This window comes from Lithobates pipiens, unplaced genomic scaffold (assembly GCF_037356315.1).
Source record: "Lithobates pipiens isolate NorthernLeopardFrog02 unplaced genomic scaffold, aLitPip1_a1.2 Scaffold_27, whole genome shotgun sequence".
Lineage (NCBI taxonomy): Eukaryota > Metazoa > Chordata > Amphibia > Anura > Ranidae > Lithobates > Lithobates pipiens.
The window spans coordinates 57,484,346-57,556,434 of record NW_027507788.1 but is presented as its reverse complement, the minus strand read 5'-3'; positions in this window follow the sequence as shown (position 1 = coordinate 57,556,434).

Here is a 72,089-nt window from a genome sequence, read left to right as displayed (position 1 = left end):
TAAATTGCTAGCACTTCAACTGCTGCCTTTTCAGTTGGTAGACTCGGCCCCCTTCCGTGAGTTTGTACAATGTGCGGTTCCTCAGTGGCAGGTCCCCAAACGCCACTTTTTCTCACGTAAGGCGATTTCGGCTCTCTACCTGCATGTGGAAGGCAATATCCTTGCCTCGCTGGACAGGGCGGTCAGCGGTAAGGTGCATATTACCGCTGACTCATGGTCCAGCAGGCATGGACAGGGACGTTACCTGTCTTTCACGGCCCATTGGGTCACTCTTCTGGCAGCTGGGAAGGATGCAGGACAATGTGCAGTAGTGTTGGAGGTTGTTCCGCCACCACACCTCCAAAATGCTACTATTGGTTGTGACACACCTCTCTCCTCCACCCCCTCCTCTTCTTCTTCCTCCATGGCCTCTTCCAGTGCTCTGTCCTCAGAACCAGCGGTGCTCAATAGGTGTTCCAGGGGCTACGCAAGTACGCAGGCAAAACAATGCCATGCCGTGCTTACGCTGGTTTGTTTGGGGGACAAGAGCCACACTGGGGCGGATGTTTTGTCAGCTCGGCAGGGGCAGGCCGAGAGGTGGTTGACGCCACGCCAGCTTAAGCCAGGAATGGTGGTTTGCGACAATGGCACCAACCTCCTCTCCGCCCTCCGACAGGGACAACTGACCCATGTCCCCTGTGTAGCTCACGTCCTTAACCTGGTGGTGCAGCGGTTCTTGGGCAGGTACCTGGGCTTACAGGATGCCCTGAAGCAGGCCAGGAAAGTCTGTGTGCATTTCGGCCGATCATTTAATGCCTGTGCTCGGCTGGCTGAGCTCCAAAAGGAGTTGAACCTGCCCAAGAACCGCCTTATATGTGACATGCCCACCAGGTGGAACTCAACGTTGGCCACGCTGCAGCGGCTGCACACGCAGCAGAGGGCCATCAGTGAGTACCTGTGTGACTACGGCACCAGGACAGGGTCAGGGGAGCTCGGTTTTTTCTCACCACGCCAGTGGGGCATGATCAGGGATGCATGCACTGTCCTGTTACCATTTGAGGAGGCCACAAGGATGGTGAGCAGTGACAGTGCATGCATCAGTGACACTGTACCTCTTGTCCACCTCTTGGAGCATACGCTGCATGGAATAATGGACAGGGCACTTGAGGCAGAACAGAGGCAGGAAGAGGAGGACTTCCTTGCCTCTCAAGGCCCCCTTTATCCAGACAGTGTTCCTGCTGTGCCACCCATCACACAGGAAGAGGATGAAGAGGAGGAGGAGGAGGATGATTGTGTCAGCATGGAGGTGGAGGCTGGCACTCAGCATCAGCAGCAGCAGTCTTGTAGGGATGATTTACAGTCCCAAGAAACACGTGGACTTGTACGTGGCTGGGAGGAGGTAGCTGCGGATCATGCTGTCCTTAGTGACCCAGAGGACTCCGGACCGAATGCCTCAGCTAACCTACGCTGCATGGCCTCCCTGATCCTGCAAAGCCTGCGGAAGGATCCTCGTATTCTTCAGATCAAGGAGAGGGACCATTACTGGCTGGCCACTCTCCTTGATCCACGGTACAAGGGTAAGGTTGCCGACCTTATCTTGCCATCGCAGAGGGAGCAGAGGATGAGACATCTCCGGGAGGCCTTGCAGAAAGGTCTGTGCAACGCGTTCCCAGAGACTGGGAGGTTACAAACTCCTGGTCCTGGACAACATGTTGCTGAGGCATCGGTCAGAAGGAGCGGTGGAGAAGGTGGCCATCTGACTGATGCTTTCAGACAATTTTTTAGTCCGCAGCCCCAAGGTATGATCGGTTCCAGCAACCATCGCCAGCGTCTGATTTACATGGTGCAGGAATACCTAGGGGCAAGGTCAGACTTGGACACCTTTCCCACCGAAAATCCTCTGGCTTACTGGGTCTTGAGGATGGATCACTGGCCAGAGCTTGCACAGTATGCAATTAAGCTACTGGCCTGTCCTGCATCCAGCGTTCTTTCGGAACGCACCTTCAATGCTGCTGGTGGCTTTGTTACCGATCACAGGGTGCGCCTGTCCACCGAATCAGTTGATCGACTGACCTTCATCAAGATGAATCAGTCTTGGATCACCCACAGCTACCAAGCACCTGAAGCTGATGTAACCGAATAATTTTTTTGAAATATCACATCCCTTCAAGACTGCCTATGCTGATGCTGAGTGACTGTCCTGTTATGTTTATTGTCTATCCTCTTCCTCCTCCGCTGATATGTTGGAAGAACATTTCTGGTTCTGGGTGATGCCATCAGCCCAATTTTCAGTCCCTGTTTAACAGGGGTGTTTAATTAAAAATTTTGATGCAATGCTTTGCAGCAGGGCTAATTCCTGCACTAAAACTAGAGTATATGGGAGAGGTTGCAGTGTGGTGGCACCAGCACCAGTGCCTAAGGCCCAATTTTTCTGCCCCTGTTTAACAGGGGCGTTTAATTACAATTTTTGATGCAATGCTTTGCAGCAGGGCTAATTCCTGCAATAAAACTAGAGTATATGGGAGAGGTTGCAGTGTCGTGGCACCAGCACCAGTGCCTAAGGCCCAATTTTTCTGCCCCTGTTTAACAGGGACATGTAATTACAATTCTTGATATAATATTTCACAGGAGGGCCCCTTCCTGTGCCCACCCAGAGTAACTGTGAGGACTTATAGTGTTGTGGCACCAGCACCACAACCACCAAAGGTCAATTTTTCTACCACTGTTCAACAATGGCATGTAATTACAATTCTTGATATAATCGTTCACAGCAGGGCGCTCCAGCGCCCACCAAGAGTCACTTTGAGGGCTTACAATGTTGTGGCAAAACCAACACCTTGTTCCGCCATTTCTGCAGAGCATATAGGGCAGGCCCCTACTTTCAAACATCCAACTTACAAACATCTCCTACTTGCAAACGGAAGGAGACAACAGCAAGTGAGATAAAAAAAGATGTACAAATTATACAGGGGTGATAACCCTTCCCTATGTTTTCCAAAAAGCTTAAAAATAGTTTTTTTGACTGGAGCTACACTTTAAAAATGTACCAGTTGAAAATTACAAACAGATTCAACTTAAAGCGGAGGTCCACCCTAAAATGGACCTCCGCTCATCGGAATCCCCCCCCCCTCCGGCGCCACAATTGGCACCTTTCAGGGGGGAGGGGGGAGGGGGGTGCAGTTACCTGGATAATCCAGGTAACTGCACCCACTTCCGGGATAGCTGTCTGCAAAAAGGGGCGTAGATTACGCCCCTTTCCGATACTGCCCGCCCCTTTGCGCAATGGCCCCGCTGCCTGCTGGGAAACACACAGTTCCCAGAGGCAGCGGGGACCGTCCGGATTGCGCCGCGCGGCTCGCGCATGCGCAGTAGGGAACCGGGAAATGAAGCCGAAAGGCTCCATTTCCTGATTCCCATACCCAAGATGGCGGCGGCAGGACCTGACAGACGACCTAGCGATCGGCTTCGGGTGCCGACATCGCGGGCGCGCTGGACAGGTAAGTGTCACTATTTTAAAAGTCAGCAGCTGCAGTATTTGTAGCTGCTGGCTTTTAAAAAAAAAAAAAACGCGGAGTCCCGGTGGACTCCCGCTTTAACACAACAAACCTACACAGTCCCTGTCTTGTTTGCACCGCCTGTATACTGCTGTTCTGAGTATATAGGGCCTGGGGGCCACACGCATTTCCTTTTTTTAATATGGGTAAGGGGTTCCCCTTAATATGCGTACAAGACCCAAAGGGGCTGGTAATGGGCAGGGAGGGCTACCCATGCCATTTTTCTCAATGATTTTCAACCATATTGCAGGAACCAGATATAACATTAAAGCCGCAAGCAGTTTTAAATGATGTTATTTCCGTTAAATGTCATTTTGTGCAGGGACTGTTCTAAACACGGGAAACACGTGGCACTTCACAGGCATACTACAGACACCCCCCAGGCATGATATTTAAAGGAATATTTAACTTTTTTTTTTTCACTTTAATCGTCATTAAAATCAGTGCTCCCGCCAAAAGGGACATTTTTAAAAACATTTTAGGCATTGACCCATGTCCCCTGGGGCAGGAGCCAGGTCCCCAAACCCTTTTTAGGATAGCATCTTGCATATTAGCCGTTAAAATTAGCACTTTTAATTTCGAACGTTCGAGTCCCATAGACTTCAATGGGGTTCTAAAGTTCGTACAAATTTGGGGTCCGTTCGAAAGTTCTGGTGCGAACGGAACCGGGGGGTATTCGGCTCATCCCTAATTTAGAGTAATATTACATGTTTGGTGGTTAAATAGTGTATATTTTAATTGAGACTCTCACAACAGACCAAAAAGATTGATAACTGATGAGGAAAGAGACATAGGTTCAAAAAGAGGAAAAATTCCATATGAACATGACTTGATTGCCCTGTGGTGACATGAAACCCTACCCTTGTTTTAAAAAAAAACAATCCATGCACTCACACTACTTCATGGCTGTCAGGAAAGGCTTTCCAGCAAACATTCAAGCAATCTGGGTGTCAGAAGAATGCCTGTGCGCAAGAAAGCTGTTTGGTGCACGCACATGCGCAATAGCACACAGACGCGCGGGAACTTGTGACAGCGCCAAGATATGCTATTTAAAGAAGACTGATGCCTTGCTGTCTTTCTATTCGGTCTATAGCGTTTACTGAGACCCCTGCTACCTGTTACTTGATCCTTCTGATCCGTATCTGACTCAGCTGGTTCCTGACAACTCTGTTTGCTGCCTACCCTGATCCCGGCTTGGACTCTGACTACTCTTTGGATTTCGCTTTGGTACCTGATCTGCCCGCCTGTGCTTGACCCAGCCTGTCTTCTCCTTCTGCTGGACTACAAGACACCTCCCTGATGTCTGCTGTATCCTGCCTGCTGTCTGCATCCTGCTGTGGAACTACAAGGCACATCCCTGCTGTCTGCTGTTTCCTGCCCTCTATATCAGCTATCCAGTAGGCACTTGGGCCCCTTTGTACTCCCGAGCCCCTGTCAGCTCTACCAGGGGTTCCCAAGTCAGAGGTATATGAGAGGCTGCTCCCTGCATTCTAGGCTCTACCATCAGGTACGTGACAATGGCCTTGTAATCTATTTTTCCCTAAATTGTTTCTCTGCCTCCTTGTAATGCCTTCCATAAGCTCCCTCTCCTATTCCCCCTCACTTACATTTAATAATCAGTGCATGTTACTTGCGGTCATGTGTGCAGCTCTATGCACACTACACATCCCATAGTCCATGGTCCATTGTCTTTAGTCCATCTCAGGAGTAAACAAGAGTGGGTGGCAGGGGCGTAACTATAGGGGGTGCAGCAGTCGCGACCGCAACTGGGCCCTGTGCTGCAGTGGGCCCATGCAGCCCCCTCTACATATGGCCGGCAGCAGCATAGGCAGCTAGGGGTACCAGTGCACCATGCACACGGGTGGCTGGAGGTGGAGGGTGACTAGCAGAGCTCCATGCTCGACTATCGCACTGGCTGCTCTTTAGTTGTGCATTCCCAGCATGACCTGTGTCCTCGGCTTGCTCCTCAGAATACCCCTCTCCTGCTCCATGCATTGCCGCTCAGTCCGATGTCTGTTCTCCCCAGCCAGAGTCCCGCCCCCCCCCCCCCCCCCGGGCCACACTGCACTGCATACTTCTCCCGGGTAAACAAACTTTAAGCACACAGATGCAGTGCAGCCCTATGAGAGCCGACTCCCCGGAGGACACTGCAGGCTTGTCTGCCAGCCCCCCTCCTCCCCGTCATAAACAGATGATGAAAGGTTTTTCTGGGAGATATGCTGATCACCCGTCCAGCACACTGGATGGAGCCCAGGCCAACATGGATGAGTGCGCGGCCTGCAGCTTGGTCATGGTGAGTGAGAGGACCCCATCTCCCACACACCATTACTTACCCCCTCCATCTACCCCCTGGGGACAGGGGCCCCTTCTCACGTGGGGACAGGGACCCCTTCTCACCTGGGGGCAGTAACTTCATCTGCCCTGGAGAAAAATACCTCATTTCTTCTGGGGACAGGGACCCCATCCTGCCTAGGGACAGTCCCCCAATGGGGCACCTAAAAATTAAAAAAAAATAATAAAAAAACTACTGATGCCAGTGGTGGAACTACAGGGCTCACAAAGGTCATACCTGTGACCATGCCCTGGAGTTCCACTGCCGGACTCGGAGGGAAGGGCCCTGGCTGGGGTTCAGGGGGGCCCTTCATGGTTACTTGCATCGGGGCCCTGAAGGTTCTAGTTACGCCACTGCTGCTAGGGACCACCTTATACATTTTAATTATCTGCATAAGATCTACTATACTTCAGCTAGGTTGGCACACATATATTCCTCTGTTACAGATGAATGCTGAAGGTGCTCTGCCTCACCGGAAAATGCAGAGCACATTTTCTGGAGTTGCTCGTGGATCCAGAGCTTCTGTTCCATGATCACCTCCTGCTTGGCAGAGGTTCTCAGTATCCCAGGCCCTACAACCCCAAGAGTATGCCTCGTTGGTTTAGTTGAGGAGGTCGTCCCTTCTTTGGCTCACTGCACTTTACTTAATATAGGGCTGTTCTATGTTAGGAAGGCTATTCTATTACATTGGAAAAAGGAAAATGCTCCTACAAAAGCATACTGGAAAGGTCTGATGAACTCAGTTATTCACCTATATAAGGCTACCTACATTTCTAGGGGCTGCAAGAAAAAATTCTACAAAGTATGGCAACCATGGTTGGACTCTGTGAGTTGATACAACCAATTTCTGCCCTACAAAAGTACATATTCTCTCTAATAGGAATTGGCTGATGTAGTTGTTTAATGCCAATGTTGAAGAACCTGCTCTACATGAATATATGATCGCTCTACTAACTATCCCCAAGTGTTTTTAGATGGACAAGTGACACAAAGGAGCTCTAACTACAATTGACTGGTGTAATGTTTATCCTTGACTAGTGCTGATGGTTGAGTTTCTGGGGGGGGGGGGGATTTTACTATGTGGTTAGTTGGACTATGTTAGTTCCAATGTTAGCGGCAAAGAGGAGAGAGTGTATGTTGGCCTCTCGACCTCTATGTTTTGTGTTTGTAAAATATGTGTGAAAAAACTGAATAAAAAGAATTAATAAAAAAAAAAAAACAGAGGTCTTAGTTGCACACATTTGCAAATGGGGAAGCCACACTTCTTCACCAAGGATCCTCTGTAAAGTAAGGTCCTAAGGCCTCATTCACACAAGACATATGAATCCATACCCAGTGTGAGGGCAGTGGGTACAGGCGCTCCGTGCATCTCCATGCAGGAAGTCACATTGTACACATTTGCAAATGTATGTGAAAGCTGCACTGCCTCGTCAAGGCTCCTCTGTACAGTGCAGTTTTTTTTTTTTTTGTGTATGATAATCCAGTCCCCACAGTTTATGTAGAGGAAGGCGAAAAAAACCCTGATAAAGCATGGTGTAATTTGCTCCAACAGGGAAAAAATTCCTTCCTGACCCCCGAAGGCGATCAGATTACTCCCTGGATTATATATCTGTGGGTTATGTCACATCAAGAAGAATTGTCCAAATATGAGAAATCTTCATCATCATGTCTGTCCACCCCTGTAAGGGGACGCAGCAGCTGGACAAACACAGTCTGGGTCCTAATTTGACAGGTGTGCAGGTGTGGATGAGTGGCCCTGAATGCACACAAAATAGGACCTATGGCTGTGTTCCCCGACTGCCCGGCTGCTCCGTCCCATAGCATAACATAGGCTGACTGCACACAGCTTGCAGGCTGGGTGGACATCACAATATCTTTTGATGGTTTTCAGTTTAAAACTACTTGTTTGATGAATATCAAGTAGTAATGTCCAAAACTGAGCAATCTTTGTTCATGGGGATCTTCTGAAGATGATGTCAATGTCTTTACAGATGAACTGTCCTCTCCAAATCGCTCATGACTATATCGGTATATAGGTCCAATCCGGGTATTTTGTCACATCAAGAAGAATTGTCCAAGTTTGAGGAATCTTCATCATCGTGTCTGTCCAACCCTGTAAGGGGACGCAGCAGCTGGACAAACACAGTCTGGGTCCTAATTTGACAGGTGTGCAGGCGTGGATGAGTGGCCCTGAATGCACACAAAATAGGACCTGTGGCTGTGTTCCCCGACTGCCCGGCTGCTCCGCCCCATAGCATAACATAGGCTGACTATACACAGCTGCAGGCTGGGTGGACATCACAATGTCTTCAGATGGTTTTCAGCTTGTTTTCTTCATCATCTGGGTCCTCTGAAGATGACATCAATGTCTTTGGAAGGTTGAAAGGCGTGCTCACAACCTGTTGATGTTTATGAATCCAGGCATGTATATTTTCCTTCCTGGAATTTCCAATGCCTGTAAATCTATCATTGATGGAGGAAGTCGAGATCGCATTTTCAAGTCCATGTCCAAGGGCTGCAAAAAGAAAAAACAAATGTGAGATTCTGTATTCATAGATGTCTAACCTGAGTAAATATCAGAATATTGCATAAAGCCTAATTCCAGAAACAATTAAAACCTCCTCTTGCAGTATTTGTGGGAGGGGTAAATGTTTGCCTAGGGACAGAGGAATAAGGTATAATAATTTATTTCTTGCTTTGGACAGCCTCCATCTGTGCAACCGGTCCCTCACGGTCACATGCTTGCCTCCTCACATACAATGTAGGACTGATAGGTCTGTATTGTACATGATGATGCAGAGAGGTTAGGGCTAGGTCCTCCTTTCTCTGCCCCTAGAGTTTAAAAGCAATAAACCCTTGGGTTGCAGGGTGGGAATGGTGTTTGCCTACTGCAAGTTTTTTTTTTTTTAAGTGGGCTTTAACATTGACCAACATCCTGAAAACAACCTAGAACCTTCATCCATTTTCCATGCAGTGGGAGAGCACATAGGATACAAATCTAGAAGCAAACTACATGTCTGGTCCCATGCCTTCCTCCACATCATGATGGCTGAAGACGCATGTTCTAGACATTCCAGAGATTGTATTATGCACCATTGCACTCCTCCCCTCCAGCTGTGCACCATTGGGATTTATTTACTAAATCTGAGGAGTCCAAAATCGGGTGCATCTCTGCATGGAAACCAATCAACTGCCATTTTGTTTGTCAAAGCTTTATCAATCAAGCTAAAAGTTAGAAACCGATTGGCTATCATACACAGATGCACCAGATTTTGTACTTTCCAGTTTTAGTAACTCAACCCTATTGTCTCTGATGCTTAGAAAGTTTCATTTTTATTTCCTTCTCCCATGGAAAATGAAATATTGACTGATTAGTCTCTGAGGTTTTCCTGCAGGCTGGGATATGTCTGTGCCCCCTACATTAGCTGTAAGGACACAGCAATGCTCCTTTCAGTGTGTAACAATCTTTTTTTGAAACCTCATCCTATAAAGTTTTTGTGTACTTACCGAGCCTACTGAGAAAGGCGGCCGTCCTTTCCCTTGTTCCAGCGTCTTCCAATCGATGGGCCTCATGAACGGATGGCGTCTTATGTCTCTTGCGACTCCAAGCCTATTGTTCGGATTTTTGCATAGCAGCTATAAAATAAAAATTAAGAGTTATTTTGAGTTCATTTTGCACTTTTTAGGAAAAAAAAAAAACTTTGACTACAGTGCATCTCCTCCTGGGTGGTCCTTTCACCCATTGGATTATTTTGGCATGTGAAGACACACATATAGCCAAGTACAGGTGCTGGATGTCTGTCTGCTGAAGTGCTGATCAGCTGAGTGATGGCACATGGATGGAATTCATATTATATTCTAGCACAACAAATGAGTACACATTATGCTGTGCCACCATTAGTTCACCTCTAACTCTCTGAGCTCTTTGGATTGGCGGTGACACTTAAATTAGAATTACAGCCACAGAAAAGGAAGGGGATTCGATTTTTTTTAAAGATCTTTTTTTCTTCTCATTAACATAATTGATCAGCACAGGGTGATAAAAGCAGTTTGATGAATGGAGTTGTAAAGGGTTAGAACCTCTGTTATGTTGTGGTTGCTTTCTCTGTCCCCAGGACAGGATATGAAACAAAATGTCCCCAACAGGGACACAGACAACATTAAAATGACAGCAGGTGATCTAATCCTCCCCACTATGTTCAAAACTATAGTAAATGGGTTGGAGTTCTGCTTTAATAACCTCATATAATGTGCACATCAGTGATTGACCCCATGTGGCATCTTCTGAGCCCTCAGCCCCAGGATGTAATATTACCATTAGATCTTCACCATGGGATGAAGAAGCCAAACTACTCAACAGTCCAGCTGACAACCAGACTTGGCAACACCCCTACATTATACCCATAAAGCAGCAGCAGTAGGCCTAGAAACCTTCCCTGTGCCTCTTCAGAGTTAGAAAATGTCTTGTACTTACTCCTTCTATGAAGTCTTGCAGGTGTGGGTCCATGTCCGGGGGGTAAACAGGATTTAAGAAGCTCACATTGCTCATGTATACATGCATGGTATAGTCACAGAATGGCAGAGTGCGTGTAGCCATCTGGTATATCACAATCCCCATTGAAAACCAGTCGGGTTCAAACTGGTAGAACTCGCCGTTTACAACCTGCCAAAAAGAGAAGAGAAATCAGTTACTTAGTTCCTACAAACTTACATTCCTTTTATAGGGGAAACAATAATATATATTCATTAAACATGTATTCTAAGGGAGGCATTTACAAAGCAGCAGTATGTCCTTACTATGGCAATAACGCTACTTTAACCACTTCCCATTCTGCGTATAATAATATGACGTCCTCAAGGTGCGTCTCTCATCTTGCCTCGGCTTCCCGGCCTCCTAGGGGGCACGTGCCGCGTTACTCGGGGGCCTATTGTGCTTGGCCTGCGGCCCACGAGAGGAGACAGATCGTTTGTTCCTTGTATATAGGAACACTGATCGGTCACCTCCCCCAGTCTGTCCCTTCCCCCCACAGTTATAATCCCTCCCTAGGTAACACATTTAACCCTTTGATCACCCCCTAGTGTTAGCCCCTTCCCTGCCAGTGACATTTATACAGTAATTAGTGTATTTTTATAGCACTGATCGCTGTATAATTGTCAGTGGTCCCAAAATAGTGTCAAAAGTGTCCAATTTGTCCGCTGCACTATCACAATCAAAATTTCATATGGGTATAGTGCTGCATGACTGCGCAATTGTCATTCAAAATGTTAAAGCACTGAAAATTGGTCTGGGCATGAAGGGGGTGAAAATGCCCTGTAAGTGGTTAATAAATATGACATTTATATAGCACAGCACGGTTTAGGAGACATTTGCCCGAAGACAGCCACCGCTGTCTACGGCGCATGTGCCGTAGACAACGGCGCACAGGTGCACTGGGGCATGCCGCAGATCGCAGCGATATGCCACAAGCGTCGGCTCCCGTGCCCATGCGCAGGAGTGACGTCATTACAGCTCCGGCGAATCACAGCGCCGGAGCCACGAGACCCGGAAGTCACTCCGGGATCCATGGCAGCGGCGAAGAGGAAGACGGAGGACCGCTTCGGGGGCTTCGTTCTCAGGTAAGTTATTCATAATGAGCTAGTATGGTATGCATATGCATATGCTATGCTATGCTATGCTATGCATACTAGCTCATTATGTCTTTGTCTTGCAGGATTTTTTGCAGGATTTTTTTTTTTCAAGATTTTTTAAAAAGGGTTTACAAACACTTTAACCTTGATGTAGTTTTTTACATTTGTATATGTTCACTATTTCATATGTCCATTATAGAGATTGTAGCTAAGCTCGCTTTAAGCAAGAGGAATAGCAAAGAACAACCACTGTGCCCAACAGCTAACCAGGAGGCAGAGCCGGCATACACAATAGCTTTGAGGCAGATTGTGGGCACTGCTGGGTGGCACTGTGGGCACTGCTGGGTGGCACTGCTGGATGGCACTGTGGGCACTGCTGGGTGGCACTGCTGGGTGGCACTGTGGGCACTGCTGGGTGGCACTGTGGGCACTGCTGGGTGGCACTATGGGCACTGCAGGGTGGCACTGACGGGGGGCACTTACTTTTTTTATTGTGGCACTGGCAGGGGGCAGGTGGGCACTGACAGGGTTGCAGGTGGGCACTAGCAGTGCTGGCCATGATCGGGACTGATGTCCCGATCACAGCCGCCGGTATTCGGCTTTTTTTTCCTCTCCTCGCGCTGACAGCGCGAGGAGGAATAATAGCCGATTACCGGCTCCGTTATATCACATGATCAGCTGTCATTGGCTGACAGCTGATCACGTGATAAGGGGTCGGGATCGACCCCTTGCACGGATCGGTGATCAGGCGAGTCTCGTAGACTCGCCGATCACAGAGCGCGCCGCGCGCGCCCCTCAGGGGGCACGCAGGTCGCTCGTGCACGGGACGACGTCAATAGACGTAGTCCCGGAAAAGGAGATCCGCGCTGTAGCCATCATTTGACTATAGCGCGGATCTCAAGTGGTTAAAAATACAGTGGTATCTTGCATCACAAGCATAATTAGTTCCAGAAGAATGCTTGTAATCCAAAGCACTCGTATATCAAAGCGAGTTTCCCCATAGGAAATAATGGAAACTCAGATAATCTGTTCCAGTGGTACTGTGTATGCAGTGTATGCAGTACCGCATGTAACCAGAGGTGGGGGGCACCGGAGGCATACAGAAACACTCGAAGAGCACTTTTTCCGAGCGGCTCCAAACTGCTCAGAGTGTCACATCTGGTCAAATGTGGTACTGCACACCCCAGAGGCTTGAATCCTGCTCGTTATGTGAAACAATGCTCGCAAACCGAGTCAGGATTTTTAAAAAATAGCTTGCATTGGAAAACGCTCGTAAACCGCGTTACTTGCAATCTGAGGTATTACTGTATAGAGGAGGGAGTCTCAAACTAGCAGCCCCCTAGCTGTTGTGAAACTACAAGTCCCATCATGCCTATGCCTATGGGAGTCGTGCTTGTAGCTGTCAGCCTTGCCATGCCTCATGGGACTTATAGTTTTGCAACAGCTGGAGGGCTGTCAGTGTGAGACCCCTGGTATAGAGTATCTAAGCTTGGGAGAGGTGCGGTGTCCCCTGCTGTGTATTGTTTCCCTCATATATTTATGGGGGATGGAGTGACATTACTCTAAAGTATCTACGTCAGATCTGGGTGGACTGATGTAGCTGAGCATTCTAATTGAGTCCAATGGAATTCTGAACTCCTAAAGCCTGGTTTGTAAAATGGCATATATTATAAAGATTGCTTTCTATTCTATATTCATTGTGGTGATGAGACTTACCTTATGACGGAAATGTCAAGAGGGAAATGGTTCATGGTGAAATCGAACAGATCCCCTCCAGAGATGTATTCCATAACGAAACAGGCAGAATGGCGGGTCTGAAAAGTGGTGTAAAGCTGAGTGAGGAACGGACACCCTGCCGCCATCTGCAAGACCTTCTGCTCTGTTTCAATGGCATCACGTTGATCTGATATCTTCACCACTGACTTGATGGCCATGATCTTCTTGGTTGGACAATGAGTTGCCAGAAAGACCTGAATGAGAGACAAAAATCATTTTTGTTATAGGAAAGAACATTTCTTCATGGATGGGGAAGGATGTAACTAGCATTGAGGAGGAATCAGAAGTAGTTATTGATGAAGGCCGCGAGGCTCGATGACGGACTGTCTTCTGATATCTATGACAGGCAGAGCTTTCTTCATTTTGTGTTCCCGGCTCCTCCCCTCCATAAGGCAAAGTGCCATTATTAAGTCTACCAGTAGCTTAATCAGTTTTGGGTGGCTGGTACTCATTGGCTAGTTACCGGGGAGGGATTTGTTTTTTTAATCTAGTTAGGCCGCGTACACACGCGCGGACTGTTCGCCCAACTTTGTCCGTCCAACAGTTTCGGCAAACAGTCCGCTCAAACTTAGCATGGACGGACATGGCCACACACGACGGACGAACAGTTTGCTGAAACCGTGCACGATGACGTGAACGGCACGTACGACGGGACGAAAAATACGACGTCCTATACACTGCATTATAGCTTTCGGCGTGAAAATCCTTTCTGAGCATGCGCGCAACTTTGTTTGACGAACAAGCCTACACACGAGCGGACTGTTCGCTGAAACAAGGTTTCAGCGGACAGTTTTACGGAATTTCCGAAAAACCTTGTCCGTCCAACTGTCCGCTGAAACTGTCCGCTGAAAGCCCACACACGAGCGGACTGTCCGCCCAAACACTGTTCAGCGGACAAAGTTGGGCGAACAGTCCGCCCGTGTGTACGCGGCCTTATAGGTGGGAAAGTTAGAATTTACCTGTCCAAATCCTCCTTCTCCGAGCAGACGGTGCAATATGAAGGTTGACTGGCTGTCAGTGTGGAGGTCTTACTTGAAACTGGGGAGTCTCAAGAGGTGGGACTTCCGTTGCCACATTTTTCATAGGCTTTCTAGCTGGTGCTGCATTCTTCATTATCTTTCTAATTGCTAGTACATTTTTTATGCTCTTCCTAGTGTCACAGCTCGGGGGAGTCACAAGACATGGGACATCCGCTGCCACGTTTTTCACGGGCTTTCTTGCTGGTGCTGCATTCTTCATGATCTTTCTAATGGCTGCAACATTTTTCATGGTGTTTTTAGTGTCACAGCTCGGGGGAGTCACTACAGATGATCTTATGTGGACTGTATCCCTATTTTTTTTCAGAAAGCCATTATATGGCTCTAGTCTTATTTTTGGAATCATATTTTCCATCATCATTTTGCTAATTTCACTGGTTAAAAACGCAGAGAAAATCACAAAATACGGTCACAGAAGAAGAAATCTCAGAGAGCTCAGAAAAACAGGTCTTCACTCCAAGAGAAGTCATCAGGTTGTAGATCCTCATGTCAGAGATGTGAGGCTGCTGGGTCACATGATCTCAGCCAGTACATTTGTGGGTTTCAACTGTCTGTCATTTTTCTGTGGGGGGAGGGGAGGAGCTAACCGTTCAGGTTTACATTTCTGTAATAAACAAGTTTTTTTTTTCTGTTTTACTTCCCATTGATAAATGTCAAATTCAGATGTGTGGCAAATTAGAAGAAACACAACCCCATCCATGAAATGTGCAGTCCTTATATTGGCAAAATTCACAAAGATAACACACCAGGATAAGGATTTTTTTTTTTTTTTTTTACCGTGTCAGAACAGTTTTAACCCTTTCATGACCAGATCATTTTTGCTATTAGCGCAGTGCTATTTCAATTGCATCATTATGCAACAATGTATACAAATGAAATTTAGAGAGTTTTTTCCCCACAAATAGAGCTTTTGGTGGTATTCAATCTCCACTGGATTTTTTATTTTATATAAATAAAAAAAAGACTAAGAATTCAAATAAAAGAAAAAAGACCAAAAAAAAAAAAAATAATAATAATAATTATTTTCACTTATAAAACATCTAATAAAATACAAAAAAAATATTTTTTTCATACATTTATTTTTTTCATACATTTAGGCCAAAATGTATCCTGCTACATGTCTTTGGTAAAAAAAAAAAAGGGTATATTAATCGGTTTCTTATTTATAGCATTTACAATCTTTTTGTCAAAAAAAAAAAAAAAAATTGAAAAAAGACTGAAAATTAAAGAAAAAAATAAAATGTATTTATTTTTAGTTATAAAAGATATCCAATAAAATAATAAAAAAAAAATTCTTCATGAAATGTATTCTGCTATATGTCTTTGGTAAATAAAAAAAAAACGTATATTAATTGGTTTCTTAGTTATAGAGTCTGCAATCTATGGTATATACTGTATATATGAAAATTGATCAGTACTGACAAAACAATTATGCAAAAATACAAAAAAATTTATATTAATTAGTTTCTTACTTATAGGATTTACAATTTTTTTGTTAAAAAAATGAAAAAAGACTGAAAATGAAAAAAAAAACTATTTTTTTTATTTTCAGTTATAAAATATATCCAATTAAATAATTTAAAAAATCTAATTTCTTCATGAATTTAGGACAAAATGTATTCTCCTACGTGTCTTTGGTAGAAAAAAAGTATATTAATTGGTTTCTTACTTTATAGCATTTACAATCTTTTTGTTGAAAAAAATTAAAAAAGACTGAAAATGAAAAAAAAAAAACACAATTTTTTTTTCAGTTATAAAATATATCCAATAAAGTAATTAAAAAAAATCTTCATAAATGTAGGCCAAAATGTATTCTGCTACATTTCTTTGGTAAATAAAAAAAAGTATATTAATTGGTTTCTTAGTTATAGAGTCTACAATCTATGGTATATACTGTATATATGAAAATTGATCAGTACTGACAAAACAATTAAACAAAAATACAAAAAAAATATATATTTTTTATTTTCAGGTATAAAACATATATAATAAAATACTACAAAAAAAATTCTTCATACATTTAGGCCAAACTGTATTATGCTACTTGTCTTCATTTAAAAAAAAGTGTATATTAATTGGTTTCTTAGTTGTAGCATCTACAATACTTTTGTTGAAAAAACATTTTTTTTTTAAAAAGACCAAAATGTAAAAAATAAAAAAAATAAAAAAGACAATACTTTTTTTTTTCCGGTTATAAAACATATCCACCCGGAAGTGACCCAGGACGGACGTGTTCACAGAGAACTCCTGAGTGCCCAGTGTAATCCGCAGCAATCCGGGTGCATACACGGCCGTTTTTCCCCAATTCTTCGGCCTATGCACCCTACCACCTGTCCTGCCTCAGCCTGGAAGAAAATTGGGACGAGATTGGCCTGGGATCCGCGGAGAGAGACGCCGGCCTTGTCCGTCCGCGGCCACCGCCACGGCCGCCATCTTCCCCGCCCTTCATCCTCCTCCACCACTTCAACGGGGGAGCTGGCAGTGGATCTCCCCATCATCCGGACTGCCCTCCTCCATGCCCGGTAAGGTCCAGAGGCCCGTGGGGCCGCCAGGATTGTCTGCCGCGGATGCGGCCTAGTGCGGCCTAGTACAGCCAGCCAGTCCCCACACTTTACTACACCAGCGCCTGGCGGGAAGACGCCGCAGCCGTCTTCCTGGCCTCCACCCTCCTCAAGCATGCTAACGGAGGCCCTCCTGGTGGGCTGCTCGGCTCCCCTTGCCACCTGGTCTGCCCTAGTCAATAACTGGGGACCTCTGGAGGTCCGTGGGGCCCCCGGGACTGTCTGCCGCGGATGCGGCCTAGTGAGGCCTAGCGAGGCCCAGTGAAGCCTGCTAGTTCCCACACCTTCCTGCCCCAGCGCCTGGCAGGGGGCCTACGCACTGGAACCTGGACACTACAGCTGCCATCTCATCCCCCCACACTCCAAGATCCCAAGACAGCTGAAGGAGAGGAGGTGACTGTGAGCTCCACGGACTGCAGGTGAGGCACTGTCTAAGCCCAGGGGGCCCTTGCTTTCCCCAGACCTCGCCCTTCTGTGTACTGGACACTCTCCCCATCCCTCTCTCCGGCCCGGCCTCCTCCTGGGTTCAGGCTCTTAACAGCCTGTCTACCGCCCTAATGGGTTAGAGCTCCAGCTAAGGCCCCTTCTCCAGGCTACACCTGGCTTGGCCTCCGCCATCTCCGCTCTGAGTCTCCGTGGACCAATCCAGGAGGCCCCCCCCCCTGGTCTGGGTGAAACCATCAAGGCAGACAGCTACGGTGAGTCCACGGGAGTCATCTACTCACCAGTCAGCTCTCCCTATACAGCCTCTTCAACAAGCCCTTAAAGAGACATACCCCCTTCTCCCAAGACTTTCATAATTTCAGTTGTTGGAATCAGCGCAAACTAGCAGAACTCATGGGCGGCTAACAACGCTGAAACCATGTCTTACTATGGCTTAATATACCGCTCCTTTCCTAAGGGACCCTGCACCGCTTCATAAGCTCTCACATACACAGGGTCATTATCAGCTGCCCCCGGACTCCTCCGGATACTACATGGGCAAAGTTGGTTTTCAAAAGAATATATATCAAGGCATTATCCCGCCATTGACCTCCCGTCCTGCACACGACATGGAGCGATACGTACACAGATCGCAATCTCCAGCCTTACACACGCTGGCAGAACCGCTAGAGGCCACCGACCCCCTGCCCTCCACACCAAGTTCTCTTCACAAAGGTGGCTCTACCCAGCAAACAAATCCTGCCGAAGCAATTACGGTAACGGTCCTGGACCTGAAACTACAGACACTCCTACATGATTTGACACGCAATATAGCTAAAGAGGTTGGGAAGCTTGCTCAGGAGCTTAGGGGAGAGATTGACCAGCTTGGAGAGCGTACTGCCACTTTGGAATCTAAATTTGATGAGAATGTGCAATACATGCACGTATTGGAGGAAGAAAATGCATTTCTTAAACACACAGTCTCCCAAATACAACTCCAACAAGAAGATTTGGAGAATAGAGAACGTCGCTCAAACGTGAGGATTCGTGGAGTCCCTGAGACAGTCAGTGATAAGGAGTTCCGGGTATACTTACTTGATCTGTTTGTCACTCTGGCTCCGCACATACCAGATATCGATTGGCGTCTAGACAGAGCCCAAAGATCTTTGGCCCCCAAACCTCCTCCTGGATCCAATCCAAGGGACGTTATAGTCCGTTTCCACTATTATGACAGCAAGGAAGCTCTAACTGCAGCCACACGCAATAAAAATCGCATCGATTTCAAAGGCTCTAAGATCCAGATCTTCAGCGACCTTTCTCCCATCACCTTGGCCAAAAGGCGCAACCTCCGACCAATCACTGCACACCTCCAACTACACCAAATCCCCTACAGATGGGGTTTCCCTTTTCGGCTGTCAGCATCCAAAGATGGCACACAATACTCTATCAGAGAATTGCATGAATGTGAGGCCTTCATTCGCAATTTGAGCCTCCCACCTGTCCCGGAAAAGGACTTCCAACTCCCCCCGCCTGCTCTGGCCCCCAAACCTCTCCAAGCCCCTACGGCAATTTGGACCCCAGTTCGTCGGAGACATCAGAGAGGCTTCTCCACACCGCAACGCCCCAACATGCCTAAACAACCCACCTGAAGTTCCAGAGCCTGTCCGAATTGCACCTCCTTACCCTTGGTTTCCAGGAACCTGTCGAACCTCTTCAGGAACTCTACGGGGAACATCCCCCTATCTTTAAATCTCTCCCATTTCTGTAGTGCTCAATGAGCCTCCTCCCCCCCACCGCGGGGCCCCTCCAGCTGGTATTGTACTCCCAGTCGATGGTGGTATGTCTGACCACTGTTCAAGTCCGAGGTTAATCATTCTTTACGGGAGCGGTACATAGTTTACCACTCCAAATGTTTGTTATGTCCCTTTATAGGTCCAAGGTGTTCTGCCTTGGCTTCCTGAAGATTTTATATCCTTCAGGCTTTCAAGATACATGTTTTATGTTTTTTGTTTTTTATCTCTTCGTTTTTGTCTCTCTATATTTTACTCAGGTTATTTTTTTTTTTTTAAGTTCTTACCAGGTCCTTTTTTGACCTGTCCTGGTTCTTACATGTCGCTGCAGGTTGTAAACTTGACATACAATATTATGTTACTAGGAAATGCTGATGTGTATATACCTCTTCCAGACCTCCTTAGATCAGAGCACTCCAACCACATGTACCAGATTCCAATATCATCTGCTAATTATTTCATGAATGTATTATGGCTCTAAAAATATTTTCCTGTAATGTTAAGGGCTTGAATTCCTTAAGAAAACGCTGGCTAGCCTTGCGGGAATTCAAATCCTCTGGGGCCGATGTGATAATGGTTCAGGAGACGCACTTCCGCCCGGAGGGCTCATTTAAATTTGCCTCCAAGCTGTTCCCTACTGTTTTTATGGCCTCCAGCCCATCTGGGAAGGCTGGAGTAGCCATTTTGATTAAACGTTCATGCCCTATACGGATCCTTGCTTCGATCCTACCCTGTTTCCCCGATAGTAAGACACCCCCGATTGTAAGACGTATCGGGAGTTTCAGAGGGGTCGGCTAATATAAGCCGTACCCCGAAAGTAAGACATATGCCTTACTTTCGGGGAAACACGGGGGTATTGCTGCCTCCCTCTCATCTAGCTGCGCGCCGCCTCCTGCCCACGTCCGCACCGTCCCCCTCTCCATACGTTGCCGCGTCTGCCATTTCCCTCTGATCTTAATGAGCGCCGCCTCCTGCCCACGCCTGAGCCGTCCCCCTCTCCATACGTCACCGCGCCGTCCCCTGCACTTGTCACTGCCGCCTCCTGCTTAAAATATGGTAATGCACACAGTATTAATCATACATCAGTAAAACATACACACTGGCATACTGGGGTATCATCTGCTGTATGTAACCCAGTGGGTATCAGCAGGTGTCACACTGGATTAAATACAGCAGGTGGTACTGTATCACACATAAATCTGTTTTATCCTCCAGTATTCCACTGTTCGTTCTTACCATTTTTCATTGTTTTACATGTTATGCAATGTTGTAACAAGACATTCTTGGCACTTCCTTTTATAAAACTGTTTTGTGGTGAATACAATACTGTTCAGGTTGTTAATAAATGTTAATTTTATGGTTAAAACAAAAAATTCGAATTTTTTTTTCCAATATAAGACATACCCCGAAAGTAAGACATAGTGGGGCTTTTGGGAATAAAAAGAAAGTAAGACAGTGTCTTACTTTCGGGGAAACACGGTAGATCTCCAAGGTCGGTTTATACTCCTGAACTGTTCTCATCTGAACACCTCCTTTACCTTAACTAATTTTTATGCCCCTAATACGGGACAAATTGGCTTTCTCACCAGAGTATTGGATCGGCTGCGCTCCTTCTCTCAGCCTTTTGCAATCATAGGCGGGGACTTCAACATGTGTATGTCCCCTGGTAGGGATAGATTAGCACTATTTCAACAAACCCCGTCCCTCCAAACTCTTAAACTGTCCACCTCCTTTCGCAAACTAATCCGCTCCCACAATCTCTTTGATGCATGGGGAGTGAAACATCCCACCCATCGCCAATACACCCTTTTCCCCCCCCCGCATAAATTGTATTCCCGACTGGACCACTTTCTAATTAACTGCACCCTTGCTACCCAGTGTAATATCCTCTGAAATAGAGCCTATCACGTGGTCTGATCACACCCCCATTACTCTCAATGTGACGCTCCATAACGCATCACCTAAAACTTGCCACTGGAGACTGAATGAGTCTCTATTGCGACATGCTGAAACCAAAGATAGACTACTCAAGAGATTGGAGGAGTTTTTCCATCTCAATGTAGGCTCCATTTCAGATATATCTACTGTGTGGGAGGCCCACAAGGCAGTTTTTAGGGGGGAGTGCATCTCAGCCAGCTCACGCCTGAAGCGGGACTCTGTTGAGCTGAGGGTGGAGCTTGTGGCCCAGCTGCAGGTGGCGGAGGCTCCCCTACGGTGGATCGTTTGCGTGCAGTAACTACTATTCGCAACCGCATTAAGGCTATAGACGCAAATAAAATTTCAAAATCAATGTTACGGTCTAAGCGAAAGTTCTATGAGTTTGCAGACAAACCACATAGGATGCTTGTCCACAAACTTAAGCCCCGGCCCTTTTCATCCATTCCTGATTTTATACTGCAATCAAACGGCACACCAACGCACTGCCCTCAGACCATGTCCGGAGTATTCCGAGAATATTATAACAAACTTTACAACTGCTTGAACACGGGCACACAGGATCAGTTCCCACAAGACAGGTTGGACTCCTTCCTATTATCTATTCACCTCCCAAAACTTTCACCAGAGCAACGCTCCTCCTTAAACCAACCTATCTCCACTGACGAACTAGTTGACGTAATTAAACATCTCCCCACACATAAAGCCCCAGGACCAGACGGCCTTCCATACTCCTATTATAAGACGTTCCTAGAGTCCCTGTCCCCACACCTGCTGACCCTATTCTCCTCACTGCTCCAGGGCACAATACCACACCCCTCGTTCCTACACGCAGTCATAACCACTATCCTTAAACCAGATAAGGATCCTTCCCTCCCTGACAATTATCGTCCCATAGCCCTATTGAACTCTGATTACAAAATCTTTACCAAGATTCTAGCGAACAGGCTCTCTCTACTGCTGCCAGCATTGATCCATAGAGACCAGGTGGGTTTTGTTCCCACAAGACATGCGGGGGACAATACTCGCCGCACAATTGACCTTATAGACCTGCTTACAAAAACTAAAAACCCTGCTTTGATACTCAGTTTAGATGCCCAAAAGGCATTTGATCGCCTTAGCTGGCCATTTATGTTTGCGATACTAAACCACTTTGGATTTTCAGGCCCCTTTATTCATGCCCTCCGAGCCCTATATTTGAAGCCCACTTCCCAGGTACAACTCTCCTCCCATCTGTCCCGTCCGTTTTCCCTTAGCAACGGTACGAGACAGGGTTGCCCTCTATCGCCATTGCTCTTTATTCTCAGTCTGGAACCCCTAGCTGCGGCTATACGGGAATGTTCAGATATTAAAGGAGTTTGCCTCCGCAACGCAGAATATAAAATATCCTTATTCGCGGATGATGTCCTCCTAACTCTCACCCACCCGCACGTATCCCTACCACACCTTCACCACCTACTATCCACTTTTGGTAGCCTCTCGGGTTTCAAAATTAATGATACTAAAACTGAAGCATTACCTGTAAACATAACCCCAGCCCTCTTATCTTCGCTCCAAAGTAAGTATAATTATCACTGGTGTCCTCACTCACTTAAATACCTGGGGGTTCGCCTTACTCCTTCGTATGATACTTTATATAAGGCCAATTTCCCCCCCATGTTCTCAGAAATGAATCGCTTGCTGACATACTGGACATCTCTCCCCCTATCCCTGTTGGGCCGAATCAATGTCCTTAAAATGTCTATCCTCCCTAAGTTATTATATTTGTTTGAAACTTTACCTATGGCTATCCCTATGTCACAGTTGAAATCCCTTCAAAGGAGAAGCCTCCATTTTATTTGGAATAACGCTTCCCACAGGTTAGCAGGGACAGTGGTCCTGGCTCGGAGGAATAGGGGGGGGGGGGCTGGGAGGCCCAGATTTCATTAAATACTATTATGCCACACACCTGAGAGTTCTTACCTCCTGGACCTCCCGGAAGGCCCCAAATAGATGGTCAGAAATAGAAATGAGTGTTACAGCCCCGGTACATCCTTGCTATATGCTTTGGCCTTCTACTGCCCTTCATATGCCCCAATTACGGCACATATGCCTAGCTCCCATGTTGTTCACGTTGAATACCTGGAAAAGGTGCAATGACCGCTTTTCCCTATCCTCACCGTGTCCACCGCTTTTAAATATCCTATTTAACCCAGAAATCCCAGATAGCCTGTCCTATGATCGTATGCTACCATGGACCCAAGCGGGACTTTTTCAACTCCGACACTTTGTTAACCCGGCGACACACCATTTATTGACTTTTCTCACCTTGCAAAAGCAACACCAGATCCCCCAAAGGCTTCTACATTCATACTTACAGATCAGACACTTTTTCTCTATCAGGTCCCCTTCTCTGACTCTGGACAAACCCACAGACTTTGAGATCCTATGTGCTAAGGGTCCTTACGAACCCCGACTGATCTCTACTATTTACACAATATTACATGAAGCCATTCCTATGACGGTGAACACCCACCACTACATGAGGAAATGGTCTCAGATTCTACAGCACGATATTTCCCTGGTGGACTGGGGGAACATATGGGAGCACAGTTCCACAATATCTCGATGTGTGACCCACAAGGAAACTGCATACAAAGTTCTAATGCACTGGTATAGGACTCCAGATATTCTACATGCCCGTAACAGGTTAATTTCAAAGCAATGCTGGAGATGTTGTGGGGAAGTCGGCTCTCACTACCATATTTTTTGGGACTGCCCCCTAGTCCACCAGTTCTGGCTCCAAGTCCAAAATCTGTTAGAAACACTGGCTGGCACTCCTATTCCCCTGACGCCCATGCATTATCTGCTAGGCCTCCCTTTCTCTGGTATTTCTAAGGCCTTGCGCAGATTGTTGTCCTTCATCTTATTGGCTGCTAAAAGGGTCATACCCAGGTTATGGTTGTCCACCTCTCCACCAACACTTCCGCAATTGATCACCACTGTAGCTGACATACGCAGAATGGAACACTTGACGGCCGTAGTGGAGGGTAAGATGCAGAAATTTTCTAAAATTTGGTCAACATGGGATGAGTCTACATATGGCTCTGATGGGATTGCTCCTACTTAGTTAAACCTGGATACATACATGTCCCCGAGAGAAGGTCTGAAATCTATTTTTCCTTAAAGCTCTCTTTGAGGTTAAATAGTGTGTTTACAGTTTCTGTCTATAACCCCCTTAAAGATACAGTAGAAGGTCACTTCAATTTCAATTTTTTTTTTTAGGGATGTGACTGTCTCTCCCCCACTCAAATTACTACTTTAATCACATCGCTATACCTCTATATGTTTCGATTTTGTATGCCCTGTAATCAAAGTATACCTGCAATCTCGATATGTTAATATTAATATTTCATGTATATTTTCTTCTGTATGATGTTGAAAATTTAAAATAAACAATTACAAAAAAAAAACATATCCAATCAAATAATTTTAAAAATCAAATTGCTTCATACATTTGGATCAATATTTGCTACATATTTTGGTAAAAAATCCCAATAAGCGTATATTGATTGATAATTAAAAAAAAATGAATTTCTTCATAAATTTAGGCCAAAATGTATTCTGCTACATGTCTTTGGTTAAAAAAAAAGTGTATTTTAATTTGTTTCTTAGTTATAGCATCTACAATCTTTTTGGAAAAAAAAATACATGAAAAAAGACTGAAAATTAAAAAAATATATATTTAAAACATATCCAATAAAATAATTTATTCCACGATTTCACATATAATATCTAATGTGGAATGGGAGACTACACCTCGGGAGTCCGTCACAGCAATGACATAGGATGATACCTGCTGTGCTTTGGTAAGTACAGCAAGCCTATATCCCGTGTTCTCTCCCTCTTCAAAATGACGTTGTTGCCGGAAGAAACGCTTGATTTCAGCTAACTGCAGAGACAGCTGGTGCATTAAAGATTGTGATGCCAACCAAGCGGATTTTTGGCAGAGGAGACAGAGGAAGCGTCCGGCTACATCCAAAATGAAAAAGTGTAACTAATGCGCAAAACAACAATGAAAATGGACCGGCCAATGAGTAGCTGCCAATATAAGAGGGTGTTCCCACACAAAATATAATATAAAAAAGAGAGTAATGTGTCATAATTCAACTACAATAAAATAGATATAAAGCGCGGAGTTCAAATAAATATTTGTAGCAATTTGTGACAGTACAGACTACAATAAAAAAATCTATAGTGCCGTGTTCAAGATAATCTTCATAGAAATAACAGCACTGACCACAATAAATGAATCTAAAGTCCGATATTCAAGGAAAAACTTCATCCACATGTGCAAAAAATACATCATCAAAAATATTTGGATGGAGTGGAAACATTGGTGGAAACATTTGGACGGAGTGGATCTCTTTCATATCTGCACATGCACTTTATTCCATCAACTGTCTATCTGAATCTTTGTGAATGGGCACTACTGTTGCACTAATTATTACTTTTTGGAGCATTTCTGCACTTTATCTTTTAAAGATTTTTGCACTTTGAAATATTTTTGATGATGTTGTATTTTTTTTGCACATGTGGATGAAGTTTTTCCTTGAATATTGCACTTTAGATTCATTCATTGTAGTCAGTGCTGTTATTTCTATGATTATCTATCTACTTATTGTAGACTGTGCTGTCACTGAGTTATTGCTACAAATATTTCTTTGAACTCTGCACTTTATATCTATTTTATTGTAGTTGAGTTAGCACCACATTACTCTCTTTTTTTATGGTCCAGCTACATCCGCTGCCTGAAAACGCGCCCCCCCCCCGCAATGAATTTCTTTACTAAAAGCAAGCATTTTACTGAATGAAATGGATGTGTTTTGTTGTGATTAGTTGTGATTGGCCAAGTCTGTACTATGTGATCACTGTGACCAATCACAGCTAGCACCACAATTGTCGGGGGAAAAGGGTCTTAGTCAGGGAGGTGACCAAGACCCCCATGGTCACTCTGACAGAGCTCCAGCGTTTCTCTTTTGGAGAGAGAAGAACCTTCCAGAAGAACAACCATCTCTGCAGCACTCCACCAATCAGGCCTGTATGGTAGAGTGGCTAGACAAAAGCCACTCCTCAGTAAAAGGCACATGACAGCCTGCCAAGAGTTTGCCAAAAGACACCTGAAAGACTCTCAGACCATGAAAGACAAAATTCTCTGGTCTGATGAAACAAAAATGTAACTCTTTGACCAGAATGACAAAAGTCATGGCTGGAGGAAACCAGGCGCCGCTCTTCACCTGGCCAATACCATTCCTACAGTGAAGCATGGTGGTGGCAGCATCATGCTGTGGGAATGTTTTTCCATGGGAGACTAGTCAGGATCAAGAGAAAGATGGATGCAGCACTTCACAGAGACATCCTTGATGAAAACCTGCTCTGGAGTGCACATGACCTCAGATTGGGGCAAAGTTACATCTTGCAACAGGACAACCACCCTAAGCACACAGCCAAAAGAACAAAGGAGTGGCTATGGGACAACTCTGTGAATATCCTTGAGTGGCCCAGCGAGAGCTCAGACTTGCTATGGTGGGATAATATGCACCATCTTGGATTAGGGCCTCTGCACTTAACATTACAAGATATCACGTTATTTTATTTTATTGTCACTGGTCCCTAATTTGGTGTTCAGTCTCTTTTTTATCACCTATTCTCCTTTTGCAAGAGATATGTTATATACACTTTGCATCTTCTTCTGATGAGTGGATAAATCCACAAAACGCGTAGAGCTCTTTTGGATGCTGCGTCTCTACAATGATGTGCTAATCACCAGATCACGTATATGAATTCTTGGCCATTATGATCCATCTCTATGGTGACAGTTTGATGTTAGACTAGAAATATTGTATACATATGTTCATGTGCACTCTATCAGTTCAAATAGACAGAAATGGGCAATTAATCTACTCTCTATAGTGGGGAGTCCATGCATGAGAGTTCAAATCTTCATGTCCATTTTTATTTTTATTTTTAACCTTTACTCATTTAGTTATATACTTTTTTCTTTACCTCAGTTCACCTATCTCCCATTTCAGCTGCTTCCAGATGATAGAATTTTTAATTCTTTCTTGTTATATATAAAAAAGTATTTTATCAACCCCCCCCCCCTTCTTTTCTATCCCTGCATTATTTTCATTGCTATGTAAAAAAGTTCATCTTTGTTCACATGAGCTTGATCAGTCCAATCCAGCCTGACACACCAGTGGCCATTGTGTAACCAGAAGCCCTTCCCGTGAGTGGTTGCCATGGCACCGCATCAACATCCCCTGGCTGAATGGGCTATAAAACCTCTCCAAACATGGCCACAACTATCGCTTGATGAAGGATAACGAATGCTCCAAACGTGCGCTCCTCCCCACTCTCTCACCATCTGGAAATGACGCGCCCAGCCGCCCCCCGAGACGAATCTGAGAACCAGGGAACGTTGGGAGCCACCAGCGCAGCCGGGAACATCAGCGGCCTATCCACCTGGGAGCCGACCGCCCTGGAATAACTTCCTATACCATTCCACATGAGCTGTAATCTCTACAATCTTGTGAGTTTAAAATTGTCTGTCCTATATTAAAATGCTGCACTTAGATGGCGCTGCTCTCTTCTTTGCTTAGACAAGAGAGGTTTATGTCACAATCAACATCATTACATACAATTGTATCATGCTGTGATGGAACATGTGGACATTTGTGAATCATTAATGTGCTACCAATGAGCATTACTTTTTATTACTGTTGTATGTCATGATGGAACATGTGTACATAGATGAATTAATAAATGTGACCCTATCTATTTGTATTATGTTATGATTCAGTATATATACATATATATATATCCACTTGCTTACTGGGCACTTAAACCCCCCTCCTGCCCAGACCAATTTTCAGCTTTTAGCGCTGATGCAGTTTGAATGACAATTGCGCGGTCATACAACACTGTACCCAAATTACATTTTTATCATTTTTTTCCCACAAATAGAGCTTTCTTTTGGTGGTATTTAATTTCAGCTGGGAGTTTTATTTTTTGATAAACAAACAAAAAAAGATGCAAAAAAACAAAAAAAACAAACAAAAAACATGTTTAATAGTTTGTTATAAAATTTTGCAAACAGGTAATTTTTCTCCTTCATTGAAATGCTCTGATGAGGCGGCACTGGTGGGCACTGATAGGCTGCACTGGTGGGCACTGATAGGCACAGTTAAGGCGGCACTAATAGGCACAGATAAGGTGGCACCGATAGGCACAGATAAGGCAGTACTGATGGACACAGATAAGGCGGCACTGATGGGCAAAGATGGGCACAGATAAGATGGCACTGATGGGTGGCACGGATGGGCACTGATAGATGGGACTGATGGGCACTGATAGATGAAACTGATGGGCACTGATAGGTGGCACTGATGGGCATGGATATGTGGCACTGAGGTGCAGCACTGTTGTGGCAGATTGTGGGCACTGATAGCTGGCACTGTGGGCACTGTTAGGTGGCACTATGGGCACTAATGGGTGGCACTATGGGCACTAATGGGTGGCACTGATGAGTGGCACTTTTTCCTAAACATAGGTGGCACTGGCAGGGGGCAGGTGGGCACTGATGAGCTGACTCCAGCTCGCCGTGATCGGGACTGAAGTCCCTCTCACGGCCGCTGGTGATAGTCTTTTTTTTTCTCCTCGCGAGGAGGAAAAACAGCCGATTACCGGCTCTGTTGTGATCACATGATCAGCTGTCATTGGCTGACAGCTGATCACGTGGTAAGGGGTCGGGATCGACCCCTTGCTCCGATCTGTGATCAGGCGCGTCTCATAGACTCGATGATCACAGAGCGTGCCACGCGCGCCCCTCAGGGGTCGCGCAGGCCGCTCGTGCACGGGATGAAGTCAATAGACTTAGTCCCAGCAAAGCAGGTCCGCACTGTAGCCGTCATTCGGCTATAGCGTGGATCTCTAGTGGTTAAATATATATATATATATATATATATATATATATATATATATATATATATATATATATATAGATATATATAAATGAATTAATAAATGTGATCTTTATATATCTACCAATTTTACCAGATTGTAGCCGTGTGTTTCATATAAAGTCCCAATTCCCCCGTTTTAACCACTTGCCGCCCGCCATATAGCAAAATGACATCTGCAAAGTGGTTTGCGATATCCTGACCGGACGTCATATGAGGTTCTCAGGATATCAAGCTGCGGTGATCGTTGTTGCGGGGTGTCAGTCTGACACACCGTAACTCCGATCTAGGTGAAGAGTCTCTGACAGAGACTCTTTACCACATGATCAGCCCTGTCCAATCACGGCTGATCACAGTGAAAACAGGAAGAGCCGTTGATCAGCTTTTCCTCACTCGCGTCTGTCAGATGCAAGTAGAGGAGAGCCGATCGGCTGCTCTGCTGACAAGGAAGTCTGCGCTGATTTTTATAAGTACAGCCCCCCCTCGGATGCCCGCCCAGGACCACGAAGGATGGCCACCACACCGGACCACCAGGGATGCCACTCTAGACCACCAGGGAAATTATTTGCCAATCACTGTCGAGGCAGCTGCCAATCGGTGCCAGTGAAAAGTGACTACCAGTGATGCCGATCAGTGAAATCAAGTGCCAGCCATTAGGGCCCATAAATGCCCATCAGTGCCGCCTTTCAGTGCCCATCAATGCAGCCTATCAGTGCCCATCAGAGCCCAGCAGTGCAGTCTATAAATGCCACCCATAAGTACCCATCAGTTTCGCCTATCAGTGCCCACCAGTGCCACCTATGAGTGCCCATCGTCAGTTCCCATCAATGCCATCTCATTGGTGCCACCTCATCAGTGCCGTCTTATCAGTGCCCATCAGTGCAGCTTATCAGTGCCCTTCAGTGAAGGAGAAAACATACTTATTTGCAAAATTTTATAAAAAAACAAAGAAACTTATTTAAAAAAAAATCATTTTTTTTATTCGTTTAGCAAAAAATAAAAACCGCAGAGGTGTTCAAATACCACCAAAATAAAGCTATTTGTGGTGAAAAAAAGTATAAAAATTTATACAGTACAGTGTAACATGACTGCGCAATTGTCATTTAAAAATTGACAGCACAGAAAGCTGAAAATTGTTAGAAGGTGTGAAAGTGCGCGGTATTGAAGTGGCTAATTATCTTGTGATAGGCGGTGTATGACCTTACCCTGTCATCGCCTTGTTTAAAGTCCCCAACCCCACAAAGTTGGAAGCATGAAAATTCTAAAATGTCTTGGTATGCTGACACCTTAAGAGTTCCCTTCACTGGAACTAAGGGGCCAAGACCAACCCCTGAAAAACAACCCCACACCCTTATTCCCCCCTCCATCAAATGATTTGGACCAGTGCACAAAGCAAGGTCCATAAAGACATGGATGAGCGAGTTTGGCGTGGAGGAACTTGACTGGCCTGACCTCAACCAGAGAGGACACCATTTGGATGGATTTGTTTGTAGACTGCAAGCCAGGCCTTCTTGTCCAAATCAGTGCTTGACCTCACAAATGCGCTTTTGGAAGAATGGTCAAACATTCCCATAGACACACTCTAAACCTTGTGCACAGCCTTCCCAGAAGCGTTGAAGCTGTTATAGCTGCAAAGGGTGGGCAAACTTAATATTGAACCCTACGGACTAAGACTGGAATGCCATTAAAGTTCATGTGCGTGTAAAGGCAGGTGTCCCAATATTTTTGACAATATAGTGTATGTGCAGCATAGTCAGTCCATCTACTCCATGGGATGCTCTGAATGTAATCGTGTTATTGAATTAGGTATAGTAGGTTTATATGTGAGGGTTTTATTCATTTTATTGAGTACGAGTTTAATCAGAATCAGACAGTATTACACTATAAGAGACTTTTATGGAGAAGGAGCAAGCAGATGGCGTTTTCTAGTTTGTTCCTCTTTGGATAATTAAGAATTGGAGTCCAACTGATGTGGACCAGACAGTTCCATACAGATGATATACCAGGCACATTGGAGCCGCTATTGTTATGGAGTTTATTTCTCTCCAGACAAATGTGATGAATTTTAAATGGAACCTGAATTCAAAAAGTGAGGATTTGCTGTTATAGAGAATATCTAGAAATGTTAATTGTCCCTAATGAGTACCCCGAGAAATCTGCCTTTGATCTTTAGTTCCTCCTAAAAAATAACACTTCCTGGTATGTGAGTGTGCCTAGGCACTCCTGTACCTACCTCATCATAGCTGTATATCTGCAGTGTGAGATCTAAGGCACTGCTTCATATGACTGCTAGACTCGGGTGGCTTGGGGTCAGATTTAGTCATGTGACCAGTGTTCTTCTCACTTTTCTCCTTATTGGAGGCTCTAACATGAGGAGGCAATCCCCTACCTCTACAAAGATGGTCGCCTCCAGATGGAAACACAGTGCAGATCAAGGCTTGGTAAGTAAATAATGGGAGAAACAACCAGCTGTAGGGAGACCACATGCAGTGAGCAGTCACTGAAGATCTGTCACCAGGATATTCCACTGCATCCAACCCCTTTAGTTAAATCTTGGACTCCACAGTTTATAAAAATTGGAAGGCACATAGTGTAAAAGCATTTCTCTGATGTAAGTTTTCTACCTTTTGATAAATTCTGTGAGAAATGGTATTACACTAAGTGGAGGCCGTCTGTTATTTATGAACTGTGGAGTCCAAGATTTACTGATGGGGTTGAACGTAGTGGAATATCCTGGTGACAGATCTTCAGTGACTGCTCTCTGGATCATCATTCTACCGTTTCCATCCTTATGCCTGTTTGACTCTTTGACGCTGGCAATATGGTCCACGCATTCTGGGAAGCGTATTTACCCTCATAACTGAGGGTAAAGCGAAGGTTGAAATCATTTATATTCAGTAACAAAATAAATTCAATCAGAGATGTTTATGATCCTGTCCAGATTAGGAACAGGTCATCAATAAATCTTTGCCAGCAAAGGACCTGGTTCAAGATGGGTTGGAGTAATTCATCTGCAAACACTGTTCTCTCCCATCCCCTTAAGAAGAGGTTGGCATAGGAGGGTGCACAGGAGTGCCAATAGCCATGCCCTGTGTTTGCAGATAAATTTGATCCATATAGATAAAGTATTTTTTAGTCAAAATAAATTTCAATAATTTCAAAATGAAGTTGTTTAGAGGCCAAGTATTCAGGTCTTGCTCCATCAGGAAGGTACCAGCTATTCGGACACCCTGCTTGTTGGGAATGCTAGAGTACAATGCCTCTATGTCAATAGCCATGAGCAGGGCATCCGCCGGAGTGATCTGGACCCCCTCGATGTGCTTGAGCAGATCTGATTTGTCACAGATGTATGAGGGTAGGCTATGGACATGGGGCATCAGGAATGTGTAGATGAATTTGCTCGCATTTTCTGTTAGGGAGCCAATTTCCAAAACGATTGGTCTCCCCGGTGGAGATTAAATGTTTTTATGGGTTTTGGGGAATGTATAGAAGGTCGGCATATGTGGGTTTTTTGTATTGATTAAGTCTAATACCTTGTACACACAGTCGGAAATTCCAACCACAAAATCAGTCGGACTTTTACCGATGGATTTTGTCTGAAACTGGTGTTGCATACACACGCTCGGACTAAGTTGTCGGAAAGTCCGATCGTTTGGAACGTGGTGACGTTTGTTGCATACAACGGGACTACATAGAGGCTAGTAGCCAATAGCTTTGGTCTCGTAATTTGATCTGAGCATGCATGGCACTTTGTCCGTCGAACTCTCTACAAACGATCGGAAAAAGTCAGATCAGATTTTTTTGTCGGAAAATTTTAGATCCTGCTCTCAAATTTTTTCCGTCTGAATTTCTGATGGGAAAAGTCCGATAGAGCCCACACACGATCGGATTTTCCAACAATTAATCCGATCGGACCTTTTCCGGCGGAATTTCTGACCGTGTGTACAGGGCATTAGGTGTCGTTATCAGTCGAGTCCTCCCAGAATGCTCCAATACAAAGGCCCTGGAATTCTTCAATGTATTGCTTTATTAATAGGTCTATACCAGGTGGAATTTTGTAAAACATCTAGGCTCATTTTTTGGTATTGAGGATGTGTCAATTTATAATTTGTAGTTTTTATTAAAGTTTTATCTAAAAACAGTATACAAAACAGAACAACTAACCCAGTTTTTTTTTTATAATTGCAGTTTTTATTAACATATTATCTAAAACCAGTGTACAAAACATGCCAACTACCCCAGCTTTTTTTTATAATTGTAATTTTTATAGTATACAAAACAGGAAAGCTACTGCAGGTTTCCCAACACACTTACCAGCTAGTCTGCAAATAAAACAAAATGGCACATTCTAATAATTTACATTAAAAGCAGAGGTCTTAGGGTCCGAGGACGCGAAGGGTAGATGAGGACAATCTCCCACTGTAACGGGTCTCCACTATCACGTACCTGAGGGTCAAAGTCACGCCAATGTATGGGATTATATGCCAATAAACCTTCTACCACTAGTTCCTCGCCTGGCGCAAAAAATACAGGCTTGGAAACGGCTTCCTCTAGCTCTATTAGGACTTATAAATCTCCTGAAAATGAAGTTCTTGCCAGTAATTATATATTTCCTAAGGCACTCTCCAGTATGGGTCGCCAAATCATTTTTCCACAAACTGAATAGTATTATTAGTTCATTTCTGTGGTCTCCCAAACCACCCCACATAAGGATAAAGGTACTTCAGGAACCATGGTGGCAGGGGGGACTAGCACTACCTGATTGGCAGAAGTACTACTTAGCTGGGCAGATGTTTTTTGCAAGACACTGGTTGATGACGTAGGATGCTGACTTGGCCACGGTCCTTGAGGCTGCTCATTTGGGCTCCTATGAGAGATTGAGACTTGCGCTCTATAGAGGCCCAAAATCGAATCTACCTTTGAAGGCAACAATTAAAGCCTGGGAAATAGCCACAATTCAAATGTCCCCCAGCTATGTGGGAATTACTCCATCTGCCCCATTATGGATGAATCCCAACCTACCTCAATTCTATTCCCTGGCAGATCCCATAGTTTGGGCTAGTAGGGGGGTTAAAGTACTAGGAGACATTACAAGAGAGGGCGAACTCTTAACGTTTGACCAACTAAAAGCAAGACATATCTTACCTAACTCTCACTTTTTTCAGTATTTACAATTACGCCATGCGTTCCAGACACAATTTTCCACTCAGAGGGTGGAGGTACCCCCCTTTGCTCTGGAAGATGTATTGGCAGAAGAGAAATTGCCCAAACCTCGATCAACTACGTATAATTCCTTTTTAAAAAAAAACGCCACCTGCAGTAACAAGATGTAAGGAGAAATGGGTAGCGGATGTCCCTGAAATCCAAGGAGAAGACTGGGAGGATATGTGGGACCACCCCTTTAAGCACTTGGTATCTGCTAGGCAGGGGCGTAACTATAGGGGGTGCAGCAGTCGCGACCGCAACTGGGCCCTGTGCTGCAGGGGGCCCATGCAGCCCCCTCTACATATGGCCGGCAGCAGCATAGGCAGTTAGGGGTACCAGTGCACCATGCACACGGGTGGCTGGAGGTGGAGGGTGACTAGCAGAGCTCCATGCTCGACTATCGCACTGACTGCTCTTTAGTTGTGCATTCCCCGCATGACCTGTGTCCTCGGCTTGCTCCTCAGAATACCCCTCTCCTGCTCCATGCATTGCCGCTCAGTCCGATGTCTGTTCTCCCCAGCCAGAGTCCCGCCCCCCCCGGCCCACACTGCACTGCATACTTATCCCGGGTAAACAAACTTTAAGCACACAGATGCAGTGTGGCCCTATGAGAGCCGGCTCCCCGGAGGACACTGCAGGCTTGTCTGCCAGCCCCCCTCCTCCCCGTCATACACAGATGATGAAAGGTCTTTCTGGGAGATATGCTGATCACCCGTCCAGCACACTGGATGGAGCCCAGGCCAACATGGATGAGTGCGCGGCCTGAAGCTTGGTCATGGTGAGTGAGAGGACTCCATCCCCCACACACCATTACTTACCCCCTCCATCTCCCCCTGGGGACAGGGGCCCCTTCTCACGTGGGGACAGGGACCCCTTCTCACCTGGGGGCAGTAACTTCATCTGCCCTGGAGAAAAGGACCTCATTTCTTCTGGGGACGGGGACCCCATCCTGCCTAGGGACAGTCCCCCAATGGGGCACCTAAAAATTAAAAAAATAATAAAAAAACTACTGATGCTAGTGGTGGAACTACAGGGCTCACAAAGGTCATACCTGTGACCACGCCCTGGAGTTCCACTGCCGGACTCGGAGGGAAGGGCCCTGGCTGGGGTTCAGGGGGGCCCTTAATGGTTACTTGCATCGGGGCCCTGAAGGTTCTAGTTACGCCACTGGTAGGTGGCTATGTTCCTGCATAGAGTGGGATCATGGAGAATGAATGTAGCCACTCTCTAAATGGAAATCAGATCACAGGAGGAAAAACAAAGGAATTTGGAGGAAGCCGAAAGCAATAGAAAAGCTCTTGAAGGTGGTAGGTACTTACACTTTAACAAAAAAGTATATATTTTTTTCAGTCACTATATGTTGGACTCAGCCTAACTTTAAAATTATAATAATGTTTTGTATTATATTATCATATCCTAAGAGGATGAAAAGATTTCTCTTAAATTTGGCAGCATAACAATTTTTTCCATAATGAGATTTGCACCACGTTTTATCAAGTTTTCTTTTGGCTGAATGAATTTGTAATAAGAACAAACTTTGTGTTATTACAAAGATCCACAGTCAATCTGACACAGAAGTTATTTGCAAAAAAATGCTTTTTATGACTCACTGGAATAAAACCAGTTATCAGCACATGTGAATTAGATGGTTACTAAGAATTAGAGATCGGCTAGAGAAAGAAGTCTTTTACACTTTAAATATGTTTTTTTAATGTTTGATCCAATGAAGTGAATCGATGCACTGTTCAGCAGATGGAAGACGATCTGAATGTCTAATGCGTAGCGATAGTTAACCGGTGGTGTAGGTTCCATTCTAGACTTTACGCTCAAGCAGGATATTTATATGAAATCAGTCGTAGGTTTCAATTAAAACAGGAATGCCTTCTAATGAAGTGCTCACAGTTTCTTAATGTGAAATTAATACACCTTCCAGGGCTATCATTCTTAATAGAATTAAGAATAGATTAATAATCGGTGGATAGCTTGCAATTAGGAGACAGGAGAGTTTTCCCATTTCTGACACTAATGGGTCCCAAGGGATAGATATTTTTAATATCCTGGATTAACTTGTTTTAATCCGGAATGGTCAATGCTGAGTTTTTACCCTGGGAAATAGTATAGTCAATGGCCATCAAGGAGTTAAATGGAAAGCTTCTATTTAGAAGATTAACTATGCACCTGAGACAGTATCCTAATGGAATTATAGATTGGATTTTTAAACCTGTTCTTATATTATATAAATATATATATCTTAGAAAATTAGGACTCCTATTAATGTTCTTCTGTGAATTTTTCGGTAGCTCAGACATAAGGCCAACTGCATTTAGAATTTCTTGTCTGTTTTCAGGATCATATGATATAACCTGTTTGTGATTTGCTGTCTTTTTAGAAAATTGGGTAAAGGATAAATTACAGATTTACTAATAAAACAGGAGGTGAACAAAATAAAAGAGATAGCAAGAAAGTCAGATTCCCCATGAGGCCGCTGTCTTCACTGTCAGAGGAAATTAGTATTACCACAATATTTGTCATTAATTAGGACAGAATTATTCATGGGAGAGAACATCTCTTTTATCCCTTTAATTTTAACTCTCCCTATAGGCCTTAAATAAACAGGTCAAACCATAGCTTCCAAAGCAATGAATCATTCCTGGATTTGTTGGCATAGTCAAATCTAAATCACCTGTGAGTCAAGGATCATTTGCAATAACTCCTGGAACGCAAGCAGCAGAACAAGGCCTGTCAACATTGGATCAAACATCACACATTAAGTACAAACTGTCCAGGATGGACTTGATTGTCTCCTTCTGTGTTTAAGGAAAAAAAACAGCAGGTTAATTCAGCAAGATATTGTAAAGGCTATGAACATACAGAGCCTTGTACAATGAATTCCTTAAACTAAGATGACTTCCTTTGCAGAGAAAACTGTAAATTTGCAAAATACATGTGTTAAGGCCCCAAGTAATGCCAAAATGACATTGGAAATGCCATTCATATAGTATGCAATCATTTAAAACATACAGAATTATTGGGCATTTGTTTAAAATATTTGAATTTCTGCAGCCCAGGGCCAAGATTTTTCAGGCAACCTCAATCTGTTACAAGAAATAATAATAAAAAAAAAGCACAAATGTTCACACATAAATGTATGATGAACTGGAATTTGCATGTCTGCGGACCTCTATATTATGCCTGGGATTACTAAACATGATTGAGGACATGTAAAATATAAAAACCAGAAGTCAATTTACCATACTCAGTTCACATACATTCTAGTCACAACTAGAATGGGTGGCACAGTGGTGTAGTGGTTAGCACTCTCACTTAGCAGTAAAAAGGGATGCTGGTTTGAATCCCAACCACAACACTACCTGCCTGGAGTTTGCATGTTCTCCCTGTGCCTGCGTGGGTTTCCTCCCATACTCCAAAGACATGCAGGTAGGTTAATTGGCTTCTGTCCAAAAAATGGCCCTAGTATATGAATGGGGACCTTGGATTGTGGGCTCCTTGAGGGTAGGGACCAATGTGAGTGTGCAATGTACAGGGATAGGGACAATTGTAGACACTCAGGTTGAACTGGATGGACTGGCGTCTTTATTCAACCTTACTAACTATGTAACTTAAAACAGACCTGAAAACGTAAAATAACATGTAAGGTCCCCATATACCCTCCTTGCCTATAAATTGCTTGCTAGAAGTAGGTTTGAAGGTCACCTATAAAGAAAAAAAGATTTATACTTATTGTACCCCAGTCTTCTGCATCACTGGATGTGATGTCATCCAGATTATAAGATTTGGGCTGCTCTATATTCCCCAGGATCTGTCCATAAGGAGGATGGCGTCACTCTCGCCTAAGCTGTCCCCTCCCTTGTATACAATGCCTGCTGATGGTAGATTAAAAAATGACCTGTCAAAAAAAAATTAGATTGTGTTCTTGCCATGTATAAATAAACTCTTATCCAAGCCTGCTGGTACTCCACTGCGATTCGCACACCCTTTGTCAAAAAATACTCTCTCAGTCAGTGTGGGTGCTAGTGTATACTATATATTTACAAAGCTATATTGCCAGCATCCACAACAGTAGGTGGGGCTATCTGAAAGCAGGAATTACGAACTTTACTTCAGGCACCTCTACCAGGCTTCAGGCCTTTGTCAAACGCAGTGGGAGCAATGACACAAACATTCTTTAGAGCCATATTACACACACAACCCCTACGTTGTGGGGTGTCGGGTGAAGAAAGCACTACTCACCATAACTGGTCGGCAGGCTGGCTTTTCTCCTACCACATATTCTTTCTCCTTTCTGCCTGATCCAGATGCATATTCAGTCCACTGGGAGAGAAGTCCAAGCCTTCCATTTTCTTGTTTTTACTGAAGCATAGCATGAAACATTCCACTTCAACAATCTCTAGGCAGAACAACAGTGTCCAATTTCTGACTATTTCGCCAGCTGAGGAAGGACATTATTCACAACCACTACACCTGGCCACAGAAGGCCTTGGGCATTCACATGGGGGCCATGGCAGGAACACTGCACTACCCTTAGTATCTGTATATATACCCTCTTTTATAAGGGCAAACATAGAACTGCGACTCATCTACATTAATAGGTAGAAGCAGTAGATGTAAAGGGGGGGCCCTACCTGACACCCCCTTACACAAAGTCATGTTTAGACACCCTGCACAACTGCTAAAATAGTAGAGTGAATGTAAGACTTTGAAATCAGAGGTTGCTATTACAATTTTTATCTATTTCTTATAGGTCAGATGGACTTTAGAGGTTTTCCAAATGGCAGTGCCTTATACCACAAACAAATTATTATCTCAACAAAAGACAAGAATGGTGGGACATTGTTTCTTAAATAAGCAAACAGGTAAAGCAGGTTTGCTTTAAGGTTTTTTATTTTCGGCTTTGGCTTTGGGGAATTTTAAAATACATTTTCACTGTCCAGCAAAGACCTATAGTAATTGCTGTCTTTGTTCCCTAATCACATTAAGTTGCAATAGTCAGACTCTGAAGAGAACTTCAGCTCTCTATTCTACAGAGGTATTTTATCTTATGCCCAATACCTTTAACTATAACTACCTATACCTGTGTGACCAAAATTTATAACTGAACAATAAACTTAATTTATCATCCACACTACTGTGTCAGTTATAATTCGTTTTGTGATGAGGGATTATGATGAAGAAAAGTAATTTTGAATAGCTAGCTGTACATTAATGGATCTCAGTCTCACTCAGACCAGTATTCTTTTTAACGCAGGCAAAGCTAAATACACAGATGATTTACATATTTAGGAATGTCTTAACCTGCATCAATATTCGTTTTTTTATGTCCTGAAATTACCCAGCCATGCCAGACAGTACAGTTAAGCATGTCTATACATACAGGACATATGATTGACTATAAGGACTGCTCCTTTCTCAGTGTGAGTGCTGCTGTACAAGGAATTTAAAGAGGCTGACATCAAGTCAGATTTAGGTAAGGAATGTTCAGGGAGTTATTCTTGTTCTTGGACCGCTCCTATTTTCAATCTATACCTACTCCCTGGGTCCAATACCACCTCTATGCTGACGACACCCAAATCTATTTCTCTACCCCTCAGCTCACTCCCTCTGTCTCCTCACATATCACTAATTTACTATCAGATATATCAGTCTGCATGTCACACCACTTCCTCAAACTCAATCTATCCAAAACCGAACTTATAATTTTTCCTCCCTCATATGCCCCTTCCCCTGATATCACTGTCAAAATCGGTGGCACAACCATAAGCCCATCCCCACACGCCAAGGTTCTAGGTGTAGCCCTGGACTCTGAACTCTCCTTCAAGCAGCACATCCAATCACTGTCCAAATCCTGCCGCCTCCACCTCTGCAACATCTTCAAAATACGCCCCTTTCTAACCAATGACACAACAAAGCTCTTAATTTACTCGCTGGTCATCTCCTTTGTCGACTACTGCAACGCCCTTCTCATACATAATCTATCACCTCTTCAATCCATCATGAATGCTGCTGCCAGACTCATCCACCTTACCAATCGCTCGATGTCTGCTACTCCTCTCTGTCAATCCCTCCACTGGCTTCCACTCAGCCAAAGAATTTAGTTCAAAATAGTAACAACTACGTACAAAGCTATCCACAACTCTGCCCCCAGCTACATCACTAGTTTAGTCTCTAAATACCAACCTACTCATTCTCTTCGTTCTTCTCAAGACCTCCTGCTCTCTAGCTCCCTCAACACCTCCTCCCATGCTCGCCTCCAGGACTTTTCCAAAGCCTCTCCAATCCTATGGAATGCTCTACCCCAATCTGTCCTCCTATCTCCTACTTTATTAGCTTTTAGACCAGGGGTCTCAAACTGATGGCCCTCCAGCTGTTGCGAAACTACAAGTCCCTTCATGCCTCTGCCTTTGGGAGTCATCCTTGTTACTGTAAGCCTTGCAATGCCTCATGGGACTTGTAGTTTTGCAACAGCTGAAGGGCCGCCAGTTTGAGACCCCTGTTTTAGACAATCCTTGAAAACCCTTCTCTTCAGAGAAGCCTACCCTACCCAGACCTAACAACTGTATTTTAATTTTCTCCATAAGCTCATCCCCCACAGTTATTACCTTTGGAATCAAAGACTGGCTTTCAGGGACATAGATGGGGGGGGGTCGAGACATGGCTTCATATAAAAAAAAAGAAAAAGAATTAGACCATGACATTGATAATTGCTTGATAACCATTAGAACACAGTTACCTGTTTAAGGCTTATCTGGACTGAGTTTGTAAAATAATTTATAATTGTGGTACATCATTAATAATTTTAAATCAGAGTTTGGGAAAGGACTACATTAAAAATCAGATTTGCCCCATGTCCCTACTGCCATCTGCAATGTGATGTGCATGACATGCCTACACCTAACTGTGGTGTTGGGTCAACAGTACAAGTGCAAGTGCTGACATTTAAAGTTGCATTCCAAATAAAAATTAATACAATTTAACCCAGTTATGTATTACTTAAAGCGGACCTTCAGTAATTTTTTCAACTTTCCATCTATTAAATGTTTTTAATATAATAACTTGTTGTTTTAACTTTGTTTTAACTTTGGATAGTAAAACATGTTTTTTTTGGCAGTAAATGTCAGAAACCATGAAATCAGACTGAGACAGGAGTACAGTTATCACACTTGTTTAATAATAAAAGTAAATAGAACAAACATAGTCAAAATATAGCCCAAGTTCAGGAACCGGAATGGATAGTCAGACAAGCCAAACATCAGGGAGCCAGAGATGAGCGTGGTAAAACAGAAAACAGGATCTGGAGCCAGACAGGATATCAGCCATGCAAGTCTTTAACAGGAGTGCAGGAGATTGTCTCTTGTGATGTTGACCAAGGAGAAGGCAGAGATCCTCTGGGCTGGACGTCTTAAGTAGGCAGGACTGATGAGCAGGATATCATCAACATCTGAGTAACTGTGGAGAGATAGAAGAGATAGGAGCTGGCAATTAGCCGACAACTGAGTGGCCAGCTCAGAGAAGGAAGGGCTGAGCCCTGCCCTGACAGTAATTACCTTATTTTACTTCCTGTTTCTTGTCTGGTCATTAGCCTGGGCTCATGCACAGCTCTCGTGAGAGTTTGCCAGGAAGGGAGGGGGAAGGGAGGTTTGGCAAGTACAAAATACACAGTATATATAAAATATGCAAAGTGGTTGGAGGAAAGCTTCAGAATGGCAAATATGTTTTTATTACAAATTATGTGAGCAGACTGCAATTCATCTTTAAAAACATTATTGTTTTTAAATTACTCCAGCCACAGAGATCTATATAAATTCCTATGGTAAACAAAAAAAGTTACCTCTTGAGATAGGGTGTAAAAAGTTCACATTGCCTTTGTTTACTTTATAAACATATTCATATACCGGATACTACTGGGACTCTTATCGCCACAGTGCTCATACAGCTCCTTGAATTCTATTCACAGATCACACGCATTGTGAGAATGCACGCGATGAGACGAGTAAATAAGTACATAGTTACATAGTTAAAGTGGAGCTCTAGGCTCCTGCAGAAAAAAAATAAAAGGCAGCAGCTACAATTACTGTAGCTGCTGACTTTAAATATTAGGACACTTACCTGTCCAGGAGTCCAGCGGTATCTTCACCCAAGCCAATTTTTGAATTGGCTATCGGGTGCTGCCGCTGCCATCTCCACTAAAGGAAACTAGCAATGAAGCCTTGCGGCTTCACAGCCAGTTCCCTACTGCACATGCCAAATGGCAGTGAGTGGGGTGGGGGGGGGGGGCAGATAAGCAGAGCTTCACCTTTTGGGTGGAGATTCGATTTAATCTGGTTGAAAAAAGAACACAAGCCCATCAAGTTCAACCTGCAGAGGAAAAAAAACACACACAAAAAAATTGAAAACCTCCATATACACTATCCTGTACCTGCAGTTGATCCAAAAGAAGGCAAAAAAATCCAATAAAGCTTGATTCAATTTGGGGGGTGGTGCTGACGGGGGGGATAGGGCTGACAGAGGGGGTGCACTGCTGACAGAGATGGGGATGTTGACAGAGGGGGGTGGGCTGATGGAGGGTGTGATAAAAGAGAGGTGGTGCTAACAGAGGGGGGTGGGATGACAGAGAGGGGGTACAGTTGCTCCAGAGCTTAGTAAATAAGGTAAAGCTTCACTTTGCAAAGAGTACCCAATCACATGCAAAGAAAATGAATAAAAAAACAGCATTTTTGCTTGCACATGATTGGTTGATGGAAGTCAGCAGAGCTCCTCCTCATTTACTAAGCTCTGGCACAATTGCACTTTGTAAACTGCACAGTCTATTTGCCTTTAATAAATCAACCCCATTATGTATTCTGCTACATATTTTTGGTTAAAAAAAATCCCAATAAGCGTATATTGATTGGTTTGCGCAAAAGTTATAGCTCCTACAATCTATGAGATATTTTTATGGCATTTTTATTTTTACTAGTAATGGAGGCAATCAGCAATATTTACATTGAGGTGGACAAATTGGACACTAAGTGGCACTTTTTGGGGACCAGTGACACTAATACAGTGACCAGTGCTAAAAAAAAGCACTGTCACTTTATAAACTGGCAGGGACGATCAAAGGGTTAAATGTGCTCCTAGGGAGGGCTTTCTGTGTGGGGGATGGTTTAAATGGAGGAAGAGGGGGATCTGTGTTCCTGATTAGTAGGAACACAAGATCTCTCTCTTCCTCTCTGACAGAAATGCAGTCTGTTTTGTTTTCTATCTTGTTTACATAGGCAGACTGCTGTTCTGCCTCTCCTGTCAACGACTGGTGTTTCCCAGCAGACATAGCGCCCCAGACCCGGAAGAGAGAACAATGTATGGGTACGTTGTTTCTCACAGCCGAGCCGCGCTGTTGCAGTAAATGTGCTAAGCGGCAGGGCAGCATCTTGGCATGGGACCCTGAATGTAGCGCCAATCCCTGTAGAAGCACTGCCTAATGCAATGATTTCCACAGGGATCAGCTAGGTATGGAACATAGATGCTTACATTGGTCCAAGATGGACCAATGTTACAATGCAAAAATATCCATGTCTGTAATTCAGTTTTATCTTTAAATATGTTAAAGGGGTTGTAAAGGTAAAAATGTTTTCACCTTAATACATTCTATGCATTAAGGTGAAAAACATCAGATGATGCCGGCCCCCCCAGCCCCCGTTTTACTTACCTGACCCCTCTAAAGTTCCACGCTCGCCCCGACATCCTCTTCGCCGTTCAGCCTGGCCATTGACTGGTTACAGTGGATGAATTGAAAGCAGCGCAGCCATTGGCTCGCACTGCTGTCAATCACATCCAAAAACGCGGCGTGCCAGGGGCGGGGTCGAGTGATACAGTGAGCGGCTATGGCCACTGGCTGTATCACGGGAGCGCGCCCGCAAGCACTTCGCTCGCATGAACGTGAGAAGTCCTTGTGGGGGGGGGGAGGGGGGCAGACAGCCGCAGAGGGACCAGACCAGGTTTGGGGCCACTCTGTGCAAAACGAACTGCACAGTGGAGGTAAGTATAACGTTTGTTATTTAAAAAAAAAAAAAAATACCTTTACAACCCCTTTAAATATACAATGGAAAGTATTTTGTCTGTTCAATAAGGCAAAAAATACCTGCTGACTCTGCCAGAAATCCAGCAGGCTCATTGCTTTGTGGATACAGTACAGTGAGTACATGTCATCCTAGGAGAGAAAGTGTTACTGGAAGAAACACAAGATAAATATCAAGGAAAAAAAGTCTGAACATAAAGAAAACTAATAAAGCCACCACATCTAAGGACTGGTAAGCTGCAATATATTACATTTTTATTCCTGTCTTTAGATACATTTTACCTTCTCTACAAAAATCGCTAAGATTCCCACTAGCAATTATGCTCCATCTTGTAGAATTCCCCTCCACCTTTCCCTTTTTCATTGGCTGTTTCAGCAGTTAACTGTCACATTTTGTCATTTTTGCATAACAACTGCGAGATTTGATTTATATCACGCTTGCGCTGGTTTAGAAAGAAAAAGAAAGAGGCATTTGGTGATTTTTTTTTTTTTTCTTGATAATTTAATATAAGATAGCCTGTGCATGGTATTCTTTTTACATCATAAACCTTATCTAGCCCTGATACTGAGCTAATATATCAATATCTGTGTCTAGACAGCTCTCATATATATAGATATGTTCACAAGAAATATGGTTCTCTTTGTCTCTACCCCAGGTATTTGTCTCCCTAGTCTCTAGTAACACCTTGGTGACACATACATTAGCCTGTAATTAGAGCAGTCACAGCTCACAGTCTAATCTGTGTTTTCTTTATTGCTGCAATGAAATCTTTATGTTTCAGCCTCTTTGTAATTATTCTATAATTATATCACAGCAAAGGGATATTCATCTGCAGCCAGAAAAAATGGCTTGCTTCCTACAGCTTCCTCTCCGTTCAGAATGATGCAGTCTCTAAAACCAAAAGCACAAATGTTTTTTATTCATTACACTGGGAATTAGGGATGCACCGATACCAATTTTTTTATAAGTACAAGTACCGATACCATGTTTTTTACAATAAGTACAAGTACCAATACTTTTTTTTTTTTTTAGTACTCGCCGATACCAATTACCGATACCTACCGCAACTGTTTTATTTTAACTTCAGCTGTCAGCAATGGTACAAAGCATTGAAAAGTTATTTACCAATGAAATAAATAGATTTTTTTTTTTTTTAATATAGTGCTTTTCAATGTGAAATCTGTAAATATATGTTAATATATATGTGTAAAATAAAAATAAAAGTTTTAATTGTTTAAAGTTTATAAAATAGATATGAACAAAAGAAAATAATTAAATGGAGAGGAATAGGGAGTTCATTAAGGCTAATTAGAGTAAATAAAGGGTTATTAAGGGGTAAAACAGAGGAACATTTGTACATCCCTTTGATCTGCAGATGAAGAAATGGAAATATACAAAAAGAAACAATGTTTCTTTTTATTTTAGTGTTTCAGCGGCTGTGCAATGTTGGTAATAAACATTGTCGTCTGCTTTTTTTTCCTTTTTGACAGCTCCAATTACCAGACTTCTTTAACACTGGGGAGACCTACTGACAGCTCAAAAACCCGAGCCTGAAAGTATCGGTTTCAGGTATCGGTGCTTTTGCACGAGTACCGATACTTGTGCAAATACTCAGTATCAGTACCGATTCTAGTATCGTGCAACCCTACAGGGAACAATCAGACTTTTAAAAGATCATTTCATCATCAGATGTGCATATCTAGAATATAGTGAGTACGATTGGGTGGCACAGTGGTGTAGTGGTTAGCACTCTCGCCTAGCAGTAAAAAAGGTCACTGGTTCAAATCCCAACCATGACACTACCTGCCTGGAGTTTGCATGTTCTCCCTGTGCCTGCGTGGGTTTCCTCCGGGTACTCCGGTTTCCTCCCACACTCCAAAGACATGCAGGTAGGTTAATTGGCTTCTGTCTAAAATTGGCCCTAGTATACAACTGGGGATCTTGGATTGTGGCTCCTTGAGGGTAAGGACCAATGTGAGTGTGCAATGTAAAGGGATAGGGACAATTGTAGACACTCACTCAGGTTGAACTGGATGGACTGATGTCTTTATTCAACCTTACTAACTATGTAACTATGTAACTATGATTCACATGTGGTATCAGTTCATGACTGCTTAATGAGCATAGACAAGTACTACTTACCTGAAATGTGCTAATCTGTCCAATCAATGTCATGGCTGTGTTCATCACCTCGTGCAATTGTCTTTTGGCTTCATGCACATGGGCGAATTTGCCAGTGCAGTGTGTAAATAAGCTGCATGATTCTGGATCCCGGAATGTTCTGGAGCTGCGTACAGCCATCCATAGCCACAAATGGGTAAAGGTGTCTGTATGCACCACTGTTCCACTTTTCATAATAAATATAAGCCTTTTCTAATGTCTTTCTGCCCAAGCCATCTCAATATGCATATCTCTCACTTAACTAGTCCATGGCAGCCTTAATCTGGATATACACTAATACACTTGAATTTGTATGCAATCAGGCAGGCCCTTGCACTACATGGTTTTGGTAAATCTAAAGGAAATCCGACACCATAAGTTGGATACTGTGTTTGGGGTCTTAGAGTATAGTACCGCAAGTACCTATGCAGTGTACAGAGAGAGAGAGAGAGCGAGAGAGCACAAAACCTGACTGGAGGGCATTTATTGGGGAATGTGGGGTACAAGAAGGGTGGCACTAAGGGGAATAGTCTACAGGGCAATCAGAAGGCACAGCAGGGCTTATGTTCTTGGCATACAGGCAGGGCTCAAGTCCTGCGGGAACGCATGGGAACGGAGTTCCTGTACTTTTTCCACAACAGGAAATCAGTTCTGTGACAGTGGGGTCACTTTGGACACAGGGTGAATAAAAGAAACCCCCGATATGGTCTGTGATAGCCATATTCAAGGCTGTATAATTCATTGTGTATAAATTGGATGTATACTGTATGTGGGGGTTAAGTGTCATTGCTGTGAGGAATTAAGTTGTTTTGCATTTCTATTGTTCATTTAAGTCTATCCTTGTGTGTATTGTAAAGTGCCAGACAGACTGGCTGCTAACCCTTTGTGAAAAGATGTGTATTGGGTGGGATCGTTTGAAGCCTAGTAGACGTCTTGGGATGTGTGGGTGGAGCTGGGCTCTTGTTCATGTTAAAGCATGTGCCTTGAATTGTGTATAAAAATACAATGTTGGTTTTTAATAAATTCATTCCTACTACAGCAGAGACAGAGTGCGTCTCGTCTTTTTGCCAGAGGGATCGGCTCCTATAGGAAAGGGTCGTTTAGCTGTGGATATTGGTACCGAGTGGATGTGTGTCTCGGAGAGGGAACATCGTAAACGGCGTTAACCCCCTTTATATTAGGGGTGCCGTTACAAGTTCCCATTAGCATTCCCATTAGTCCTGCAAGACTTTGAAGTATGTGAGCTGTGTGGCAGGTGATACACCAGCAGCCGTCGACACAGCTCGCAATAGTAAGCGCCGCACACCAGGGGTGGACTGACCATTCAGGCATTGCCAGAATCCCCCCTCCTCTATCTTTAGTGCCATATGATGAGAGAACCCAGAGGAGGAGCACAGCTATTCTGCTCACCGGTCATGCAGGGAGAGAGGGGAGCTGAGGGAGGAACATCAGTTTGGGGTGGTAAGCTGAGCACAATACCTGGCAAAGTTTAATGCCAGGAGGGAAGTTTATGTGAAAATATGTGAAGGGTTGGAATAGCAGCGAGTGTGTGTTGGAGCCCTGCAGAATTTGCAGCCCCCCAAGCTAACATACGTCTCCTAAGCAGGAACACATCACTATCTCCCCAAGCATTCTGTCCAGATAATGTGCAGTTCATTTATGACTTTTCCGTTCAACCCTGTGTTATCCAAACTCTTTTCAATGAAAAGTGTAAACTCACAACATAAACACTCTATATACAAAATAACATTCCCCAATAAAGATCAGAACCTGATGTTCACATTTGCATGGAAGCACAATTGAATGAATGCTGATTATTCAGAGAATTACTGTATTTATGTTTATTGAGGATTTTTTTTTTTTTATGTACTAACAATTAAGCTTCATACATACAGGGGTTAAAGTCCTTGGCACACAGACTGGGCAAAACAGTGTCTGGCACAACAGTGGGTTAAAGTCCCTGGCACAGAGGTTGGGCAGATTTTGACACAACAGTGGGTTAAAAACTCACCAGCCAGGCGGGGGGGGGGTCAAGGACCAGTAGCAGAGGCAGGCCAGTCAAAGGTCTCCTATAAAGCACCTTGTCTAAATGGTCCAGCCACAGCTCCGGACCACCCACAGTACAGCAGTAGAGTCAGGAGAGGATCGCCAATTAGAGAAATGAATATGTCACATGTCCAGTCACATGACTCTGGCCCTTTATGAAACCAACATCCATCAGCAGGTCTACACTCTGCCCCTCTTTTCCCCCAGCCTATCGGCAGGCGGATGGCCTGCATTTGGGTAATCTACATGCAGGCACTCTGGAGAGGATCAGTCCAGCCTGGAGGGCTTGCTGCCCTCCAGGGCAGTGCTACCATGTACTTGCTGTTTGTGAGGCTTCAGATGGGCGACCTGAGGGTCTGGATGCAGAAGCTGCTGAGAGCTGACAGAGGGGCTGTCAGCTGAAGATCTGGTCTGTAATCATTGGAGAAAAGTGTCACTTGGAAGTTGGAAGGAGAAATTACATTAAGTGAGTAAAGACTGCTGAGAGATCTTAGAGGCTTTTGGCTGCTGCCACCACTCTTGTGCTAGAGAGTCAGCTGTGTATTTGCTAAAGGGGACATGGGCTGGTGTTCTGAGGAGCTTAGTTTATCTGATTCATTGTGAAGTGACTATGTTATTATTTATCTTAAGAAGCTTGTGTGCTTTAACTGCTCCTAGTACAGTGGAGTTCTTTTATCCAATTCTTTGTGAAGGGACTCTGCTCTTGGTACTCTAAAGAAAGATGCAAGCTTTTAACTGCTTCTTTCTATTACAAGCCAAGTCCACAGTTTGCTTTATGCAAGTACCTTTGTTTCAGCTCTTCATTTAATTGTTTCCACTCCAAGCCAACTCCACAGTTTGCCCGATGCAAGGACCTCTGCTTCAGCTTTACAGAAAGGAGTTCACTATCCTCAGTTTGTACATAGTTTCTCTTTTTGGAGTATCCCACTCAATTCCCTTAGCCCTATCCAAGTTCTCCAAAAATAACAAAAACATAACCCCTAGATTGCCTGGCTGCGGGACAATCCACTGGGGAGGAACCTGGTCAAATTTCCAGCGGCTCCTACAGAAGTAAGCGCTACATTTCAGGGCTCGGTCCTGGATTTTACCTATGGATATTGCAGTGGTGGCTATTGTTAATAGTACAAAATGGGACTGTTAGTGTTGTGGTTGGTGCTGTGTGGATTGCAGAGAGGCAATCGGTATGTTGGATTGTGGGAAGGCAATCAGTGTGCTGGAGAACTGTTGTTTCACAATGGAGAATATCTGCTTTCCAGTAATGAACACTGCCAGGGCAGAGGTATTTCCAAGTTCCAAGATGGTGTGCAGAGTGAGAGTGAGTGTGAGAGTGCCAGCGAGGTCTGCCTAGGAACAGGCAGAGTCACTATCAATGTCTATGCCACCCGAGAAAATGGCTGTGCTACAATAAAGTGTTGCTAGTTCAGGAGCATTTTCAGTTGGTGGTGGTGAAGGAGGACGCAGGAGAGTGAGTGCCACGAAGCCTGCTTGGGGACAAGTTAAGTTATTACTAGAGTGTATATTACTGCAGAAGCTGCCTGATTTACAGTTGAAACTGTTAATGCTGGAGTATGTCTGCGTAATGACAGGGAAAGAGTTAACATGCGGGGAGAATCTGCCAGACAGGAAGAGCTACTGCTAAAGTGTCTGCTTATTGCAAAAAGCAGGCCACCTAGGTTTGGCTGATCTGGAAGGCTGAGAGGAGTAAATACATCACTTCCGGGTGTAGCCAAGAAGAATCTGCATAGTGGGAGTACCAACATGATGTACATTAATTTCTTCAGACCCCATGCCAATGTTGGATGGGAACCAGACCGGATTGGCCGCTCTAAAGAGCAGGTTGCTCACGGACACTTGTGTAGGCTAGTATCACAAGGCAGTCTGGCTCTGTGCAGTAAGGGTGGAGGCGAACATATCATAATTGTCTGCGGAAAGTGTCAGTGTCTTGCTGTTGAGCTGCATGCATAGAGCCGGTACAGCCATTGTGGTAAAGTGTTACTCAAGCAGATGCACTCCACTATGCTACAAGTAGACTGGGAGACCGGGTATACCACAGAGATGCCAGAGTCAGTGTCCAGGTTTGTACTGAGCAGTAGTAAGATCACAGTGCACCCATTGCTAAACCTACTACAGCTAACCCAGCTACAGAGGAGCCAGCAGTCAGCAGTTCACTGGTGCCAAATTCCACAAGTCTCTTAGACGAGGAGAAGCCCACGGCTAAAGGTCACCCCTATAGCCCCTGCACAGAAGGAGCCGGATGTCAAAGTTCTTACAGGTGAGCTGGAGGGGAGCGATAGTGGTGAGGTTTTGGCTGGCAGCTAATTTACTTGCAGTCCAATTCAGCTTGTGACGTTAAGGTGGGCCTTGTGTTGCAGAAAGCTGTACTGTCAAGTTTAAAATTGCCACCACCATTCACTAAGTTACGTTCATGTGAACTGCTACTTAAAGAGGCAATCACCTTATTCCAAAAAACCCCTTCCCTACTATCCTTGCAATTTAAGGAGAAGGGTGCTTCAGCTCCTGTGCATCTCTGATTACAATCTCCTGAGCTTAGTCAGTGAACTCTTGTGAACGGTCAGTCAACTGTAATCAAAAAAGCAAATGTATGATTAGGAGCAGAGTGTTTTTTACTTACTAGAGAGAGTCATGTTGAAGGGTTGGGCATCTATTATTAAGCATTATTGACAGGAGAAAACACACGGGGGGTGGATTAAGAGCACAGATATGCAGCCCTACATCAGTAAGTACAGAACACTCTTCTCCTGATCATATGTATTCCTTTCTGATTAAATTCACCTGACATTTAGGAAAGAAACCTTTACAAGAGTTCATTGACCAAGCTCACGAGATTGTAATCAGAAAGGTAGAGAGATGATCTGGAACAGAATGACTTGTTCCAACTGGAGGAGGTCACGATGAAGAGCCTGGACATGCTGCTGTACAGAAATAGACTTAACAACATAAGTAGCTATACAACACAATACTCCATATCATATGAACTGCAAATTTCAGGTGCCAAGGTAAGGTTTTTATCTCTGCAACAGTTAAGATGGGTAGCTCTGTGACAGAAAGGTGAATACTTATAATCACTTAACACTTCAGCATTGAGAATTACATGCCCTGTAAGCACTGATCGGCATACCTGGGATTTTTTTTAACTCCTGTAAGCCCGGGATTGGTGGTGGTAATCATGTGTTATTAGCATGTGGACAAAATATTGGTGTTTTCAAACGTGTGATTTGTGGAAAAAATATATGGCTATTTCCTGGACCAGGATCCATTCCAAATATTTAACATTGTTCTTCCACTTATTTTGCATCTCTGATAATGGCATGCCTGCTGATTATTATTATGCATCCCTTTTAAAGATGACAGACCCGAAGGCAATGCTCTACGTTTTAAAAAGTTCTAAAGAATAATGCTAAGCCAATTCTTTAAAAAATATCCAATTTTTCGAAGAGAATTATTGAGCTAATTAAATGAGTAAATAATCTAGTAACAGCTACCTACAGTACGTTATAATAATAGACACTGGACACATGGACAAGGTGTTGAAGGTTATCTCTGATACTCGGGAGAGTCAAAACCTGCTTACCAGCATCTAGATCAGCAAGACTTTGTCTCCTGTTTTTATCCTGTGCATATCACAGAGATTTAGATAAAGTGGTTGGGTATGGCCTATGGGTCATAGGTATATAAACCTACCCATTGTAGTGCTAAAATCTGAAAGGTACAGAGGAAGCAAAATAATGTAGAATCAAAGTCCTACAGCCGGTCAATTGTAGTGATGGAAAAAAAATGTGATAAAGTTGTGCTACCTATAAAAACAAAAAGAAATAGCAGCCAGCATCAACAATGATAATAATTGTGAAACAGTGAAAGGGAAAAAATGCAGCGCTAAACAGAATAAATCCACCCTAGAAGGACACTTCTTAGGTAAGAATATTCACTAAAAATGTACATAAAAAATAAATATATTGTGAATATATTAAAATGTGTACAAGAATACAAAGGAGATTGAGTTTCATAAGAACTTATCACAGTCATATACATGAACCAATGCATTAATGTCCATCCAGTGACTATGTATAAAATGATTTAATCAGGGTAGGTCTCCCTGTCAAGAATCCTCCATATAGTTTGTATAGGAAATAACAATACGATCAATATAGTCTCCTGTGTAGGGAGAAGGAACACGATGTAATCCTCAAAGGCACAGATGGTGGATATGATTTCAGACTGAAAAATGGCAGATGTACATCAAATAATAAAGATGGTAATGGGTACTCTTACCACCAGGTACTCTTCCCACCCACACATCATATGATGTTGAGTCAATCAGGCATGGAACAATCCCCCATGTGTACTCTTACCACCAGGTACTCTTACCACTCACACATCATATGATGTCGAGTCAATCGGGCATGGAACAATCCCCCATGGTAAGTCTTTCAACCAGGATCAGTGTAGACCAGATGTGACATAACCAACTTGATGTCCAGGAAATTCTATATGGAACAGGTATCATCCGATTTCCAAAATCAGGTATATTATTTGTTCTTATATATATATATATATATATATATATATATATATATATATATATATATATATATATATATATATATATAGCATGCCCAGATCTCCCCCGATTTAAGCCTACGTCTTGTTATACACGTCATCCACCCAGCAAAAGCCTATGTCTTTTTATACACGTCATCCACTCAGCAGAATGTATCCACTAAGGGGAGCCAAAAGCCTACGTCTTGTTATACATGTAGAGTGTTATCGAGAGACATAAATAATACTAATTAATTTTGGTAAATAGTCAAGTCCTTTCTTGACTATTTACCAAAATTCCTTTGTATAAACTGTTTTGAGGGTCAGTGATAGTGTCTCTTTTCTTTTTCTGACGCCTTATAGCCAAGTTGTCAATCTGATCTGCTGTGAAGGAGGAGCAGAACACAGCAAACAGTTGTTATTAAACTGATTGTAAACTCTCCCCCACAACTTTGTCCCATGTAAATCAGCATAAAAAAACCCTAATGAACACTGCTTGTAGATATCTCCTTTCTTGCTTAGAATTGTTGTAATCTTTTTTGTTCTTTAGAATGACGTCACTGAGCATGCCCGGATCTCCCCTGATTTACGGCACACTCTCTATGTGCTTGTCTCTGTGTTATCAGGACTTCCTACGGCACACCACTGGAATCCCGGGAGGCTGCAGAATCATTCAGAGCTTCCTCCTACACACCATGTGACCACGTGACATCATATGCAGTGTAAACCTGGCCATTTCTGCCGTCTTATCAGCTGAAGCTGATAAGACTGACAAAGGCAAACATTAGACAACTGGCACAAGTAAATACTATAAAATAAAACAAGTCAGCTATGAACAGGAAAGCAGGGTTTCCGTAGAAACGTTGGATTGAGAAGGAGGCTTGGTTAACAGTACAGGAAGTGCTCAATGTAAGGGCGGAAATACACTCCACTGTGGACTCAGAAAACAATACTTAAAATGGCGCTGCCTAACCCCTGGAAACAAGTTTAATCAGTAATATGCGATTTGGGCTGGATTACAGTGGCTATAGTTTGATAATTACTTATTATAATGGACTAAATGAAAAGACGCACCAGAGTGGGAGAGTTTACTTCCTCTTTAACCATGTTGGTGAAAATACTGATAATACTAATTCTCATGCCCATCTCTAATACGGGTGGCAAAAATGGCCTAAAACGTATTCCCTGCTTCACTTTAGAAGCCTCATGAATGTTGCTTTTAATGATGTCCAGAATGTGATGTTCTCCAATTCCCAAAGAGCCACATAGTCTTGAAGCAAATATTAGCCTTTGCCAGGAAAGTCTGCTTGATCTTTTGGTCTATAAAGTCAATACAATATGTCACAGGTAGCACTCACTCTTTACTTCATCTCAGTACCATTTTTCTGCCTGGGGACAAGTCTGGGAGAAAAAGGTGCAAAAAGAAGTCATAATCATCATCATGTTTTTCCAAACAGATAAAAAATGAAGTAGAATAAATGTATTTTAATCCAACATAATATTGCAATGTATTATTCCATCAGCATGCAAATTAATAGACTTTGGGGATATTTCTACTCACTCCTGTCATAAATGTATTATTAATCACTTTAATACTACTGTAGCATATTATACAAGCAGGATGGACATAAGGCCTGTCTTAGCTACATGGAATGTGCTGTGCTGGTTACCAAGTCATAGACAGTCAATAATTACATTTTTGGAATAAGTACCATAAATGTATTACTATTCTTTTAAAAACTGTCACAGTTTATTATACCAACCAGGAAGTGTTTAAGGCCTGACATGACTACACACAATGTGCAGCGCTGGTTACCTTTCCACAGACAGCTATCAATGAAACTTTTGGAACCACAAATGTATTACTAATCTCTTTTAACTCATCACAGTATACTTTTCCCAACCGGAAATGCCTAATGCCGCGTACACACGACTGGACTTTCCAGCAGAAAAGGTCAGACGTAATCATTTCATCAGATATTCCAATCGTGTGTGGGCTTCAGCTGACTTTTTTTTCAAAAAGTCTGACGGACCTAGAAATAGAACATGTTTTAAATCTTTCCAACGGAATCAATTCCTATCGGGGAAAACCGTTTGTCTGTATGCTGGTCTGACGGACCAAAAACGACACAATGGCAGCTATTGGCTACTGGCTATTGAACTCCCTTTTCTAGTCCCGTCGTACGTCATCACATTCAAAATGAATGGACTTTGGTGTGATCGTGTTTAAGCAAGTCTGTTCGGTTGGAACTCTGTCGGAAAGACCATAAGAGTTTATTCTGATGGAAAGTCCGGTCGTTTGTACGCGGCATAAAGGATATCTAAACCCAAGAAGGAGAGCAATATGTGCAGCCTATTAGTCCCTAGTGGATGATTGCATGTGTTTTTTCAGACTAAGTACATTTTCTTCAAGTACAGGAGCAATAAATAAAGGGAGCATTACCACAGTGTGACAGGAAGTGCAGGATCACCAAGTGAAAAGATGGAAGCTAATTCAGTTACCACTCTAAAGTTCTGCAATATATCACATTTTGATTTTAGGTTTAGATATGCATTAATGGTTGTGTTTGCCAAATTCTGCAAAGCATTCTTAAGACCACACTGGAGGAGTTTTTCAGGCACTTTAGAGCTAAAAATAGTGTTTTTAAAGCGCCTGAAAAATGCCTCATCTGCAATCCCAGTGTGAAAGCCCGAGTGCTTTCACACTGGGACGCTGTGCTGGCAGGACATTAAAAAAAGTCCTCCAATCAGCATCTTTGGGGCGCTTTAGGAGCACTGCCCCAATGCCGCCTGTCCATTGAAATCAGCAGCAGGGGGTTAAACATGCCCCGCTAGTGGCCCAAAAGCTGTTTTATTTGACTTCCTCGTAGATGGGCACGGACAAATGAGGCTAAACCCCCTTCACAGAAGCAAATTAAAACATCACTGTGCTCTTGTTCACCCATGCTGGATGACTACAGTACTACACCACAGATGAGCACAAACTACTCCTTCCCCAACTTCACCAAATGGTACTGCTGCAACTGGCATGACTGACATATCTTCCCAGAAATTGACCTTCCCTATCCTGACAACTATGCCAAATGTTGGCAGCACTGATTCATTGCCAGCTCCAGCCAAGATGCCCAAGGGTACCTCCCCTTTTTATTTCTTCTTGAAAAAGGGTACGTACACACCTGCAAAGGAGGAAATTCTCCTGGCCTAAGGCCCACCTTATGAATAAAGGGATGTCCACATGAGTAGCCTTTTAAAGATTTTAATTTGAGATAACATGTCAACTTCTCTGTACAACAGCTTCTGTCCAGAACATTCCAGATCAACAGCACTATTCACAATAGTGCATCTAAAGATTCTCTGTGGCTTAGTCCAAAGGGCCCTCTCCTGTCCAGGCTACAGACTTATGTAGCACTAACCCCTGAAGGAGCTGCTGGTTTTATTTGGGTTTACTGTTACCTCACCTGCTTGATTTTTCCGTCTTGGGGATCCCATGGTAAATGGCCCAAAGAATATTGAATATTGAAACTGACACTGAATCCTCTTTTGGGTTATTTATTTAGAAAAACACAGTCTCCTAACGGAGGGTCGAGGGTTATGGGTGAGTTCAGACACTTAAATTGCAGGGTAAAGATATTAAGAGAATCCAGAAAATAAAGCTGTTTCCACACTGGATTCAACAACCCCCGGATAGACCTTTCTCACTAGGCCTAGCTGCTCGGTAAAGTCTCTGCCACAGACTTGTGAGGTACACTTGAACGTTACTGAAGGATGTGGATACATTTAAAGAACTAACATACGGTACCAGTTTCAGCCGACCCGGCAATACCATATGAGTGTTGATCCAGGCTGCGTCCTTCAACTAAGCCTCCCGGCTCCTCCAGAGCATCCAGTCGTGTGCACGGCCTTCTCCTGAAAGAGTCCTCCCCTGGGGTTCTTCAGTTGCACAGCAGGAGAACATTCCCACTGGGCAGGTTCCGAGAGATAAGTGGCATTCAATGCATCCATCTAGACTGCGTTTCTACCCTTGACGGTAGTGACTGCGACATCTACGGTCAAGGAGAACCCAGTGCAACCCCGCTGAACTGGTACTGAAACCAGAAATTTAGAGAAATAATCCCAAAGCCCAACTGCTGCTTCAGGCAACTTAATTTTACAAAAACAATACACTTACATTAGGTATATCAGGGGTAGCCTGTTCCCATTCTCTTTCTGCCTATGACTCCTCCCACACCAGCTCATATACGGGTATATTACTCCACCCTTCCACCATATCTTGCAAATGTTCTTTAGTTAGTATATGTACTGAAAGATATTGTAAGCTATACAAAATGAATTTGTTGAATTAATTGAAGGATATGAAAAAATCTATCAAAAAAAGTCTTCTTGTATTTTTTTTTATTTTTTTTATTGAAGACTCATATTCTTCTTCAGTCCACCTATTTTCATTTGTGAAAGTCCTGCTGAAATGGTGGCAGTGGAGCACTAACAAATAACAATTTGCAGTATGTGTCTGCTTGGTTACCACTGTAATAATCTGCATTAATAGGAATACAACTATGTGAGGAGGAGCAGGTTACAGGCATCTCATTTACTTTTTGATTAATTACTTTGCATAATGTCCTCGGGGGACCTTGACAATGCAAGATCTGGATTCTTGTTTTATTTCCACATGTCTTCAGGACCTGCTTCACCTTAAGTTAATAACTTGTGTGGTGACATTTTAATAATGATCACCAATTAATATGTTGTTTCCGGCTCAGCTCCTCCCTGTTATTTTTTTTATACATTTTCCTTTAGAACACTCATTTATTTTAGAGCATTCATCGACCCCTTAACATTGGGAATCATCTAGGTCTTTGGAAAAGCTTTGTAGGTGAGTTTTTTCATATTTTAAATTGATACTGCCAAATTTAGAGGCATACTATGCAATAATCTGTAACTTATGCACTTTAGAAAATTTGCTCTTTTAATAGCAGGATCTCTAGGGATTATAGTATATGGGTTTGAAACTGGATGGAATTATTCTTTACGATGCTGTGGAGATTTATTTATCTCGAATAAACTAATTAGAACAGAAAAAAATAAACCTTATCATAGGAACACATTCTATAGCAGAATATTCACATACCAGAGCAGAGACATTCTGAATGTTTAGCTTGACTTACTATTAGTCAATGCATATTCAATTTTTTTGATATATGTTACTAGTACTAAAATAATCTAAAGGATGATTTCTAACGGCAGTGGCGCATTTAATGGGAACGCACTTTTGCTGTGAACTTTCAGTGGAGACGTTGGAACAATTTTTACAATGCCTGAGAAGATGCAATAAACCTTAAAATCAACAAGATGTATTTACTTTCAATGTAATACACAGAGGTGGTTGGTACAGCTAATTAATTTCATGAAGATTGAAGTTTGTCAGGGGCAACAAGAGCATTAGTTCCAAATGTATTAGAGGTTATATTTTAATGACCATTGGTTGCACATTGCCGTTAACCAATTTGTAGAAATGATACATTTTACATTCTAACTTGGGTGTCTTTCAAACATTATCAGTTGTATATTACCATCACTCGCAACCTTTTGCAGTATCTATGATAGCAGCTGTTATCATGCCATTTACAACTAAAGACGCGTACACACGGGCGGACTGTATGGCCTACTTAGTCCGTCGAAACACATTTCAGCGGACAGTCCGCTCGTGTGTGGGCTTCAGCTGACTTTTTTAGCGTGCAGTCTGGCGTACTAAGTATTTCGGATTTTTCGAAATACTGTCCGTCATACTTTGGTTTCAGCGGACAGTCCGCTCGTCAGTAGGCTAGTTCGACGGACTAAGAATGGCGCATGCTCAGAAAGGATTTACACGGCGAAAGGTTGCATTGCTGTGTATTGGACTTCCTATTTCTAGTCCCGTTGTACGTGCTGTACACGTCATCGTGCAAGCTTTCGACGGACTGTTTGTGCATCCGTGTGTGGTCAAGTCCGTTCATTTGAAAGTAGGACGGACTGTCCGTCGGATTGTATGACGGACTAAGTAGGCCATACAGTCCGCCCGTGTGTACGCGGCTTCAGTTTGCATGTACCTCCTTGTACACAATAGACACCACAGACTTCATATTTAGCCATATCTGCAAACACTGCTTCAGATGTCTCTGTGTAGTTTCTCCTTGTCCCATCTCCAGTTCCCTGGAAGTGGATCCTCACACTACACTGCTAAGGGAAGGGGATCAAATCACTTACCCACATCTGTTCTGCTGGCATAGAGGACTGCTGTTATTCAATTAAGTAGGGTTTATATTTTCATTCTTTGAGGTATCAGAGGAAGCTATACCAGGCAGGGCGCTACTATAGTCAGTATTAGTAATATAACTAGAGTACCTAAGAACAATGCATGTAGGCTGGCAGAATCCTATTGCACCCCCGACAAAAAGAAGGGAAACATAATTTGCCCTCTTACAGTCTGTACAAAATTAAAGGGCATATACACAAATGCTAGAAGTTTGGTTAATAAAATGGAAGAACTGGAACTGCTGATGCATGAAGAATATTTCAACTTTTGTGGGAGTATTAGAATCCTGGTTTGACTGCTCACATGACTATCTTGCGCCTGTCCAGGGGAACTCCCTGTATCGGAAGGACAGGGTAGAAGAAGGGGAGTGGTGTACCTGTATGTCAGGAGTGATTTGCTAGTAAACAGGAATGACATTGCTAATGGGGCAAGGGAGGAGGTGGAATCCTTGTGGATGGAGTTTAAAGGACACAAACACAAATGTGAAATTATTGGGGTTGTATGTTACAGGCCCCTAACCTGCAGGATGAAGAGGTGACAGATGCACATAGCATGAATACTGCTAGTACACGTTTATTGTTAAAACACCACAAGGTATTCACATGATTCAGGACAATAAAAAGCATTTAAATTGTATGAAGGCTCACTGACAGCTGAAATCAGCGGACATAGAAGACCTCACACATTTTTGACCCTGCCCAACTAGTTTGGTGTCACAGCGCATAGTCAGGGAACAGGAGCATTGTCCTGAATCATGTGAGTACCTTGTGGTGTTTTTAACAATACACGTTTACTAGCAGTATTAACTTGAATGACTTGGAGGACAATTTTATGTGTCATTTGGTGGAAGCCTCATCTAGAAATAATTCTCTACTTGGCCTACTAATTTACAACAACACAAAAGTGATTGCAGATGTGGAAGCTCAACTTCTGAACACGTTACACCAGTATTTAGGGTTTAACATGCTCAGTAGACTCCCTCACCCCCCTTCTTCTTTGACAGTGGGTAAGCGTTCCTCTCTTTGCACCCGCTGTCAAATTTTAAAAATGGCACAGCTGTGTGGGGTTCCTCTCTTTGCACCTGCACAGCTACATCATTCATTCACAGGTATCCGTGAATAAATAAACCAGTGTTTCTCATCCTTTTTTCAGTTAAGGCACCCTTTAGAATTTTGCACAATCTCAGGAATAGCAGTCTGAGGGCACATTCACACCAAGAAGTGCGTCCAAGTACATTCGCTTTTTTGCACGTTCCCATGTGTCATGTTTTTAATGGGCTGCTATATGCATATGAAACATGCAAAAAAAGGCAGCGACATGATTTTTTTTTGTAACAATATATTTTTATTATAAATTTCCACGAGTATTACAGCAAAAAAGGACATATAGATATGTGATCATATAAGGTAACAGATACAGACCAAAACAGCATTAAAGTAGTGCAATGAGCAGAAGAAAACAAAGCACAAAGGTTCAGCAATGGATTATTCTTGGAAAGGAAAGATTTGTCCAAGCAATGTATTACTAACAAGAACAAAGATAATTTAAGGCTTAAATTGGGTTTAAGGCAGGGTGATACAATCTAGTGTCGCCGTTTGTGGACTCAGCATCCAAATATAAACCAGATACAAACCAAAACAGCATTGAAGTAGTGCAGTGGGCAGAAGAAAATAAAGTACAAAGGTTCAGCAATGGATTATTTTTAGAAAGTAAAGATTCGTTCAAGCAATGTGTTATTAACAAGAATAAAGATAATTTAGGGCATAAATTGAGTTGAAAGCAGGGTGATACAGTCTAGTGTAGCCGTTTGTGGACTCAGCAACAAGATAGAAACTAAAAGCATATGGATGGAAGAATATAACAAAAGGGGACGGGGGATAATGAACAGGGGAACCGCGGCAAATCGACCCGGGCGCCCCAACTGGGATCAAGCTGCACCCGGGCCGACCCGCCGCCCCCTCCCCCCCCAGCTATGAAACCATTCCTCCTCAGGATGCCAACTAAACCACATGTTTCCCATACCAGTTCAGCCAAGGTTCCCATTCTGTGTAAGCCTGATTATATTTGCCCAAGGAGGAGGCGAACATTAGTTCATAAGAGATATGCAAGTGAGTTGTCTGGAGAGCGTCAAGGAGAGAAGGAGTCACTGTCGACCTCCATCTTCTGGCCAGTTCCAAGCGCACGCCTAGAAGAATATGAGTAATAATCTTTCTTATAGTAGGAGGTAGAGCATCTATACCTAGAGATAAAATAGCCAGACCTGGGCATGGGCGCACAGTAGTGTTAGAGATCAAAGATATTGCGTTGAATATAGCAGTCCACAAAGTTTGGACCGCCGGGCACTCCCAGAAGATATGGAAGAGTGTGCCTCTAAAGCCACAGTTCCTCCAGCACATTGATGAACACTGGGGGGAATAACAAGCCAATCTAGAGGGCGTCAGGTACCACCGTAACAACAACTTCTGGTAAAGTTCCCACAAGTTGGCGCATCTAGTGGCCTTATAGGTAGAAGAGACGGCTTTACGCCATTGATCAACGGAGTAGGATTTGGACAATTCCAATTCCCACGACCGCATGGAGGGGGTTTTAATAAATGTTGTTTTCTGTTGTAGAAGACCGTACATCAGAGAGATACCCTTAATGGACGTGATAGGATTAGTGAAATACAAATGGGCCCTCCATGGTAAAACAATTGACGGGTTCGGGAGAGTTGAGAGTAGGTGGGAGATTTGGTTATAGGTAAAAATGTCCGAACTCCGATTGGAGTAACCTAAAGGTCTTTGTGGCTAGTCCCAGCTGTAAAGCACCAACCGTGGAGACACCCCTGTCCAACCAGTGTTTGATATTTAGGTTAGGAATGAGTAGTTGAAGACATGTAAGGGGCAACGGGACTGATTTGGAGGGAGCATCGGCCAGTGGGGCCTGAAGTAAAATTTTCCAAGCCGCAATGGCCGCTACCATGGGTGGAGAGATACTAGAGGGCAGGGTGGGCATAAAACTAGCTGCAAGGAGTAGGTCCAGAGGGTTTCTGTAAGGGCACATGTGCTTTTCCAACTCAAACCATCTAGCCCCAGCCCCACCTTGAAACCACTGTCTAAGTTGTGCTAGGCAAGCTGCCAAATAGTAGTCCTTTAATGCAATATGTCCTATGCCCCCTGACAGTTTAGACTTGATAAGCTTGTGGAATGCACATCTGACCTTCTTTCCCTGCCATAGAAATGCATTCAGCATAACCTGAGCCCTAGTAAGGTAGGAGTCAGGGGTTGGAATAGGGAGAGTACGAAATAAGTATATAAATTGAGGGAGGACTATCATTTTGAGTGCCGCTAAACGTCCAGACCATGTTAGTGCCACTTTGGATAAGGAATGTAGTTTATGATCTAACTGTTGGAAAAACGTCGTGTAGTTTGCCTCCACCAACTGTGCAGTTCTAGACGTTAACGTAATGCCCAGGTATTGTATCCCATTGCTCTCCCATGAGTAAGGGTAGGTATTTGCCAGGCGGGCCTGGACAGCCGGGTCAACTCCCATGCCAAGAATGTGGGACTTATTTTCATTAACCTTATAATAAGATATTTGATTAAATAAAGTCAAAGCCTCTGAGATTGCCGCCAGGGAAGACTCCACCTCAGTCACAATCAGAATGATGTCATCAGCGAATAAACTGATTACATGACTATCAGCGCCCACTGGAAAACCCCGGATCGTAGGGTGGTTCCTAATATAGATAGCCAAGGGTTCCATTAACAAGTTAAATATTAATGGAGATAATGGGCATCCCTGTCTCGTACCATTGGAAATAGTGAAGGCAGTGGACAGGACTCCGGAAGCGCTCACTTTAGCCGAAGGGTTTGAGTATAATGCAAGGATAGCTGAGAGTATAGTGCCGGTAAAACCAAAAGCCTCCAAAACTCTCCTCATATAAAGCCAGTGTATGCGGTCGAAGGCCTTCTCTGCGTCTAAAGTCAGAAGCAGAGAAGGCCTTTGCTGTTGTTCGGCCATGTGAATGATATTAATCATTCTACGGGTTGCATCCGAAGTCTGTCTACCCAGGGTGAACCCTGTTTGATCAGGGTGAATAAGTGTAGGGAGTAGCATAACTAGACGTTGAGAAATCAACTTCGCGTACAACTTAATGTCAGTGTTAAGGAGTGATATTGGTCTGAAATTAGAGGGGGTATCTGGAGTCTTCCCTGGTTTGGGTATGGTAACAATAGTTGCTGCTAACATTTCAGAAGGGAAAGAGGCAGAGGCAGCCGCATCATTAAAGACTTTCACCAGGAAAGGGAGTAGAATTGGGCCAAATTCTTTATAGTATTCACTCCCAAAACCGTCCGGGCCTGGGGATTTGTTTAGAGGTAGGGAGGCAATGGCTTTAAGTACGTCAGTATCGGTAAACGGTTCGTTTAAGGATTGTAGTTGGCTGTCAGACAATCTGGGGATAGAGATAGAAGACAAGAAGTCATTAATTGCACCTAGTTGTGGTTGGGACGTCAAGGGGTCGTTTTTAAGGTTGTATAAGGATTCATAGTAAGAGCTAAATGCATCTGCTATTTGTTGGGGGTGGTAAACTTTTTGTTTAGTCACAGGATGGGTTATGTAGGAAATTTTGTCTTTGTACCTAGGACCTCTCAGGTTGTGCGCAAGGAGTTTACCTGCCTTGCTACCATGAACATAATAGTTCATCTTCACCCTCTTGGAAGTTTTCTCAAAATCCTCCAAAAGCAGGAGTCTAAGGTCATGTCTGAGTTGGGTCAATTTTTTAGACAAGGGTAAAGTGGTGTGGATCTTATTTTGTGTTTCAATGTCAGCAATTGCCGCGGTTAGCTCGTTAAATCGTCGTAGCCTCTGCCTCTTTGCCCTCGCCCCCAATTGTATTAAAATCCCCCGCATTTCCCCCTTAATGGGCTGACCATAATATACAATTATCCTTCACAGAACCAGTGTTATTATTAAAGAATTCCCGAAGGCGGGTGTCTACAGTAGCTCTAGAGTCCTTCTGCTGGAGAAGATAGGTGTTGAGTTTCCATAGTGGACTCTTCTGCGCTGCCGTTGGGTCCGCAATGGACAGCACCACTGGGGCATGGTCTGCCCAAGAAATGGTACCAATAGAGACCTCCTTCGATAACAACAACACTTTATGGTCAACCAGAAAAAGATCAATGCGTGTGTAAATTCGATGAGGTGAAGAAAAAAAGGTGAAATCCCGTTCAGTGGCATGGAAGCAACGCCAGGCATCATATAGATTGTTATTGTGGATAGAGGGAAGTAGTGCAGCTGCCTTGCGGAGAGAAGTCGAGGTGGAGTCACACACCGGGTCCGGAGATGCATTAAAGTCACCGCAAATAATCAGGGAGCCCTTTTGGATCTTCCGGATTTTCCTAATAGTCTTGTTGAAAAAATGAACTTGATGCACGTTGGGGGAGTAAATTGTGGCAATGGTGTAACTAGAGGAATTAACTTCACAGATCAGAATCAGGAATCTGCCGTTAGGGTCCTTAATTTCCTGATGAAGCTTAAACGCCACTGTATCCCTGATAGCTATGAGAACACCTCTAGATTTGGAGTCTGCATTGGCTGTAAAAACATAAGGATAATTGCCATGTGAACATTTGGGGGGGGCTGAAGCGCTGAAATGTGTCTCCTGTGCGCAGACAATGTCGCTATCATGGAGTAGAGCTTCCTTCCAGAATGACTTCCGCTTTACGGGGTGGTTGAGGCCTCTGGCATTAATGGTAAGGATCCTCAGAGCCATACGCTGTTAGTATCGTGTGATGGGGAGTAGCGATGGTATGGGAAAGAGGTATAAATGCAGCAAATTGACGTGAAATAGAAGCCCAGGACTGTAGAGAGCGCCCCAGCCATAAAGAAAGAAGGTGTACTCACGTTGCCAACCGTTGAAGCATAGGGGCATGCTGAAGGACTCAGAGAAGAGGTGTACCAGAAATCCAGACATCCCGATGACACTACTCTCAGACAGATCACAAGGACTTCCACTGCTATATCCGTTAGCCAACTCGTGGAGCAGAAACAATACAAGGTAGAAAAGAAAGGGGAACAAAACATGTAAGAAAAATAAGAAAAAGCATAATTCAGTACCGTTGAGCACCAACAGGGCACTCCTTGAAATAACTAACAAGTCACTCGCAGCGTGTAACCGCTGTTATTTGTGGGGGTTTAGTCCGACCAAACAGGTCACGGCCCTGCACTTCAGGGGTAAATAGCATGTCAAGACCAACCTTAAGGATTCAAGTGTGAGATCGAGCGTTTTTCCCGGTAACCTCTTTCCAGACTCTGTCCACTGGTCTGGGAGTGCTCGTGGGAGGTGAATGGGTCAATTCCTCAGTGACAATATTCCAGTCTCGCAGGAGAGCAATTCCCTCCTCCAAGGAAGATATCGCATAGGTACGATTGTCTCGCGTCACAACAAGTTTCGTAGGATGCCCCCATTTGTATGCGACTTTGTGGTTGCGAAGAGCTTTTGTAATAGTGTTCAAGTTCCTCCTTTTCTGCAGGGTATACTGGGATAAATCCGCAAAAAATTGCAGGTTTTGATATTGTGCTGGAACAATCTCACGTTTTCTCATATGAAGCATGAGGACTTCTTTAACATGAAAAAAGTGTAGGCGGAGGAGGACATCTCGAGGTATTTGCTCAGACAGGTGGGAAGGTTTGGGTAGCCTGTGTATTCGATCTATGGTAACGTCCAGATCTGTAAGAGCAGGAATGAGGGCCTTAAATAACGCCGTGGCGTAGGAGTTTAGATCAGATTGTTGTATTGATTCAGGGACCCCCCTTATTTTTAGGTTGTTTCTCCTCGATCTATCTTCCAAATCAGCCAATTTAGCTTTGACCCATGCGGTGTCACTTTCTTTTTCCTCATATACATCCACCAAGTCATTAATCGTATCAGCGTATTCGCCCATTTTCGCCTCAATATGGTCAACTCTGTTACCCAGATCATTAATGTCCCGGTTAAACTTAGACATGCATGATGCCATATCTGATTGTATGGTGCTTCTAAGGGACAGCAACATGTCTTTTAACACAGTGTCCAGTACTGGCTGATTAAGCGTAGGGAAGGATTCGATTGATTCCGGCATGTCCCTCGTGTCATCACCGGAGTCTGGGCCGGGGCTATCCACGGTTCGTAATCCGTTGTCATCGAGTCTGGGTTTGGACTTGACCGGGCTTCTAGTGGCTGGGGAAGGTGGAGGGGAATGTCTGAGGTCAGGTATGGGGGTCAGTGTAGCAGGATGCTCTGCATTAGGAAGGTTCTGCGCTGCTAAGGCCGCAGGCCCGGAGTAGGCCTCGGCGCCATCTTGCCTCCCCTCCATACCTTTTGCATGGAAGAAGTCCGTCAGCCGGTGCGGGTGCCTAGCGTTCCGCCGCTTGTTAGGCATGATCTCGGTGGTTGCCCCCTCTAGGACGCCGGTAGTCCGGGTGAAATCGGTGCACGGAAGGTCTGCTTTTAGCCGCTGAAACCCTGAAGCGCCGGAGCTCTGGTTCTATGCGACCATCCGGCTCCGCTGCAGGCCACGCCCCCCAGCGACATGATTTTTAATATCATGCCACACTAAAATGCATGGTACTGTGGTACCATGCATTTTAGTGGGCACACATGCATTTTCTTTTTTTTTTTTTTTTTTTTTACTTTTCTTTTTTTTTTTTTATTCCATAAAGTATTTATTTATTTTCAAAGAAAAAATAAATGTAACAAGCAAGACTTAATGTACTACATAAATAAAGTACAAGTCAATATTACAGACAATAACAAAGTAAGTACTAGTACAGGTGAACAGACGGAGAGAGCTTAGTTTTGAAGTGGAACTCGGAGATGAGACCTTCCCCGCATCCCCTGTTCAAACTTAACACAGTGCTACAACCCCTACGTCTCAACTCCTTTCCATTTCCTCTCTAAGATTGCAATCACAATGGGTGTCGGGGGGTAGCTAATCACAGGCAAATTGTTTGTCTCGGGGATGTTCAGTCGACCATAGCAATTGGGCTGTCTGGCTATTTCCCCGGAGCATGAAGGAGGGGAGTGGTGGGTGGGCAGTAAAACTTCAGCCAGAAGAGAGGCGTAGGGGGCTGGGAAGGGGTTCACTCCGTCAATAGGAAGCTGGCAACCGTCTCTGGGGGTGGGTGTCTGTGTCAATGTCGAAGGCCTAACCCCCGTACGGGGGGATGGGGAACTCAAAAAGAAAGAAGGAAAGAGTAAGGACGGGGAACAGCAAAAGAAGGGATGGGGGGTAGATAGCGAGTACATAAGTTAGCACATGCATTTTCTAGATGTGTTGCACCTGCACATGTCTGCAAAATGCCGCACATTTTTGTTCAGTGCAGGGAATTTCTCCCCCCAAACCCCCCTTGCTAGCACAACCCCCCCCCCCCCATCCTTTCTCCTAGCACAACATTCCGTCCCACCAAATTCTGGGAGGATTAATACAAAACCTCTCATGCCACTGATCCCCCCATCACTACAGGAATAGTGATGGCAGCAGAGAGGAGGAGACAGCTGGGAATTGGTGTGGGCTGTGCTCTCCCTTCCTCCAGTTCCTCTTCCTCCTGCCTCTATATAGGATATAACACAGAGTACTCTCAGATTGGGACTGTACAGTGTTTGATTACTGCCCCCTACTCATAATTTCTGCTGCCAGGACAGTAGCAGTGTGTGGAGGAGATAGAGGGCAGATAAACCTGGTACAGTTCGATTTGCTCTGAGTAACTCCTATCTACAGACTTGAGGAGGGCCTGCACTTCCTAATGGCTCTCTCCTCCACTCTGCTGCTATCTGCACTGCTGTCGGTAACCCAGAGAATTGAGTAGGCCACCTGTCCTTAGCAGAGAGGAGGAGATGGGAATGTACCCTTATGGCTAACAAAAGCCAGTATTAAAAAAAACTTGAAAAATGTGATAGGATAGGCTTCTTTAACCACTACAGCTCCGGACCAATAAACAGCCTAAGGACCAGAGGTCTTTTTCCATTGCGCGGTCATGCAATATTGCACCCAAACGAAATTTGCGTCCTTTTCTTCCCACAAATAGAGCTTTCTTTTGATGGTATTTGATTGCCTCTGCGATTTTTATTTTTTGCGATATAAATGGAAAAAGAGCGAAAATTTTGAAAAAAAAAGATATTTTCTTCTTTTTGTTATAAGAAAAATCGAATAAACTAAATTTTAGTCATACATTGAGGGAAAAATTTATTCAGCCACATGTCTTTAATAAAAAAAATGTCAATAAGCGTATATTTTTTGGTTTGCGCAAAAGTTATAGCGTCTACAAACTAGAGTACATTTTCTGGAATTTACATAGCTTTTAATTTATGATTGCCTATCTCATTTCTTGAGGTGCTAAAATGGCAGGGCAGTACAAACCCCCCCAAATGACCCCATTTTGGAAAGTAGACACCCCAAGGAAATTGCTGATGGGTATGTTGAGCCCATTGAATATTTATTTTTTTTGTCCTAAGGGATTGAATAATGCCAAAAAAATAATTAAAAAATTTACAAAAAGTTGTCACTAAATGATATATTGCTCACACATGCCATGGTTATATGTGGAATTGCATCCCAAAATATATTCCGCTACTTCTCCCGAGTATGGGGATACCACATGTGTGGGACTTTTTGGGAGTCTAGTCGCGCACGGCACCCCGAAAACCAATCACCACCTTCAGGATTTCTAAAGCCCCGTACACACGAGCGGACTTTTCAACATCCAAAGTCCGACGGACTGAGTCCGTCAGACTATTCGATCGTGTGTGGGCTGCAACGGACTTTTGACTCGCCAAAGTCCGAAGGACTTTAGAATATGGAACATGCTTCAAATTTTTCCGAAGGAACTGCGCCGGACCCGGTCCCTTCGAAAAATTCGCTCGTGTGTATGCTACTCCGACGGACTAAAACCGACGCTAGGGCAGCTATTGGCTACTGGCTATGAACTTCCTTATTCGAATCCAGTCGTACGTCATCACGTTCGAATCCGTCGGAGTTTAGTGTGATTGTGTGTGGCCAAGTCCGCTCAGCCGAAAAGTCTGTCAGAACTCCGTCGGAATTCCAGCAGAACTCCGACGGAACTCCTTCGGAAGTCTGTCGGACATAAGTCCTCTCGTGTGTACGGGGCTTAAGGGTGCAAATTTTTGATTTCACTCCTCACTACCTATCACAGTTTCGAAGGCCATAAAATGCCAAAATAGCACAAAACCCCCCAAAATGACCCCATTTTGGAAAGTAGACACCCCAAGCTATTTACTGAGAGGCATGTTGAGTCCATGGAATATTTTATATTTTGCCACAAGTTGCGGGAATATTACAAACTTTTTTTTTTTGCACAAAGTTGTCACTAAATGATATATTGCTCACACATGCTATGGGCATATGTGAAATGACACCCCAAAATACATTCTGCTGCTTCTCCTGAGTACAGGGATACCACATGTGTGGGACTTTTTGGGAGCCTAGCCGCGTACGGGACCCCGAAATCCAAGCACCGCCTTCAGGATTTCTAAGGGCATACATTTTTTATTTTACTCCTCACTACCTATCACAGTTTTGAAGGCCATAAAATGCCAAGATGGCACAAAACCCCCCCAAATGACCCCATTTTGGAAAGTAGACACCCCAAGCTATTTTCTGAGGGCCATGTTGAGACCATTGAATATTTTTTTTTTTTGTCCCAAGGGATTGAATAATGACAAAAAAAAATAAAAAATTTTTTTTTTACAAAAAGTTGTCACTAAATGATATATTGCTCACACATGCCATGGTTATATGTGGAATTGCATCCCAAAATATATTCCGCTACTTCTCCCGAGTATGGAGATGCCACATGTGTGGGACTTTTTGGGAGTCTAGTCGCGCACGGCACCCCGAAATCCAATCACTGCCTTCAGGATTTCTAAGGGTGCAAATTTTTGATTTCACTCCTCACTACCTATCACAGTTTCGAAGGCCATAAAATGCCAAAATAGCACAAAACCCCCCAAAATGACCCCATTTTGGAAAGTAGACACCCCAAGCTATTTACTGAGAGGCGTGTTGAATATTACGGGGAATATTGCGGGAATATTACAAGCCTTCCAGATTTAAATATAAAATGCTACCAAAAAAACTGTTAGCGATCGCAGGGATCAGGCCTGACTCTGCGATCGCTGCAGTTATGTGTTTAGTGTTTTGTAAGTGACAGTGATCGATCGATACTGCACTTGGGTGGGCTGGGCAGAGGGGCAAAACGCAGGTGCTAGCAGGTATCTGGGCTGATCCCGCTAACAATGCGTTTTTTTGGAACACTAAACTGCTGGGGACGCTAGTATAGTATAGATCTGATCAGATCAGATATTGATCTGTTCAGATTCTATACCACTACGGGAGGTTTATGCTTTGCGTATGGGTGTTAGCGGTACTGGCACTAACCTAGCGCTGCCTGGGGCGACGCAGACCCTGACTCTAAAACCTATTTGATATCACCCGCCGGGTGATCAGGGGGTTAAACCTTTATTGGGTAATAAATGGTGGGTGCCCTAATGCTATAAAAAGCAAACTAACCAGAGTCACCCGTAACACTTATACGGTGATCAGTGGTGAAAGGGTTAACTAGGGGCAATCAGGGGGTTCAAATTTTTATTAGGTAGTATATGGGGGTCCCTGGCGCTATATAAAAACCTGACGGGGAACCTAAATAACTAACTGGCTAACCAGCGTCACCAGTGACACTTATACTGTGATCGCTGGTGAAAGGATTAACTAGGGGCAATCAGGGGGTTAAAACCATTATTGGGTAGTATATCGGGGTACCTAACACTATAAAAACCTGGCGGTGAACCTAAAAAAATAACTAGCTACCTAGCGGCACTAGTGACACTAATGCAGCGATCAGAAAAACGATCGCTTAGTGACACTGGCAAAAGGGGGTGAAAGGGTTAACTAGGGGCAATCAGGGGGTTAAAACCATTATTGGGTAGTATATCAGGGTACCTAGCGCTATAAAAACCTGGCGGTGAACCTAAAAAAATAACTAGCTACCTAGCGACACTAGCGACACTAATGCAGCAATCAGAAAAATGATCGCTTAGTGACACTGGCAAAAGGGGGTGAAAGGGTTAACTAGGGGCAATCAGGGGGTTAAAACCATTATTGGGTAGTATATCGGGGTACCTAGCGCTATAAAAACCTGGCGGTGAACCTAAAAAAAAACTAGCTACCTAGCGACACTAATGCAGCGATCAGAAAAATGATCGCTTAGTGACACTGGCAAAAGAGGGTGAAAGGGTTAACTCGAGGGACAATCAGGGGGTTAAATCTTTATTGGGGGGTGATAGGGGGCTACCCTGGACCTAACACTAACTGCCCTGACAGTTTTTACTGTTACAACTGACACTGAATGCAGTGATCAGTAAAGAAATGATCAATGCAATCAGTGACACTGTGACTGGGGGGGGAGGGGGGGGGGGGCGATCGGGGGGGCGATCGGGGGGGGGGGGGTTGTGTGCCTGTGTGTACCTACATGTCAGTGTAGTGTTGGTGCACACTTACTTTTAGTCTTCTCCTCGTAGTCCGGTCAAAAAGACCGCCCCAAGGAGAATGACATCACTTCCTCCTTCCTGTGTAAACAATACACAGTGGGAGGAAGCTTCTCATTGGCTAGGAGCGATCCAGAGGGGGTGGCCAGAAACCAACGGCCATCCCCTCATCACGGATCGCTCCTGGAGCGAACCGGACCGCTGTATCCAGCGGGAGGGGG